Here is a 62,500-nt window from a genome sequence, read left to right as displayed (position 1 = left end):
TTCACGGTCCCCCCATTTCTCCTCCTGTTCTCGTCTCCGTCTCGTCTTTCTCCTGTCCTTCTCTTCATCTTCTCTCCCAATCTCTCCTCTCCTCTGTCTTTGCTTCTCCCTCCTCTCCTCCTGTTATGACTCTCTCTGATTGGTTTTCCTCCATGCATAAACAAATGCAGCAGTAGATTTATGAGGCCGAGGGGACGGGGGGATGGGGGGACCGGGGGGGACGGGGACATTAATGAAATGCAGAATTGCTTTCCAGCGTCGCCATCGAGCAAAAACGTGATTTCTTTTCCTCCTCCTTTTCTTCTTTCTTCTCTTTGTCCTTCCTCCCCTCCCCTCCTCACCCTAACCCCCCCACCCCCCACCACCCCCTGAAAACCCGACACACTCACTCACCCTCTCTCTCTCTGTCTCTCTCTCTCTCTCCCCTCCCTGTTTTTCTCATCTGTACGAGGCCGCAGTAGGTTGGCACATGACATCGATTTCCATCAGGGTTTGAAAATAACCTCCCCGTTGCCGGGGCAACCCGCGCACACCTCACACACCTCACGCCTCTTTTTGCATATTGGTGCAAGTTTTCGCATGAGCAAGTGCACGGGAGAACGAGCGTGGAACGGCAGATGACAAATGCGCTCAGGTGTACGTTAGTGTGTGTGTGTGTGTGTGTGTGTGTGTGTGTGTGTGTGTGTGTGTGTGTGTGTATGATGGATGGCATACTGAAGCAATCTGAGTGAAGCTCTGAGCTCAAATCTCTCTCAGAAAGCTGCACCTGCTGCCCGTCCACCAATTAACTCCTGCAGGAGGTTCTCACTTCATCTCTGTAATAAAACGCCCAATTTGGCCACTTGAACAACTCTCAGCCATGATCTTCAGTATCTGCAGCCGTACAGCTTCAACTCGAACCCCAAACCATCAGAAACTAATCTGTAGTGTATTACAGTCTGTCAGAATGAGCGTGTGGATCATATGATCATTATAGAGCATTATAGAGCGCCCCCTACGCTTCCTGTAGTGTATTACAGTCTGTCAGAATGAGCGTGTGGATCATATGATCATTATAGAGCATTATAGAGCGCCCCCTACGCTTCCTGTAGTGTATTACAGTCTGTCAGAATGAGCGTGTGGATCATATGATCATTATAGAGCATTATAGAGCGCCCCCTACGCTTCCTGTAGTGTATTACAGTCTGTCAGAATGAGCGTGTGGATCATATGATCATTATAGAGCATTATAGAGCGCCCCCTACGCTTCCTGTAGTGTATTACAGTCTGTCAGAATGAGCGTGTGGATCATATGATCATTATAGAGCATTATAGAGCGCCCCCTACGCTTCCTGTAGTGTATTACAGTCTGTCAGAATGAGCGTGTGGATCATATGATCATTATAGAGCACTTTTTAGTAAATAAATAACAAGAAAAAAAATCAATGTCAATCTTTTTCTAACCAGAATACTTGGGCTATTAATCATTACACATTCACACTGTTTGTGTGTGTGTGTGTGTGTGTGTGTGTGTCTAAGTGTAAATGTGTGTGTGCTAATTTAAGCAGTTTATTATGTATGTATAGCTGTTAGCATAAACTAACAGCTAACGGTTTCCCCTGCAGCTCTGATCCCACTGGCCTTCTAATCAGCCTTTAATAGCACCAATTCGGCTCCAATATGGAGTGAATTACACAGAGGAGGAGAGGAGGCTAAGTGCTGAGGTGAGAGGGTCAATGAGTGTGTGTGTGTGTGTGTGTGTGTGTGGTGTGTGTGTGTGTGTGTGTGTGTGTGTACCACTGAGGTGAATGTGCTGGTGTGTATGCATGTAAGCCTATTAGTGAACATATCTGTTTGGGCATTCCTATTTGTTAATGGCAGCTCCAGTCCATGTGGGGTGTGTGTATATATATATATATATGTGTGTGTGTGTGTGGGGGTGTGTGTGTGTGTGGGGGGGGTGTTTGTAAAGGTATAAACTCCATCTCCTCTCCTTCATTTCAACACCCAGTCAGGGAGAAAATGAATTTCATATTATCTGATTATATTATTAGGTTTTGCAGGAGTGCCTGTAAAATACACCACATCAGCATTTCAGCCAGCCAGGTACACACACACACACACACACACACACACACACACACACACACACACAATGAACAGTAAGTGTTGGAGACAGGTCTCCTCTGCCTCTAAAGTGAAAACTGGCATTACACTGCTGTAGCCATATATATATTCGACCTCCTCAAACCTCCTTAAAAAGCATCCTCCATCCTCACACTACCGTCTTCAATCCTCCCAAACAGCTGCCGCCCTCCATCCACTGTCCTCGACCAGTTCAAGACATGTCGGTTCTCCCAAAATCTCGCCCTCAATCCTCCCAAACTACAGTCCTCCATTCTATCAAACCCCCATCTTCAATTCCCCCAATCTGTCATCCAGTTTAATGATTCATTACTGAATCTTTCACAGTGATTACAGAATAATAACTCAGTAACACGAAACATCTGGAGGTTTAAAGGTTTGTCTGTGAAGCTGAACAGTGAGAGATTAATTACTGTCAGAGAAACGTTCTGACTGAAGCCATGAAGAAGCAAAAGCAGAATTGAGGACGATACGTGTTTATCATTTGAACAGTGAAGCAGTAGATCTATCAGTGAGCTCCTGTCTCCTCTGTAACACACCAGTCCTTCATTTATATGGAGATGAAGAGACATACACACACACACACACACACACACACACACACTCCTGCAATGTGTACCTTGCTAACAGAAGGATAAGGCTATGATGAGGAGTATATGAGTCTAGCAGCTGCTTGAACACCAGAATAAAGACCACTGTGCTCAATCCCCCCACACTCGGTCAGCAGGGTGACCTCTGGCTGAATTCATGGTGCTCAGGAACTGCGAGGTTAGAGGAATTTCGGAACACATTTGGAGTAAATCTGGAGCGCGAGTCACGTGACGAGCCACAGGCATTCTTACACGTCCCATACAGACCTTCAGCGCACAGCTTTATATTTTAGATGAGGTTACATGCCTCAAAATATACCCTGATAAGGCCTCGGCACGGTCCACGTAAACAAAATCTGTCATTATCAAATTCATGAGGTTTGCGAAAAGCAGTCAACTTGAACCCAGATTCTTCCTGGAGGGCAGTGCTGTTATTTTCTATCACGCTGACCAGGTTCTGGGGAAAGGGCAAATTTGCATAGTAACCATAAGGTGGTAAATCTGATCATATAAATGTAAATAAGGGGGAATTTAAGTGTGTTTTCCTAAACAGAGAGTCGATAAGACCGGAGAGTGACAGAGACAGAGAGGCAGGGAGCGAGAGAGAAAGAGATACAGTGAGGGAGAGAAAGAGGGACAGAGATACAGTGTGAGAGAGAGAGAGAGAGAGAGAGAGAGAGAGAGACAGACTATACCCACTATAATCAATCTTACACACTGATGTGCAGTAATACAGACGGACACTAGGAGGCAACAGTTGCAATGCTTATTCTGTTTGAATCTAAAATCCTTAGAAATGCTGATCCACTTTATTAGAAACACCTACCTTGTGCTTCCACTCACTGGCCACTTTATTAGAAACACCTACCTTGTGCTTCCACTTACTGGCCACTTTATTAGAAACACCTACCTTGTGCTTCCACTCACTGGCCACTTTATTAGAAACACCTACCTTGTGCTTCCACTCACTGGCCACTTTATTAGAAACACCTACCTTGTGCTTCCACTCACTGGCCACTTTATTAGAAACACCTACCTTGTGCTTCCACTCACTGGCCACTTTATTAGAAACACCTACCTTGCGCTTCCACTCACTGGCCACTTTATTAGAAACCCCTACCTTGTGCTTCCACTCCCTGGCCACTTTATCAGAAACATCTACCCTGTGTACTGTCTCCTATAACAGCAGGCGGATCACTAAAGCTGCACCTGGTCACTGTTTATGTTCCACACTGTGTGAAATTCCCGACAGTTCAGTTTCAGTGTTCCTGATTTGCTGATGTTCCTCAGAGACGTAAGTCAGCAAAGTTCTCTGACGGAACAGAACCTAGGGGACAGCAGGGCTGGCCGCACTGTTCGAAATGGGGAGTGCTAGATACTGAGGGGAGCGACTAAACTAGTCAAAGTTCCGGTTCTGTTTGTCAAGCTTGCTCTCCAAACAAGCGAATAAACTGGGCCGAGCCAACCTTGATCCAGCGCGCCTCCCAGTACAACCAGCAGCGCAGGGACGGACCGGCTGTGTGTTTACATCCAACACAACACCCACAAACATCAATCTGAGCAAACCGCTCGCCCCCAGAGAGCGCCGCTACTCTTCCCTCACCGTTACTGAATCTAATTACATTTGCAGCTGTCTTTTAATCAAAAGAAGGCTAATTTGCATATGGGCAGGGCTAAAACCCCGCCCACTGAAGACTGAGAGCCTGGCACTGAGCCAGGAGACACAATGAGTGGCAAGGGTGTAAGTGCAGAAATAGATTGGTGTCTGTCTCTGTGTGTGTGTGTGTGTGTGTGTGTGTGTGTGTGTGTGTATATGCATATATATATATATATATATATATATATATATATATATATATATATATATATATATATATATATATGTGTATGTGTATATGTGTATGTGTGTGGGGGGGCACACCAACAAACAAGGGAAATCAAAATGAACCCAAATGAACAGATGGATGTTGGGAATTTACATAGACGTAACAACAAACAGCATGTTTGTATGTGAGTGTACGAGTGTGTGTGTGTGTGTGTGTGTGTGTGTGTGTGTGTGTGTGTGTGTGTGTGTGGGCTCAAGGGTATTGCGGACACACAAAACAAGCGAACAAAGTGAGGGAGGGGCGCCGTCCCCATAAAACACCACAATTACAGATTTTGGGCTAATTACCGAAACGAATGCAGGCGATTCAGACTCCAGCGTGTTTAACGAGAGCGGATCAATTAGCGCTAAATTACCTTGCCGTTGTGGGTGTACGACACAGACGCAGTCGCCGTGGCGATCTGAAGCTTTCTCTTCGGAGCCGGACGATCCTCGCGGACGAAAAATCGGCCGAAACCTTTCTTTCTCTTCCTCTGGGGGCGAGCGAGGATTTGAGGAAGACGTGTGTGTTGAAGATCTGTCTGACACCAGCGCTCACTGTCACATTCTCTAACACACACACACACACACACACACACACAGGTGATCATCATAATCAATGTAATGTATATATAATTATGTAAAGGGCCTAAAAGAATTCCCAGCTTATGGAAGCGAGTACCTGAGAGCGACACAGGGGTTCTACAGTAACTGTGATCAAGTCCGTCATGCTACTCGTCTCTGTGGGAGTAACGTCTACAGCACCTGCACATTTAGAGGAGTTCCACAGAGCCTGTAAATAACAACAATAATCAGTGTACAGCAACTGCACAAACTGCCTAGTAACAGCAGCTGATTGGACGGCAGCCCATTATGACATCATCTAATTTTATTCCGTTGTTTCATTTGATCACAATTTTTCCTTTAAGGAGCCAAAGCTGTATATATATAAGCAGCTTAGCCCCACCCATTCAGCCTACAGCAGCTTAGCCCCACCCATTCAGCCTACAGCAGCTTAGCCCCACCCATTCAGCCTACAGCAGTTTAGCCCCACCCATTACTGTTTACTTCCTGCATTTAAAACACTGCAAAAAAGCATGTTTTTTTTTTTCATTCTGTTAAATATAATTATAATTAAATAAGTATAAAATATAAATTCAATAAATATAAATTGTGTCAATTATGCAGAAAAATACTGAATTTATTAGGGTCATATTTCAGTATTTTCTTAAAACATTAATGAGCTTCTGAGCTTCATCAGGAGTGCAGAGCTGTTAAACACCGCTCTGCTCTGACGCTCAGAGATACTCTATTAGAGACAGAGATACTGTATCTAGTACTGGATGGAGCTCCTCCACCATCATTCTAGAGAACACAGCTCCTCCACTGCTCCACAGCTCCTCAATGCTGGGGGGCTTTATACCCCTCTAGTCCACGCCTGGCATTAGGCAGCATGGAGCCAATAGGGTCATGATGTTGATCTGCTCCAGAGAGTCCTATTCTATTGGCAGTACTTCTTCTCTACAGGGACTAGACAAGCTGTGTGTGTGCATTTGCACATCTGTGTCAGCAATGGGTGCAACTTAAAGTAGCTGAACGTGTCCACAAATATGTGGACGGTTAGTGAATCTCACCCTCAGTGCTAAGACGTTAGCCTGCAGCTCGTCTGCTGCCCGAGCTGTTTAGAGTCAGACCCAGAAGCAGCTGAATTTCTCCCGTGATCAAACTCCAGGCTGAACGAACTGCTGAAGGCTGTGATGCAGCAGTGCTGTTAGTCGGGTGTTAGTCGGGTGTTAGAAGGTGCTGATTTAAGGTGGACTGTCTCTCTGGGTTGAGTTAGAGCGTCTTAAGAATTAAAGAACTGGATGAGAAACAGTCTTCCTCCCTGCTGCTCCTTAAAACACCATTCAATTCCCTCGGTCTCCTAAACAGCCCACATTACCTCAGCTTCTGTAGCCCAGCTCGCACGAGACATCCCAGATCACATGACCATCAATCAGCACCTGTCACTAACCCCGCCCACAATTAAAGAAGAAAGACAATGAAAAGTACAGTTTCAGAGTTTAGTGTCACTTTAATTTCAGTAAGGATTAAGTTCAGTGATCTAATCTGAATAAGTCTTTAGAGCCCAGGTAGAACCCAAATCCAACTTTATTAGCAAATTAAATAGAGTTTCACCATAAAACCCTTCATTTGCTAGTTTTGCTGCGGAGGAACTTTTCTAGAACTTTCTCCCTGTTCATACTGAACAATTCCCTTTCACTGGGAAGCGAACTTTCTGAATAGTGGACTGAACTGATGATTCAGAGAAGAACCATCCTTTCAAGATTAAACTCAATATCATGGTTCATTTCAGAGGTACAGTCACTCTGATTGTCTGGATTAAGGACCCCCTGAAACTGCTCTCCAGAAATCAGCCCCCCTCACTGATTAGATTCGCCTGAGCTAAGCTTGAGCCACATCACTGCCCTCGGTTGTGGTCTGGAATGGAGATAAACTGGAGTCAGTCCTCACTGCGGTTATCTTCTCAAAGATCATTGAATGTAGTTTTCATCGTTTGGATCAGCGTCTGTGTTCGGTCTTCACGCTCTGTAGTGGATCTGAAATCAGAACTGCTGGTGCTGTTAATACAGTTTAGCTCATGGTGTTTATTATTGTGCAGGGAACAGGATCAGTCTCAGTGGAAAACTGGGCGGAGCAGTTAGCATGCTCTCGCGTGCACAGTGTTAGCTGGTTCCCGCTGTGGCCGGATTGCGATCGTGTCAAAGCTGTGAAGTCTGATTTGTGTGGAAAGTTTCCCTCACACAGAAAAGAATACATCAGACAGTGTGATTCACTGGGTTTCCTGCATTCGGACGGTTGACGTGAGCATTAGCTGTGTGCAGGTGTTCCTAACAGAAGATCAAGTAAATCTATGAACACAGTGCTCTCAGTTGTATTTCTATAAAAGCAAGTTTTCTAGGTGTAAGACTGTCCAATAGCAACGTTCCTCCTCTTGTACTGACTGAACTTAGTAGCCCTGCTTTGTGCCCCCCCCAAAAAAAAACCTAACCAGTGAATATTAATGGACATTTCTTCACAAATCACTGTACAGTTTTGTTTACAGCACAAAAAAGAACATTTTATTTGGTTTACATTAACACAGAGGCGGCGCAGACCTCCAACATACACTAAAACTACCCACAACAACAACAACAACAACGGAAATCTGTAGGATGAGTTTAAAACAGGAGGCGAATGCAAACAACTAAACACTGAAATGACGGCAGCAGAAACATGAACAACAGAAAATATACACTCCCAATTTAAAAACGCTCACACACACACACACACACACTCTCTCTCTCTCTCTTTCTCTCTCTCACACACACACACACACACACACACGTGTGATAAGATTCTACATTTCCTTTAGATTCTACTGTAATTCTTCAGTAACTGTTAGCAGCCCCTCCCTCAGAGCAAGCCAGTGCGGGTCATCACGCTGAACAAAGGGAAAACAACAGGACGGTCTCGTGTGCAATGCTAGCTGGTACTTCCTAACAATGTTAGCATTTTTTTTGGGCCAGCAATATTAGCATTCCGTGAAAGCATACAGTCTTATTTACATAATGCTAGCTAGTTCTTGCTAGCTAGGTTATAACTTTTGGTAGCATGTCTCATTTGAATAATGCTAACTGGTTCCTGCTAACAATAATAGCACTTTTGGTACTTTTAGCACAAAACAGGATGGTCTCATTTAAATAGTGCCACCTGGTTCCTACTGTCCATGTTAGCAAGTATGGGGCATTCTTAAAAGGCTATTAGTAGGGTCACATTTGCATAATACTAACTAGCTCCTGCTAGCTTTGGGCATTTCTTTAAGTATTCCTTTAATCAGATGGCTGCGTATCATGGCCTTAAGGTTTGGGGCGCGGGAAGCAGCTCTAATACGCATGGTGCTGTAACGGGCAGTGCAGGTGGGTCTGGGCTGTGTCCCAAATCAGCCTTAAATCACCTAATACCCTTCACAGCATAACTGTTAAAAGAACAATGATAAAATCGTTAAAGTGTATTACGCATATATATCACAGCGCACTGCTAATCCCTTCTGACTGATCTGTATGAAGGGTGTGAGAAAAGGGTTTAGCAAGGAGCGAAAACACAACAACTAATACTATGGATTAGGTTGAGCCGTCTTCAGCTTTGCCATATTCACTTCTCGTTTCAGTTCCCAAAGCAAAACACATAACATTAAGGCAACGTAAAAGTTCAAACACATTAAACCACAAGTAAAATGATAGCAATTCACAAATGAACTATGAAAAAAAATGAGGATTTTGGCAGCAAGTAAAAAAAACAAAAACAAAACTCATTACAGAATAACAGAAAACTGCACACTGTTCCAAGCATAAAACACCTGTACAGAACTGATTCACCCTCACACTGCCAGCAGGTGTGATCAGTCTGTGTCTGTGCAGAGTATTCGGGCTGTTGACTGACGCTTTGGGAGCAGGCAGACCCTAATGTATTCCTCCACAGCCACTGCTGTAAGCTTTACAGACATTTCCATTCAACCCTGAAGAGAAAGACTGCAGCTCCACCTCATCAGGGTTGAATGGAATGTTTTTTAGCTGCCCTCACAACAGCAGCTATGAAAGAACACATTGGTGGGCGGAGCCTGAAGAGATCAATAAAGTGACTCCCTTAAAGAAAAGAGTGATAGAGCGGAGAAGTGCAGTTCAGATTTAATGAGTAAACAGATAAAAATGAAATCTATTGAAGACTCAGGTAAAGACGACTTTTACAACGTAAAACTAAAGAAGACTTTCACTGTGATAAAAACAGAGTTATGGATGGATGGCAGGAGGCAGTGAGGGCAGATGGGCGTCTACATCTCGTGGGAGAGGACTTCGTGGGCGGGGACTCCGTTGCTGTGGCCGTTGGGCTGACCATTGGACTGCGTGTTGTTTTCGTTGAGTCTGCGCACGCGGTACACTTCATAATGAATACTGCTGGTGATGTCCTTCAGGTTCTGCATGTGGGTCCTGGCAGTAGGTAGGTACAGAGATAGATAAGTAGATAAGTAGACAGACAGACAGACAGACAGACAGACAAATAGATAGACAGACAAATAAATGCTGAACTGACCTGATGAGCAGATCCCTCAGGTAGGCAAACTCACAGTGTGCAGTGTTCTCAACTGTAAGATAAAGAGGTCGGGTAAGAATTGCTTTTACAGTGTACCCCAAAACTAGAGGTGGCAAATCCACCAGTTTTACTTTCTGGACGTGGATTTGCCATCTTTGCTCAAAACACACCTTCCCTGTGTTCACACTGCCGGGTAGGGCTTTGTATTAGCATCAGTTACGATTCAATATATTGTGATATATTATGATCCTATAAGCAAAACGATATATTGCTTTTTTTATTAGACTAAAAAAAAAAAATCAGCTGAATAAAAAACAAACCATTCTAAATCTAAACCCAGACCGGTCATATATAAAAAGAATATATATGAGAGAGAGAGAGAGAGAGAGATACACACACACATACATACATGCAGGTAAACCAGGTGACCTGAAGAAGAATCTTATCTTGTGATAAAACTGTTATGTACTGTTAAACGCTGTGTACTACTGCTTAATTGTCCTGCTAATTTATCTATTTTTTAACTAAATGTCTTGCTATCCCTTTGCTGCTGTGACATTTCCCCTCTGTGGAACTAAAAAAGGATCATCTTATCAACTGAGCAGAGATTTTGATAGCTGCAATTCCTTTAATACTCCTCTAGATGGCAATGTGGTCCCACAGACCACATCACTAACAGAGCTAAAGCAGATTAAAGATCTGCTAAAACACCCCAGCAGCCACTTCACACCATACATCATATTAAACAGGAGGGATGTCTAATCTGTGATAAGGAGAGTGAGCGAGTGTGTATCTGTTTGAATTACTGGCCCTGCGACAAGATTTTTTACAAATTTCTTTTTTCTCCCTGTATGAACAGAACACCTGAAATGAGTTGAAATGAGTTAAAATAAGAGGGATTACAAGGGCAGAGAAAATGTAATGACGATAGGGTTACAAATCTCTGTTTGTCCTTTCATTCTGAATCACTGTGTGAGTGAGTGAGTGGGTGAGTGAGGGAGGGAGAGAGAGAGACTCAGTCATACAGACTGATGGACTCTGTTGATCAGTCAGAAATGTATGTGTGTATAAGAGTGTGTATTACCTTCTACTGTGCCCCATCGTGTTTTCCTCCCCAGCAGCCTCTTCCCGTTCACCTGGTACTCCTGATCACTGCCCACCACAGCAAACGGATTCATCTCCTACCAGAACAGTGAACACTTTTACACGCTCACGTATTCATGACCTCTGCTTGTTTGTTGAATATTTACATACATTAAATAATTTATGTTTTTAAGAAGAGCAGAACTGTGGTTACTGATCTCCAGGCCAGTGATGCTACACTGACACTGCTGCAGTAGACTGTTGTACTTTTTCTTTTTCATTGCTATAATTTTGCATTAGTATTAGTTTTCATTAACAGCAATAACTGGGATATACCCCAATCAGCCATAACATTAACACCACCTCCCTAATACTGGGTAGGTCCCCTTGTGCCACTACAAAAGCTCTGACCCAACGTGGTATGGACTCTCTCTGAAGATTAGGGTTAGGTTTAGGGTTAGGGCTAACCCTAACCCTAACCGCTATCAGGGGTGTTATTGTTATGGCTGATCGGTGAATATAGTATGAATATAGTTTGTGTGTGTGTGTGTGTGTGTGTGTGTGTGTGTGTGTTTAAACTCACCCTGATTTTGTCGTTGATCACCCGGTCCTCCGCATCCTCATCAAACTCCTTCTGAGGGTAGACCTCAATCTCATTGGCTCGCAAGTCCTCCCTTATCTGTACAAAAAACACACACACACCCACACACACACACAGATCAGGATTTCTGTTAGTTCTATAGGTCCTTGTATAGAATAATGGCTTAAACAGAGCTGTAAGGACATGATTTCACAGCTGAATTAAAGCATGCCATTAGACTGAAGCTGTGGTCAAACAAAAAAAGCCCTCCAAAGTAGACTAACCGGCCGGTTTCACGTCCCCACTAATGGCCCAATGAGAAGATAATGAAAGGAATGTGGTAGATCAAAAATAAAAAAATAAAATAAATAAAAAAATGACGGAGCATGTTAAGAGCCGGGATACATCATCACAGAGTCACTCCAGCGAGAGGGAGCGGCATGAAGGTTCCAGAAACTGTCTGAGACGTCACTGTAACCCACATAACTGTAAAACAGCCACCGCTTACACTCCTGTACGATGAAAACATGAACAGAGAGAGAGGGTGCTGCCCGCGGCCAGCTCAAATTAATGACCAGGCTTCAGAACTGCAGGCTGATCTGGAGTCGACCCTGCAGAGTTTATTTAACCACTCTGCTTACGTGCCTTTGATGTCTTAAGTTGAACATTCGGGCAAATAAACCAGCTTCGTTCACCACAAACATTTCAAAAGGCTCAGGAAGTCATGCTTACACTCAAATCATAGGGTTTACACCCCTGTTTCTGGTGAAGTACCCTTAACACACACACACACACACACACACACTTCCGCTTTGCAAAGAACATCTGTTATTACTGTAAAATGTGACATTGAACATATGGGTGTGCTGATTTGGGAATTGTGGGCTGATAAAGATATCAGACATTGCGGATATGCATAACTTGCGGATTGAGATATGGAAATGAAATTTCCAAAACGAAAGCTACAAAAAACATTTTTGTATTTAATTTTCACTTGTTATTTACTTATTATATTCTGTTGTTTACTTATTATTCAGTTTAATTATAAAAACCTCAGATGCACATAATCACTTTTTGGTGAAAGAGGAAAGAAAAAATAAAATAGTCCATAAAGAAGTTATAAAGATTTACAATGTCTACTCAGATCAGCACTGATCCAATACTGTGTGTGTGTGTGTGTTTATGCAATGTCTGAGAAATTCACCTTCTGTTTGAAGAAGTCTCTTTCCTCCAGCGTCAGTGTGTCTGCCTTTGCAATGACCGGAACGATGTTCACCACTTTACTCAGATGCCTCATGAATTCAACATCAATCGGTCGCAGACTGAAAAACACACAGACTCACTCAACTCCATAATAATCTTTCATTAAAATAGCACCTATTTATTTTAGCTACAAATGGATTCCCTTGCTTTACTCTGTATGTATAGTAATGTCCACCAGGGGGCAGTGAAGGTCCAACACTAAAGTCTGTTCCTCTCCACACACCTCCCAAAACCTTATACCCATCACAAACTCTTCTAGTTCTAGTTGAGGACTAGTTTCATAAGTCATAAATGTGCAAAAAAAAAAAACAAAAAAAAACTCTGCTGGCTGGTCTGCTGATACAGTCTAGTGATGTAATGAAACTGTTGCAGTTCTCTGTGTGCAGTACGGGTGCAGGTTAAAGATAGGAGCCGAACCCTGGAAAAGGGCAATTCAGAAAGCCTGTCTAACCCACAGTGCTGTACTGCGGTCTATCAAAAGCTCCAGAGAAAAGGAAGGAGACACCAGGTCCCTCCTCACTTCCTCTGGCACAGCAGCCCTCAGTGTTATAAACACCACATAACCCAACCTTTACAGCACTAAGCTGTGGAGCAGTGGAAGACCTGTGTTCTCTCGAATGATGGTAGAGCGCCATCCAGTTTTTGGGATAAATGCAATTAAATCCTCACAGCAATGCTCCTTCAACATGTAGTAGAAAGTCTTTCATGGACAGTAGAGACAGTTACTCCAACAAAAGCAGGAGAAACTCTTTTTAATACCCTTATGTTATGTTAAAAGTTCTTGTGAACTGTGTTCTTGCTTTTCATATAAACTTACCATTTTGTTTTCTGACCTCTGCAATTACATTATCAATTGTAACGAACTGCAAAAATATGTAATAAAAATATAATGTTGACTAAATGTAGCTTAAAATTATAGCTCCAGACTTCTAATGGTTAAAGGCAGCGAGAGGTGAGCCAACTGCTGACGTTGGTAGAGAGCAGTTTCCCAGCAATAAATCTAAAAACCCAGAAACTCAAACCGGCCCCTGAAGCCACTGACGGCTTAAATACATATCTGTACAATTACACGCCACTGCTGGTACTTAATATTCACAACACTTATAATCATTTTTTACATAAAACATCCATGCCGTGGCTTAAGGCAAGGCAACTGGCAGAACAAATATATGGCTCTGGCCTCGGGAACGAGAAGCTGGTCAGAAGCCCCCAGTTTAAAAAGCCGGAGCGATCAGACTGTAAGATCATTTGCACTGCTGATGCAGAAAGGAAACGGGGTGATCCTTCATTTTAGTAGGAACTATTCCAGAACCCTCTTAGCCTCAGGAAACCACAGTCAAAGCAAGGAAAGGACATGAGCCTGAAGCAAAGAAACCCAGTGAAGGACCGGCTCAGCCCAGGCCAAACTTCAGAATCATGCAGGTATTGGAAAGTTCCCTCTTGACATAAAGACTCTGGCCGATGAGCCACCAAGCTGCTCTGGACTGCTCCCAAAACTCTAACCAAGCACACACTTATAAAGGACACTCTTCTCACTGCCTCAGCTGTTACTGTTACTTTACAACAAACGCAGCTCTTCCTGCTGTACAATCGCATGTTCTCTGCTAACATCTCAGGGTGACATCACAAATTTCCTGCCTGCTGCATCTCATATGGCAAAAACACTGAACACTAATGTACGCTTACACTAGGTGGGCACTAGGAGGTGATAAGTCATGTGGTATCTTTATCACAATTTTATTTACGAACTGCAGTTACATGATTATAGAAGACAAAGGCTACAACAATCAGCAGATGGAATTTGACTTCCGCCTTTGACCCATCCATAAAGCAAACACCCACTTACACTCTAGTGAGCAAAGGCACCCATTGGACATTGAGCACATATGACCGAAGCAGTACATTTTTAAGTTTATTAGAAATAGATATTATTAGGTTCCTCTTCTTCTTATTCCCCACCACTGCTAATAGTACTGAATGTTAATGTGAGGTCACAGTATAAAAATAAATACATCGTTTAAATTAAATACATAATTAAATACATAGCTTTGCAGTTTTAACCCATCATTTATCCCGTAATCATTTCCTTGAGACACTTTTTTAGTTTTTTAAATAAGATGCAGATATGTAAATAAATAAATAATGCAGCTGGCGAAAACTGACAAATTCTAATTGATTTCACTGGTGCATTTTAGTGCAGTTTAGTAAACAACAGTTCACCCTAAATAACAGTCCTTATGGGGGAGTAAGAATGAGCCCTATTCACATCCTTCAATTCCTAAAACTGTAATATTAATTCTAATAATCCTTCGAATATTGGAAGTACTATCAGAATGTGTGCTCTATTCTCTGCATTATAGAACTGATTCCCTGAACAGTACGTTTGAACTGGTTGTTAACAGCTTTGGGGATGTGGTATAAGAGTGTTCCAGCTGGCTACAGGGAAACGATATTTCCTGTTTTTACTCCTGTCGGGATAAATATACCAGAGCCAGGAACCGAAATCCAAGTTGGGTTGGCAGCCCTCGGGGTCGAAAGCACTGTGGAGGTGAAGGAGGCCTGAAGGGGCTAAACAGGGTTACACATGAAGAAACTCGTGCCTGAGAATGTCTGAGATACAGTTATGTGGCATAAGGCGAAACCAGCAACTGTTACAGTACAGGCATAGACACCCAGAGCAACAGCTGGGATGACTGTCATGCAAGCGTGTGTGTTTGTGTGTCAGTAATATCCTGAAAATAAAAAAAGTAAATGCAAAGGTGCACTTTATTTATATAATAACACACACACACACACACAGTATATTGTACTATACTGACAGGACAAAATAAATGTATGTTTGTGTGTGGGCGTCTCACCAGTGTCCAGTTGGTGGTATGAAGTAAATGCAGCAGTGGACGCGAGTGTCTGGGATTCTTTTCTTCCTGCTGATGTGGATCTCCTCCTGCAGGTACTGTTCATACTGCTCATTAATGAACTTCATTATGGGCTGCCAACTAAAGAACACACACACACACACACACACACACACACACACACACACACACACACCAAGGTGTATGTCTGGAACAATGAAAAACCAAAAGCCTGTATTATAAGAGAGGAGTAATAAACAGGAGTATACGCTGTTACCAGTTCTCATTGTTGATCTGATCTCCAAATCCTGGCGTGTCAATCACGGTTAACTTCATCCTCACTCCTTTCTCTTCAATATCTGCAGCACCCCAACACACACACACACATACACACACACAAAATTCAGTGGTGCTGAAGGGGAGTCATCAGTCAGAGGCAGGTGTGGAGAGTGTGTATGTGAGAGTGGTCAATGACGTGGGTGTTGTGTTTTACTCACCATGGCTGATTGATTTAATCTCAATGGTTTTGGGGATCCTCTCCTCGTCACAAGGAGTCACTGACCGGCGGCTCACTTTAGACTTGAACAGAGTGTTGATCAGAGTGGATTTTCCCAGGCCGCTCTGACCTACACACACACACACACACACACACAGACACACACACACACACACACACACACACACACACACACACACACACACAGACAGAGACAGTTAGTGCTGTCTGAATTTGCTTTTAAAGCAGAAATATGAAAATACTCCTCATAAAAAGACAAAATGCACTCATCAGAACAGTCTGGATATGGTCTTAATATTCTAATGAATGCGTGTGACAGGAGTGAGATTAACTTCATTAGACAGAAATCTCAGATTTATGTTCCCAGTGGCTTTAAGTAGACAAGCAATTTAAACATAAACCAGATTGTTTCTAAGCAACAGATGGACAAGCCTTGTTTAATCAATTTAATGTTTTTTTTAAGCAACATCGACAAACAGGTGACCACAAACTTCTGGCCATATAGGTGTGTGTGTGTGTGTCAAACAGCTAGTTTGTTTGTTTGAAATAACCACTACTGTACAGCAGCAACTCAGATTAAAGAGCTCCACACTTCTTCTGGGAAAAAAAGAGAACAAATTTTACAGAAACAGTAAAGGACCCCTTATAATCCTTTTTTTTAAATGAGCAAACATTTCTTTCTTGACCCCGAACAGTCGACCCCTTCATGCACTATATAAAACTAAAATATATGGAAAAAGTATTGGAAAGTATTTAATTGAGCGCCATCATGTCAGAGAAAACTGTTCCACAGGCTCCCATTTTATTGCCAATGTCTCTACAGGGACTAGACAAGCTGTGTGTGTGCACATCTGTGTCAGTAATGGGTGCAACTTAAAATCTTAAAAAGTAGCTGAATGCATTTATTAGAAGGGTTGTCCACAAACATTTGGACATGTAGTGTATACAGATCCATCTACAAGACATTGTATAAGATCAAAACAAAGAACTATGTGAGCATCCTTATGGACAGACAACGACCTCTGCCTTCATACACTATAGAGCTGGAGCGGATCACTCGAAGCACCATCAGAGAGACATTTTTCTTAGCGTGCAGAGAGGACGGAACTTACTCACGTTGTTTGTGACGAGACAGAGTCGCACAGTCAATTACTAGATTTTGAGAGTTTATTGAAAAGGTGCCGATCCAAAAATCAAACCAGTAAACAGACGAGGGTCAAAAACGGAGCTGTGGTAACCATAATAGAAGGTAACAAAATTAGAAATCGACAAACAGGCAGAGGTCAGGTATAAAAGGCAGACAAAACGGGGCCAAAGAGTCTAAACATAAAAAGGTCGACACTCAAAGCAAAACTGAGCAAACATACACACAGGGGAGATAAACAGGGGAAGATTGTAGTGGCGGAGCTGATGAGCTTCAGGGGTGTGTTCTAAAACTGGCAATCAGGCTTTGTCGCGATTGGCCGAAGTGGTCACGTGAGCAAGCAGAGGAGTCTGGGAAATCGAGTACATATACAACAAATGATGGTAAAACCGCATATCACGATGTTAAACCACCCTAAATCATCGTAGGGTTAATTCTTTCACCGCAACAGCCCACACACACACACACACACACACACACACACACACACACACACACACACACACACACACACACACACAGCTGCCTAGCTTAGAAAGCAAACTAATAAATCCACAAGAATTTTATAGAAAGCCTCATGGTCGAAAGGTGTAGAACTTACTAATTAGCAGAAGAGTGAAATGCTCACACAAGCAAAAAACTACAGAGACGATGCCAGCACACACACAAACAATCTAGCCCAGTGGCTGTACAGTGGACAGTAAAGAGTGATAACGGGTGAAGGCTGAAGTGCTGAGAGCTGAACAGTTCTCATGGTTTGAGGCGGATTTTACTGAACATCAACAAGCGGCCACAAGTTCACACTGCTGAAGCTCGGCTGCTGCCAAAAAAAACAAACACAAAAATGAAAATGCATCTCTGGCACCTAAAGCGCAGAACACACCTCCTCCCTGCACCATATAGAAGGGGAGTGATCATTTTGTAATCCGATCACAATGCATTCTGGGGGATGTTTACACCTGGCCTTTTATGTGGTCAAAGGAGATCAAGGTGTAAATAAGCTCATTGCGTATTTTATGGCAACTCTGAATGTAGCTCAGCCATTGATGGAACTACTGGCATCATACAGGGTTGTATATCAGTGCATACTGTGTGTGTGTCTGTTTAGTTGCGGTGGCACACAGACTTACCCACTACCATGATGTTGAGCTCGAAACCCTGCTTCATGGCCTTCCTTCTCATCTGCTCCAGGATGGCATCAATTCCCACATAGCCAAACTCTGCCCCCTTTTCTGGCCGCCCGGCTGGCTGGGGCTGCGCCGCCTTCACTGTGTCCGCCATGTTACCGTAGAAACTGTTGTTGACCTCTGACCCTGGTGATGTGATTAGACAGACAAAGAACAATCAGTACTGAGGATTCCCAGATAACAACAGTTACTGCTGAGAACAGCTACATAGCTTTGTGATGTAAACCCTGCAGGATGGGCAGGTAACACCACCTTTCCCGTACAGACCAAAGACTGTTTGTAAACATCCAGGTTAGCGGTGCTTCAGGGTGGATAACTCACATTGGGTCAGAACTGAGCAGCAGTTAATGAAAACTTAACAAAAACAGTAATAGGGTGGCAGGCCTGGTCAGAGCCAGTAGGAGACGGTAGCAATGTCTAGAATGCAAAACAAGCAATAAAAGCATATGGTGTTCATGCTGTCCTGATACCATGGAAACAATGAATATCTCTGAATACCACCGAAACACAGATACACCATTTGGACAAAAGTACTCGGACACATCTTTTAATCATTGAATTAAGGGTTTCATCCAGTCCCATTGCCACGTGTATAAAATCAAGCCCCTAGCCATGCAGTCTGCCTTTCCATACATCAGTGAAAGAATGGAAGGGTTCTAAAGAGCTCACTGAACTCCAGCGTGGTTCTGTATGGAATAGGAGCCACTGCTGCATCAACAACAAGTCAGCTGGTGAAATTTCCTCCCTCCTAGATCTTCCTCCATCAGCAGCATTTAGGAACCACAGAGAGCAGCTCAGCCACAGAGTGTCTGTCAGACCACGTAAAGGTTTTATGGTCAGTAGTTGCTTTTCTGTGCGTTTAACAGCTGCTCTGTTTGACTGTCTGGGGTGAACCCTAAAGGCGACTGCAGGGGGGACCTTTAAGCATCTGAACTTATCAGTCAGTTAACCAAATCTAAATGGAATATTTAAAACAGTGAAGGGGGAGAGGACACTCTGTGAAGGATGCTTTGTGGACATGAGAGGGAGAGAAACTGCGGTCAGCTGTGAGTGAGACAGCTGGAGAGACAGAGATAGAGGAAGTGGTAGAGAAAATTAAAGAAAGACAGAGAGGTTTGCTAAAGATATAAAGATGAGCTTTTAGACAGAGGGAGAGAGCGGGTAATGCCTTTTTTTTCTACGACAGCTTGTGGCTTCCTGTCCAACGGCTGTCTAGACACCAACCAGAAAGAAAATACCCCCCCCCCAACAACACACACACACACACACACACACACACACACACACACACACACACACACACACACACACACACACACACACACACACAGTTTGGCCCTACTTAACCCAGCAATATGCAGAACATCACCAGCAACACAAACATGTACAAACTCAGCTCATTAATTACGACCCGACGTCGCTCAGCGTTCCGCTCAGATGTTCCGCACAAACCATAACGACTCAAATAAATGATATCAGCTATGCCGGGGGGGTGGGGGGGGGGGTAGAGTCACAGACCGGTGGGGAATTTGGCTCCTGATGTTCACTCTTGCTAAACATGGACGACCTGTTCTTACCTGCAAACACATTTAAATGGACTTGTCTCTGAGTCGGAGTGCGTTGAGCAATTCTTTGCATATAATAAACTGCCAAAACAGGAATTTCTATGACTTTATCAAAAACATCCTGAAGAGTTCTAAAAGTCCAGCTGTATTTAATGTAATTTCTATCTGACCCGTAGTTCTAACAGGTCCATAAACTGTGGAAAATGCAGACTTTTAGTCCATCCTACATCAGAGTCTGTACAGAAGAGGACAAAAATAGTGGGACATCTGTTCGCTCATTGTTTCTTTCACAATTAGAATATTAAAAAGAGTTTATCTTTTTGTTCTAGTAACTGTTTATCCTGTCCAGGGAAGATTTTTTTTTGTAAATTTTGGAGTATTGCTGTGAGGATTTGATAGCATTTAGCAACAAGAGCATTAGTGAGGTCACAATGTTGGATGACCACTAACCCACCTTTTAGCTAAAGCCTTTTCTAGAGCTTCTCGACTCTGGAACGCTCTCCTTTTGCCATGGAGAGAATTCCAGTGAAGCACAAATTTTCAGAAAGGCCTGATTGTTATAGATGTGGGGCATCTCAAAAGGAGGTTTATGGGCAGTTTCAGAGTACACCAGAGTGCGCTGTGACAGGGATCATGTTTCTAAACTTCTAAACCTCAGCTTTTATTTTGTGTCAGACAGACCACCATAAAAACATTAAATTGGACGATTCACAATCACATTCAGAACAAAACACTGAAAATGCAATTATGCTGCTGAAAAAATGAAAAAAGCTGAATTAAAGTTTAATGTGAAGATCAATTATTCAGCTGTCTGTCAGTTGAGGGAACACTTAAACACACTATTAACAATGTGTGGAAACAAGAGGGAAGCTCAGGATTTTGTGTGTGTGTGTGTGTGTGTGTGTGTGTGTGTGTGTGTATTGTGAAAAAGCTCTGCAGGCTGTCTTCAGTATCACAGCATTCAGGAAATGGTGTTTACTCCCTTTACTCAGCAAACCACTTCCTGTCAGTGAGTGACTGAAACACACACACACACACACACACACACACACACACACACACACACACACACACACACACACACACACACACACACACAACCCCATATCCACCAGCTTCATTTATTCCTAAAAAAGGTCCTGCTGCTTGGGCTGCATCGTATAGCGATTGTTAATCGCCATGGTGATGCCAACCGCCACAATACTGCAAGACCGTAATATGCAAATGAGCCCTTTAAACCATTACAGCTTTATTTGTTACATGCGTGATATGAGCAGGCAGAACAATCACAGCTGTTTTGGGAGTTTAAATGATTTAAGGTGTTTATTTTATTCAGCAAAAGCAAAAAATTAATTAGTCTCCAGGCTCCGCCTACAAATGTTACACAGGCCCACAAGCTTTACAGAACACAGGGGTTTTTATTTAAAGCTGCTACATAATGTTGAGGTTCCAGTGTTCAATGCTGCGCTACTGTTGTAGACCATGTTGTTGTAGATAACTGAAATTAGCCAGGTTGGAAAAGACAGTCTCTCATTAGTGGTGAATACCCCTCAGCCTCAGCCTGCAGAGGTTCTCGTGGTTTGTCCTTCAGCTGAGCGCCTTTAACACAATACAGCTAGTCTGGATGAACTTAATCAATCAAAGACGCTGTGTGGAATTTTCCACCCCAGTCAGGCTGATTCATCGCATGCTTCTCCGGTTCCCTACATTCCTCTGACATTTTAAACTAAAGCACACAATCAAACGTGAAATCAACACGACAGCCCGGGGTGAACCGCACCGCTCCTAATGCCAGCACTGAACTGAGCCGCTCCAACAACTGCTGCTCATACAGAAGCTCCGACACCATTTCACACTTCCATCAGCCCATTACATGTCTGTGTGTGGCTCAGTGAGTGTGTGTGTGTGTGTGTGTGTGTGTGTGTGTGTGTGTGTGAGAGACACTAAAAGAGAGAGTGTTTTCTAACAGGAGCTTTAAAGAAGATTTAAAGGAATTAAATGAAGATGATTTCTGAGGTCTTGAGCTAATATGGATCCAAAACTTCTTTTAAATCTGATGAATGAAGGCAAACATGGAGAACAAAGAGTTAAAGCTACAGGAGACCCTGCTCTGATTACCATAATGCTCCAACAGGCCTGTTTAATTTTTTTCAGAATAAGGACTATTTGACCAGTACAGATGCTCATCTCCAGTGAAGAGCTTCCATTAAAGCCAGCTCATTTTAAAGCTTGGTAGAAGTATCAGATCCAGCTCATGTTATCTTTAGATACACCCCCATGACATGAGCAGTATTGATGTCCTGAAGTCCAGCAGGATCTGGAGTGCGAGTCCACTGTAATTAGGAGTAAGACACTGAGAGCAGTTGGCCATACACTGCATGCCCACTCTGATGCCCCTCTGGGCATGTGGCACCAACACCTGCTGTGGCCATCTGCTGAAGTACACACACACACACACACACACACACACACACACACACACACACACACACACAGAGAGAAAAGATAAAGTGACAAGAGTAAGTCTATAAAGCAAGAGAAAGAGCAAGAAGAGCGAGCACGAAAGCAAGAGTGTGTGCGAGAAAGAGCAAAGGTAATAGAGAGCAAATGAAAGAGTGTGAAGGTGAGAAAGAGAGAGAGCAGATGGTGATGAAGATGAAGCTGCTAGAGTGTCGGTATTCAAAAGGAAGCGTCTTTCTTGCTGTTTGTGACCAAAATCAAAACTAAAGCCCACACTGTTCATGCAGAGGTAGAGACACGTTGAACAGCTCTGCTGACAGTAAACCGCCCTGCTGGTTCAACAAACTCACCCTGTCTTAAAGTCATGTGAGTTTACAGAGCTTGATCGATTAAACCGAATCTAAGAAGAGAGAACACCCCCCCCCCCACCACCACCAACAGTGTGTAAGACCCCTACAGACCATTGTGAGAGAGGTGCACAGAGAGAATATATACACAACAAACTATTATATAACATAGTTTATAACAAAACATGATTAAAAATAATTATGATTTTTCAGCTGATCAGATAAGACATGTTTGGTATCTGACGTGTGCTTTTTTTTAGTTTACGGGAGATACCAAGCTGGACTTTAACACTTTATAGGCAAGTCTGCATGTTCACTCTAAGGCCCTCTTTGCAACATCGCCGAGACGCTATTTCCAGACCAGGCTCATATGACTAATTTTAATCTCGATTAAAATTAGTCAGAAAAATGTAAATGCAAAATCTGCACTTCTGTATACAATGATTTACAGTTTCATTAAATATGTATGTACATATGTATGATAAACTGAAAATAATAGTAATAGTAATGTTAGCATCATCTATTGTAAACTAAAGAGGCATAATTCAGACACCAAACAGTTTTCATTGGACTGTTTCTTGTAGAACCAGACAGAAGGACAGGAAGTGCTCAGCTTACCGCACTCAAACTAACAGCAGCAAACTGCAGAAAATTCAGACCGGAAGGAGTACAGTCAACCTGAACACTGTAGAAACAGCTACAGAACACAGGAATCAGAGTGTGCACAGAGTGTCTGGCACGCGCCTCATCTAACCACCCACACACACACACACACACATAGACACAAGTGTATATTTTATAAATGTCATGGGACAACTCAATAACTCACTCCTTTATTACCTTCAATTAATGGGCTTAGTTAATGAAGAACACGTCCTTCAAGGTAATGACAGGAGGCTGGAAAATCATCGTGATGTCAATTGTAAACACTGTTAACATTTAAAACATACAGACAACAAAAATGTATAATGAGGTTCTGAGAAACTGACACTGGATCAGCATTTGTGCGGTTGATGCAAGCCTGGGTTCACTTTCCTGTTTCTTACAACAGCACATTCTGAGCTCAAACAAAGGCACCACAAACCCATTTCCGGAAAGTAAACAGGCCAATTCAACCCACTACAGGTGCAATAATATACATTTTTACCATTTAATGGGGTTACCAGCAGAGACTCCGATAGTCTACAAGCATTTGCAGGAACATCCCTACCCCACTGGGCTCTTGTCATGCCCTATCCTTTAGCTCTGGGTTCAGAGAAAAAAATAATCATCATTTGAATGCAATCTCAAGCACTTTGGGGGGATTCCTACAAGAACGTAAGAATGTCTCTTATGTAACCCAGGACTATGCTTATAGGACTTGTGTCTTCTTTTTTGTCTTTGTGCGAGTTTGTCATTTTCACACAACCATGACATCTCAAACCCCTAGAATTAGTGAATCAGTGAATTTAAAGCAGGCAGCTCAGTTTCCAAACTGACCGTATGAACATTCTAAAAACATTAAAAACTATGATTTATTTAAAATTTAAAAAAATTTAAAATTTAAAATTATGTAAATATGTCAAGGTCATGTGTATGTATGTTTGGGACTTTTAAAGTTCATTAAGGGCACTGATCTATTGTGCTTCAATACATTTTCAGGGCAAAACTAACTACTATATAATAACAATAATAATAATAATAATAATAATAATACTCCGTAAAGACTATATAATCAGGGAACACCATCATAAATCATAAGTGCAAGTGTAGCCCTGCCAAGCTCACAGTAAAATCTGAAATATTCTCAGTCATGGGAGCTCCAACCCAAACGCAGTATTCCACAGTTCTCGTTTTTCACAGCAGTGGAAGGGAACCCTTTCCACTCCACCAAAAACCCCAACAATTCAAGAGGGGCAAAACAGGCCTTGTCTCTGAAGCGGGTCCAGCCTCTTTCAGAACCCATACTGCTACATCTGGGCCAGGAAAACGCCTGAACATGATTTATTCCCCACACGCAACATGCAATTTCTGTCCCGTCTTCACGGTGGACCACAGGGCTGTCAGACTGAACCACGGTCAGAGAACATGGTTGGTTTGCTCCACAGGGTGACCTTGGAGCTAAAGACATTCACTGTATGTCCAAGAGTATCAAGACAGCCCTTCAAATAAATTAATTCACTACACTATTACACTATTTCTATTACACCATCCCTACTGTCAACTAACTGCACATTTACTGAACTTAATACACTCTAAAACAGACTCTACAATCCTAAGGTTTAATTTGCAGTGATCAGGCTGTCTGACGGCAGAAGGTTCTCCCCCACTTCCCAAGCACACTAGAGAAGGAAACGGTCATAAAATGTTTTACAGCGTGCACCATCTCGAGCAGATATATGCAGGCTTGAGTTACACAGAGCATTTCAGGACCTGACAGAGGATGTCCAGTAGGCTAGTCCAGGTCTCGGAGGTTCATAACAGGCTTGTCTGGATCGTATGAGTTCCAGATGCAGAAGAGCGGGTGTTGTGCACGACTTTGCACATAATGTGTTAACGCTATAGGCATTTATACACTACAATTCTGCTGTTGCAGTATTCTTAGAAACGACAGGTGACAGTGCAGAGAAATACCCCTGGAAAAGTATGTGTTCTACAAGAGCTCCTTTAAAATCATCCATTTTGACTGAAGTGCGATGTGCGCCAATGCTTCAGTTGCAATGTTTAGTTAGAATAAACGTAGCTTGAGTGAATTTCTGCTCTGTTACCATGTCCTCTACACCACTACTGATTCATGCTGAAATAAGACCAGAGCTTGTGATGGATAGATCACTGAGGGAGAAAAGAGGAGAAGAGGAGGAATGCTACCAGTCAACTTCGTCTGTCACCCCCTTCCACTCAAACCCCCCACAGTATGTGACCTTTGCCACTGCATGCTACTAAAGCAGATGGTGAGGGAGGGCTTCTCCTGTACAAAAACGTCTGGATGGGAGACACAAAGGCAGAGTGCTGGGCTACAGGACTTAACCCTATCTTACCTGAGGTCTCATCGGCTTCACCTTATTAAACCCTGTGGCCCTGAATCCCAAGCCCAAGTCTGTGGAACAGGAGCTTTCTGAGCTGCCGTTTTTCTATCACTGCATAAAAGAAGCGCTGTGCTGCCTTTAGTGTTGTATTTGCTGCGGCAGGTCCCATGCAAGCGTGCACACACACTCAATATTATTGATCTGAGGGCTACAGTATGCAAATGAGCCCACCAACCTATCACAGAGTTGTAATCCAAATCGCTTCAGCTGCATTGAGTGTGTAACACAGAGCAAAGCGGTCAGTTTACACTAAGAACCAAATCTGACACTACTACTCCAGTCTAACAAATGCAGAACAGCAGAACACTACTGCTGAACTCTAATCTCTTAAACTGCAGAGTTCTTCACTAAAGAACGGGAAAGATTCCATTCATTGTCCTGGACTGGTATTTGGTCCAATTAACCATTTGTTAACACCAGCATTCTAGTCTGTTGCTCTTTCCAGCAGCCGCAGATATGCCTAGATGTGTGTCAGAGATCTTTAAGGAGTCTGGACAAAACAGAACACAAAGAGTTTACAGATGTCTGGAAATAAATCAAACTCTGTATTGCATTTCATTGGTATCTCATTAAGCAGTCTTGTCAGGGCCAGGAACAGCAGTGATTAACTTGGTTCCCTCTTAATATCCACACTTGGCGCCAAGTGATAAACGAAAGCACACACACAAAATGCAATGTTTGAGTATAAACGTTAAAGAAACATTTAAACTAAAATGGGAACAATCTCACATACCTGTGATGAAAAATGACCAAACAAGCCATGAACGCAATCCACTATAAGTATTCGCCGCTTGTCTGGATTATTTATGTTCGGTAACAGTTCAGTTCTGTTGGACGATGCAGGGTTTTAACAGATTTGTTTATCTTTAACATTTTTCTTAAGAGAAACCTGTTCACCAACACACAAATGTGCAGAATGATGGTAAACCAGGCTCATGAGAAATCTGTTCAAATGTCAACCATTAAAAATCAATATTATAAAATTATTGTACAAATTCCAGTCAGCAGTTGTTGTGGCTAGTGGGTGATCGATTTGTTTATTTATCTGACAGAACATGAACGCGTACCGGCACTTTATGAATCCATGCTTCTGAACATAGAGTAGAAGAAAATCTTACTGTACGTTCACACTGGCACACTTTCGCCTCTCGTCACCCAGACCACTATCCGCTCATCGCCTGTGGGGGTTTCTAAACTCGAGCTTACGATTTATCTCAATGGTTATAATAACAGCAAAAGAACAGTAAGATGCATGCTACTGGCAATTGTTGCTATAGAACTGTAAACAAAATCAAATCAACCGTGTGATTTTTTTAGCACAAATCAGACAAGAATACTGGAGGGAAAGGGTTTATCTACAAACTCTATCCGTGCTTAGGGAATTACTTTCTGCACAGTCAGTCCAAGAACACAACTGCGTTTGTAACTGGCGATTGCTGCTGCCTATTTGCAGCAAAAGCACAGCCGCCATTTCTAGCATGAACAAATATCTAGGAATTCAATAAAGGGCATCATTACATAGTTGCAGAGATGCAGCTTTAAAATCAGTTATCACTGATTATTGCCACAACGTCTTTCATCTAATTGGCATCAAGTTAAACTCCTATCCAACTTTGTCACATCGCTAACTCTGTCCACTTTGCATCGCCAATGTTCACGCTGACTTTTGCCGGAAATCACCAGCTCTCATATAAAATGAAGAAGAACTGACCAGTTTGTCTCAGTCTCGTCACTGTTGATATGAACTAAGCTTCCTGGTCACTCCTCTATGCAGTCAATAGTTAACAGGCTAACAAGTGAACCAATCTGAATGCAGGTAAGAGCTCTCTATTGTATTCTAGAATTACACTTAGATCTTTAGCCTCATTGTTCTCAAAGTCGGGCCCATGCATTTAGCCAGCACAATGATGACATTAAGTCTGGTTGTAGTGGAAACAGTGACAGTAGACCAAACTAGAATCTGTCTCAAGGTTCCAGCAACAAGATTGTGAAGTTCACAGAGCTACACCTGCTTACAGAGCACCATTACTATAGCAGCAACATGAAATATGTTTTTCTAAACAACAGTGTGAACTGAACCATCTCTAAAAAAAAGTGCACAGGAAGTCTGGATACTGTTATCTACTCAGCAAAGATATACTAGCTAAAAGCCACACAGGTGAAGTGCTTGAGCTGTCATATATTAAACATGATGTTAGATATTTGTCTAATGTGTCTTTCTTACATTTTACAGTACAGACAAATCTGTGGAGGTCTGTGGAATGGTTTCAGAGGAAAGGGGACCCTGGCTGCAAAAGCTTTGAGAACCCCTGTAGACCAACACAATTCAATCCAAAAGTTCACTCCTGACCCAGTGTCAGTATATCTTACCAGCTCTGAAGCTCTCAGGTCAAAATAACAAAGCGATTCCGATCAGCACCAGGAAACAGAGCTGAAAAGGCTGCTGTGCTGTTCGTATTTAGAAGAATGCATGATGGTGGTGTTTACGTTAAAACACACCTGACTGCACCGCTAATGTAAGGCACAACAGCTGGAAGGCAGTCACCTGGACTGGTCTGTCCTACGGCAACTTAAATCTAACTAATACCCAGCATTCCTCACTGCACTGACAAAAACATCCCCAAACAACTCACGGATAACAGATTGTCAAATCCTGTAAGCAATATTTAGGGTATCACAGGGTTTAACACCCCCGTCCCAGTCTCACCGAAAATCACATCGAATGTCTGAGGTAATTTCTTCCCCCTTTAGTCCTGCACGATAAAACCAACAGCAAACCACCTGAGCAGCTCAGAGTCCGTGCAAGCATTTTTAAAACCTGTGTTCTGCTCTGTAATGCTTTATGTAATGCAGATAAGAACAGGTAACGTTTAGCCTGGATGAAATCAACTGACACTTTCAAGTCAAGTCACTATTTTCCGTTGCAACTTCTGAGAAGAGAAATGCGCTGACATGTAGTGTAGGTGTTCAAACTCGGCACTGAAGACCTAACTTCCTGCAGATCTAAACACCACCACAATCTGTCCTGATCTTACTCTCACACAGACCGACAGTTTTACTTTGATAAGAAGGAACCATTGAACTGACATCCATCCACAGCGACAGGCCGGCGTTTCCTGTGCGTTTTGAAGGGGTTGCTGGCAAATTGGGGCAACAAAAAAACAAACATCAAACTAGGGACAATACAGTGACTTATCAGTCAATGAGAAATGAGTTTTGAGTATGGATGGGTAGGGCTGGGGGGTGGCTGTGTAGGGATTGGTAGGGATGGGTATGGACAGATTTTGATGGGGGCCAGAAAGGGTTCTACACAGTATAGAAAAGGGTTCTGTGACTTTCTATGTGGAATCATCCAAAAGGTTTTCCACCAATGTGAAGTGAATGAGACACTTAACCAGGTAAAGAATCTTTCAAGCATCTCAATAGTTAAATTTTTCATTGCATGGTTCTATAAGAGCAGAAGTGATCCACCCAGGACAGAGTGAAAAGGTGGTAACTGTAGAGGAGGTGAGAGTGATTCTGCTTTTATATGCAAATGTTGCAGGTAAGTGAGACATTAATGACTTACTAGAGTGTTCAAACCACAGCAGAAAAGGAAAGAGTAAATGAATCAAGCTCAGGGGAAAATGCCTAAACTGCAAACAGTTGTTTATTTTTCAGCATCACTGCAAAATTTGTTCAGTCGTTTATGAAGGCAAATATAAGAAATGCAAGCATGCAAAACGGTCATACTCCTAAAAGCTTCTCTCTCTCTCTCTCTCTCTCTCTCTCTCTCACACACAAAAAGGTTGCTCTATAAGGCCTATACCTAAAGTTGCCAAACAGAAACTGAGTTACAGAGAAATTCAGGCCAGAGGGTGACTCACACTGAGCAACATCAACTGAAACATCTCTAAACTAAACTAAACTGGAAGAACTTTTCCTACATAAACAGCTACACAAACCACAGTAATGAGAAAAAAAACTGTCCTGCAGTGCTGGGGTGAGCGCTGACAGGGAGAAAGTCCAGACAAAAGAAAGAAAGGGGACGAGGGGGAGGTCACAAACTCACAACCCTCCAGTGGAGCTCATCATCTGTTTCAGTGCACACACAAACAGGAGTATGTGTTGGGGGGGAGTGTGTGTGAGAGCATGTGCAGGCGTGAGACAGAATGACCGTGTGTATACGAGAGAAAGAGGAGAGGAAGGAAGAGAGAACGAGAGATAAAGAGCAAGAGACAGAGAAAAGGAGCATGCATGTGCAAGAGAGAGTGAGAGAGAGAGAGAGAGAGAGAGAGAGATAACGAGAGACAGGGGGAGGAAGGGTAAGACATAGAGAGGGGGTGAGGGAGAGAGAGATGAAGAGCAAGAAAGAGAGAGAGAGAAATGACAGAGGAAAAAAGAAACAGAAAGAGTGTGCATATAAGAGTGAGCAGGGGAGAGAGAGTAGGGGGTTGGCTCAACAAACTCCTGCCAAAGCCCCCCTCCTCCCCATCTCTCCTCCTCTCCACACACTGACCAAAACCCAGCTAGGATACCTAAAACACCACACACACACACACACACACACACACACACAAACACACACACACGAGTGCCTGCCTGCATGCATACACACACACTGCAGGAGGTTTTAGTGAGCAGAGACACTAAAACACTCAGTTTAGAAGAGAAAAACCCTGAGAACAGATAAATGACTCACCCTTCCTCAGCAGCCTCTGTCTGTGTGTACCTCTCTCTCTCACTCTCTCTCTCTTTTCTGTAGTCAGTTTGCAACACCAGCTGGGCTCGGCTACTCGCCCAAAACCACGCCCACCTCCTGGTCACATGACACCAGGAAGCCAATCGGAGCCCATCCCCCATTCAAGGAGGCACTCAATGGAGTCCTGCAGGAGTATGTCTATTGTGGAGCTGTGTGTGTGTGTTTTAGCTTGTTCATACTCTCCTGAACTAGAGACACTGTTTATGTTACGTGCTTTATACAAGTGTAATATTAATCATTAGGGTTGTTTTTAACCCAGTAAATAATCAAATCACTGGTTGTACTGGTTGTCTGTGGTCATGTTAACCCCTGTGGTCCTGTATATTTGTCCAGCCCAAGAATCAAACCCCAGGCTATGACTGAAACGCTAAGAGCACAGCCAATTGTGCTCTCTTGGAGACCGCTGAGCCACTCAGGAGTCCTTTACATAAGCCTCACATTAATGAACTACATGAGAAAATGTCTAAAATTCAAGGCCTTCAGTGGCTCAATCTCTGGCATATATAAGCACACAACAGGTTTTGCTTAGTACTGAGACTCAAAATGCATTCTGGTTCACATTCAGCTGATGATGTGAGCTACGCAGCTCATTAGTAATGACCAGTGCCTTGTGGGAGATTGTAGTGCCCTCAAAATCAAGTTTCAAAGTTTGAATTCCACTTTAGTTCATTAGTGCTGTACAATATCAACAGGGATCCATTTTTGGTCATGCTCTGTGCTTTTCACACCAACTGTACAGTATTTTAATATTCAAAACACTGTACATTACTGCCAGCTGATTAACAAGTTAGAGAGAAAAGCATAGACTTTATATGAGAGATGGACCAATCAGTGTTTTTGGGATCAGTACCGATCGGGATCATCTTTCAGCCAATCGAGGGTGGGGCTGGATGCCACATTTACCTTTCAGGCAGACGTGGTAACACATCATCGTGCACGGCTGTAATGTTCTGTATCGTCTCTCCAGTCTGAAACTTCCTCAAATCAACTACATTTAAACACTGTGGAGTTCCAGAGCCGTGAATTCCAGTACAGAACTGCACTGTGGAACTCACTGTACTGGGCGGAGTGATGGACTCTGGAGAAGCATCTGGTTAGTGGTGTTAAAAGCCACTACTCTGCTTCCCCCACAAGACACATGAATTCCTCACCGAGCACATATTTAGGCTGAAAATCGTCCATTCTTCTATCTCTACTTTATGTAAAGTAAAATAAAGAGGCATTAGCTCACAGCAGCAGAGGGCAGATAGTTACAGCAGTGAAGATGTGCCATGGTGTTGTATATGTGTGTGTGTGTAAAGGTTAGAGGAAGCTACAGCAGGAAGAGAGTGAAACAGTTCTGCTCAACAAACCACAAATGAGCCACCTGCACACTCACACACACACACACACACACACACACACACACACACACACACAGACACTGTAGGAAGATTCAGACACACAGGTGAACAGAAGATAGATCAGAGCAGCTCACTGAATTTTACTTTCATAGAGCTTCAGTCATATAGTCATTAAATAGTCTGTTTCATCAGACTAATTAACTGCTATAATCAGACATTCATTTAATTAATTAATATTGATTAAGATAAAGAATAAGCTATAAATAAATACAAATGTACACTACAGTAATATCTAATCACTGTTCAATCCGAAATAAAGAGAAATAAAAACAATAAATGCTTGGAAAAAGGTCCAATAAAACTATAATATTTGCATAATATAATAACCTTAACTATAAAATAGATATTTACATATTTCACTACAGTAAGTAATCATACACATGACAAGAGGTCTTGTAAATGAATGACATACTGTAGTTTCTGTGTGGTGCAACTGTCTAAGTGTTGCCTCTGATACCAGGAGGTTTGATCCCCTGTATTTCCACAGCCATCCATGTCCAGGGGTCCCAGAGCGTGTAACTGTTCTCTCTCTCTCTCTGGATGGGTAAGATGCACCTCACTCTCCCCCCATTACTCAGAGTGGGTAATGCTAGCCAGCGCAGGCGTCTGTTAGCTGACATAACAGAATTAGCAGCTAGCCGTTAGTTAGAGGTGTTCTGGGGGTGGAGCCTTTTTCACGTGTCTCAGAGAAGGACTGTGCTAACCTTACTACAGAACTAGTCAGAGTGATCCTAGTCAGTGACGCTGCGCTGTCGGCTCATTATTGGGTCGTTATCATTAAAGTGTGAAAGTGTCTGACAGGCTCAACTGACAGACAGCCATCCTGCCTCTGAGAGAAAACACACACACCCCTCATCACCTTTATTTGCTGTATATTTTGAGAAACAGAGAAAGATATGTTAAGTAAGATAGAGAGGGGGGGGGGTGGAAAGTGAGAGAGGGAAAGAGGGGGAGAGAGAGGAAAGGGAGATTATTTGCATTTAACTGTCCTTCTATCTCGATTGCACACACTGATAAGTGAACAGGCCCTCCGAGGTTTAGCACACTCTTCCCCTTTCTCTCAGAAACCACAAACAAACAGCCTGAACTACAGAACCACGCTCTCTAAACTCAATCAGCCTTTTCTCGCACGCCCCATACTGCAGAAAGGAAGAGAGTCCTGCTGGAGTGGAAGTGTTTACACACGTTTATTTGGGTAAAATTCCCAAAGCATGAAGAGAGAGAGAGAGAGAGAGAGAGAGAGAGAGAGCGAGAGGTACAATTTTAATGCACAGTCATACTTAACATTATCAGCCTTTTTATATTTGTATTTATTTTTTTTATTAATTAATTAATTTATTTATTTATTATTATTATTTTAACATTTTATGACAGTTATTACTTAAATATTTAAGTGTTGTTTTTATCATACTTTATTTTTGTATCTGTAAAAAGCTTCAGTAATTATGAGGCAGCAAATATTCCCTTTAGTTTTAAATACTAAATAATCTAAAGCAGGTAGTGTACAATTCATAGTGAATACTCAATAATTCATAGTAGACTTTGAATGATTCATGACAGATACTGATTGATTCATAATAGATATAAAACATCTCCAACAGTCTCCACACACAGTATGCGAGCGAGAGACATAGACACAGAGAAAGAGAAATATTGAGAAAAAGAAGGGTGTAAAGAATACAGCGTCAGTCTCACTCTCTCTGGCTCCCTGTTTCTCTCTCCCTCTTTCTCTCTCTCTCTCCCCACTCTCTCTCTCTCACTCTCTCTCTCTCCGTCTGTCTCTACCTCTCTCTGTGTGTCTCTCTCTGTGTCTCTCTCTCACTCTGAGGAGTTGTAACAGATTGTGCTCCTAATTGAATCCAGTCCTGTTCTTTTTTAGCTTTGTTGTCTTTTATAAACGAACAGAGTTACTCACGCCAGAGTTCCGGATCCGAACCCTCCTGGACCTCCACGTAAGCTGCTCTGTGATCCATTGCCTGCTTCAGGAACTGTTTGAGAACTTTCTAGAACTATGCTTTCAAACACACACACACACACACACACACATACACACTTCAGAACTCCAAGCAGGACTGAGTTCCTTCCGCTGCTCTGTATACTATAAACAGCTTTCTCTCTCTCTCAGTCTCTCTCTCTCTCTCTCTCTTTTTCTCTCTCTCTCTCTCTCTTTCTCACACGCACACGCTGGCCTTCCGGGGGGGTCCTGGTCTGTAATGCAACACATGTGGTCCTGAATGAGTCAGTTTTCTGGGTGGGGCGGATATGAAGGATATGAAGGATGTGAAGAAGGAGGGCCGTCCTGCCAGTGACAATTCAACACCACCAACATAATTACTGAAAACATTACATTAGAGTCCACCAGTGTTCAACACAGTCTAACGGAGTCCAACACGGTCCAAAACAGCCCAACAAAGTCTAACACTAACACAGTCCAACAACTTTTGCAATCAGGTGCAGCATTGGACAATTTATAACAACCCTCTATCCAGCAGTTTCATAGTAGTTAGTGGACAATAAAACTTTAGACTATGAAACAAATCCTGGAGTTTAAAGAGTTAATGTTTTATGTTTTACAGCACTGTGGTCTTTAACACAGTCTGATCTAACAGAGAGAATGTGTCTGATAATCTAAGAGTGTATGAGGAGCAGAGGAGAGTGGAGGAGAAAGGAGGAGAGAAGAAAACTGAGGGGTGGAGAGGAAGAGAGAGGAGCGATGAGAGGCCTTCCATGGTGGTGGGAAACTTGTGTGACCTTCGACCTTTTCCCTGCTGCACTGAGTAAACGCACGTTTCCGGAAATCTGATCTGGAGAGACTCTGAACTGAGACTCCAACACTCTAAAGACACCTCGCACCAAGGCTGCACGATATTGGAAAAGACTGACACTGCAAGATTTTTTTGTTCTGTAACATATATTGCGATATTATACAATACAGCTGATTTCTCCAGAAGTTAATGATCCAACATGTCATCATGCAGTTTAATAATGCAGTACTATAAATGATACACTGGGCAGATATAATGTGCTGATATTGATGACATTTTAACTGTGTGAATTTTCCTTCTGTATAAAACAAGTTGTAGCATGATGTGTTTGGTTTAATTTGCCATACATGACATTGCACACCCTGTGATGGGACTACTGCACATGCACGTTGCGATGGTGATATGTAATTGCACTTTTTTTAAACAAAACAACCAATGTTCAATTTGAAATCTAAATTTTGATTACACTTAATATTGATTAATATAATATCAACTGAGCTAAAAACAAGGTTTATGGAGAATAATATTCTAGTTTTGGATGGTTAAAGCGAGTCAATCTGACCCAGGAGCTTTACTGCTGATCCTTCTAGCTGAACACGAGGGTTAAATTTGCCATTTTTCTGCACATTTTAGACACAATTTCTATTTACTTACTGAATTTCACAGACTGAAAAATATACAATTACATGTATTTCTGCACAATTACTACAGAAACAATTATTTCATTCATTGTTATACAACATCACTAGAACACACTCTGTAGAGATTTAAAATTGCTTCTGAGAGCAGATAAGAGTGTGTGCAGGTAAAGGAACAGTGTGACACACAGACATTCCTCCATCAATACTGCTTCACCTGTGGGATAGCGCCACTCACTGTTAGCACAGAGTCTGTGCAGCTTATACACTCAAATCAGTAACAATGCTGCTCCACTAGCATTTCTACATGCTGATTACGTCTGTGTGATGGATATTTTACACAATATACTTTGAATGTTTCAAGAGCACTAACACACTGGCATCCTGTCCCCAAAGGTGTCATACTGAGACATGTTTGTTATCTGGTTATTCTTTAGTCTACACCAGGAGATGATAAGCTAACGTTGCTAATAAACACTAAACTGTTCAATATCTAATCATGTCTTGGATAATTGACAGTGTCTGGGCTCTGTGATCAATCACTCTCAATTGATTTTAGACTAAACTATTCCATTAAATAAACCACCTGTGTTGTCTGTTCTCATGAGTCTCCGATTTATGTGAAAGAGACCAGAATTAATCAAAGTGAATTTCAATGAACTGTATTTAAGTTGTTTTGAAGACCCGACAGGACACAACCAGGAAGATGTATCAGGAAAGAGGATGTTTAGAGAACCAAAGCGCTTTAATTCTCCTTTAATTGTTTAAGAATCCACTGATAAGAAAGAATAATGCAATGTGTAATGTGTAAAAAGAGACAAACTATCAGTCCTCAGGGAGCTGATGTAGCTCTGTGTTGTGGGTGAACAGGAAAGGAGGTGCAGGAGCAACAGATACACATAAAAACAAACAAACCTTCGCCTAAATCTTCCTCTGCACTGGAAACCAGAGCACTCAGCTGGGATCAGAAATTCCATTTTGAGTTTGTTTATAAATACATTATTTGGTCTGAGTTTATTTTAGGTGTATGTAATAACTGTTGTTACACATTAACAATCCATACAACAATAATGCTGTTGCTGTTAATGGATTCACTGTTGCAGACAGTTTACAGCAGTAACACATTTTGTGACTCTTATTAAGACTTACGTTTTGCTTATGTTACATTTACTCTCTAAAACTCTCGTCTTTTGTGTGGCGTGAAACTAGCATTACAGTCTAAGACAAGTATGAGAATAAAACAATAATAATGATCAGAAAATAAAACACTTTTAGTTAACTAGTTGTAAATAATGCCTTGGATTCACTGAATGACTTTTACACAAACTGGACGTCTCACACTGTCTGTTCTGCTGTTTATTTGGTGACTGAATTATTGAAGGGTCACACACTACACAGCTGAGGTTGCTGCTTAACCAAACTGAACCAAACTCACCCATGTGCTTTTTTGATACTCTGAGACTTAGACAGACAATCTGGGGGCAATTGTTTTGGTTCTACTCTTGGCAATGCAAAGGATTCTTACTGGATGGAGGTCCTTCATCATTATTCATAAGTGTGTGTGTGTATTAATGTCTTTGCTTTTAGCCAAAACGTCAGAAAGACAGGAAGCCATTACTCGGACAGCTGACAGGAAGGAAACGCTGCTGCTGGTGTGTGTCCCCGTGAGGTCATTTCCTATCTAAAAAAAATAAACTGGACAGGAAGTGGACTACTCTGACTCTAAGCCTCACTGTGGAGGGAACATCCTTGGCATGACTTCTCACATAAACACTTCAGTACTTTTGTACAACCTTAAAAAGGGGGGGGGGTTCTTTAGTAAAGATGGTGGTTCTATAAAGTACAACTTAAAGTACCATTTGGATGCTTAATCTTTATATATTTTTTGCCTTGTTTAATTGAAAAATGCCTTGTATCTAATTTGTTATATTAGGCTGCTAAAATTACTGCAGGCTGAAAACGCAGATCTGTGCACACTGTATGTAAACAGGCTGTTTTTTTTGTCATGAAGACTTCCTATGATATGGGCCCTTTAAACATATTAAAATACAATAAAATGCAACAATAAACTATTGCATTTTAGTACTTTTACACATGTCAAATGTTTCAGTTTATAAACTAGCTGATAATAAACAATCCATGTTGCCTTAGTAGGAATACATACATTTGTAATGAGGGAACATAATCTGTGTTTCCGCTCAACGGTAACTGTGTGCTGTTTTTACTCCAGTGTTGCTATTCCCAACACCTCCTCCATCTCCACACACTGACACACACACTCCTCAGTCTTGGTGGGTCAGAGTGTTGCCCCTAGGGCAGGTCAGGCCTAATTTCAGTAGAGTGGTCTTAATAAGAAACAGCCCTGCAGGCACTTCATCAGCCAGACACGATGGATGCTCAAGGACCCAGAGACAGCGGTACAGCAACACCCACACGTTTAGAAGCCTACAGAGATTCTACTGCCATTGTTCTGCAATGTTTGACTCATTATTATGATGATATGGTTAATTACTTAGTTTACATTACATTACATTTACATTCAATTTACTCTCTGTATTAACAGGTTAGATTCTTTACATTTTTTATGTTTACCTCTTTTTTGACAGCAAGGCAGTACCTTGCTATGTCTGTGGTAGTGAGGCAGCTGCAGTTACAATCTACTGTCTAGACATTTGTGCAGTATTTTTAAGGCTTTAAAACTAAACTAAAACTACGAGCTTGTGCTAGCCAACCAGCGCAATGGGGATGGGGAGCTGGGGAAATGGAAATGACTAAACTTTAGAAAAAAAATCCCAGCAAAAAGCATTCACGCCTGATAATATAAACACATCAGTGCTGAAGAAAGCCTTTTAATAACATGTGAGGTAGAACAGGACTGTGTTAGGGTGGCTCTGAAGGCCTGTCAGTCAACGAGAGGGACTGAACTGACCTCGCTCAGGTCATGGTTCAAGTGATAACACACAGTTAACCTCATTCCTCTAGTGATCAGTGAAGGTCCTCCACAGGCCATGTGTGCACACACACATATACACACACACACACAGGCATTACATCATTCTTGGTCGCTCTCTATTTTCCCTCCATTATTCATTCTTCTTGGCATCTGCAGGAATGACACAGACGAGTGTGCGACTGTGTGTGTGTGTGTGTGTGTGTGTGTGTGTGTGTGTGTGTCAGTGTGTATTTACAGGAATTCCATTGGCGTGTGCCCATAACACCTCAAGAGCCTCCATCTGCTCACACTGATGTGCTGGTGCTGCCTTTGTGTATATGTGCATGTTCTACATGTAGTGTAAACAACAGTTTACAATTCATTACATGTTTTTTCTTCTTCTTTGAGTGTGTGTGTGTGTGTGTGTGTGTGTGAGAGAGAGAGAGAGAGAGATGTTCAGGGAGATTTTTAATAGATTCCGACTGTGAGAGATACTGCTAGAACACACATATATTCACACACACAAACCTCTCATCTCACAGTGGCTCCCCAGTGAGAAATGACTGAGGAGTCGGTCTGGCTGACTCAAGGCACACACTGCCTCACTCTGCCTATATATATATATATATATATATATATATATATATATATATATATATATATATATATATATATATACACACTATTTTTTACATTGTAGGGTTTTTTATTACTGTATAAGTTACTCCGAGAACCAGCCTAACGAAGGAAACCAGGACTGGTGAAGGTTAAATGTGTGAATATAATTATTGATTTAATTTGACTCAAAATTAAATTCCATGAGTAATGCATATGAGTAAACATAAATACCCAAACATCATTATTAGTTAGGATAGCACTATGCTTTAACTACAGGTTAGAATAATTAGCAACGCAACAAGTAGGCTAAGCTTCATGTTGGTTTAATGTGACAAAGATTATTGTATTAATGGTATACAATAACCTGAATTACAAGGTTCAGTTCAACAATGATGTTGCATTCCCCCAACTAAGAATATCCCCCTTTAGGTCATGCTGTAAACCCTTTTGAGGTGGATATTAGACAGAGCAGGATGGCAGGATGCAAAGTATAATATAAGTTTCTTCTACACCATTATCAATGTTATAAATAAATCTAAGAAGACACATGCAGGTTCACTGGTGGGTTCAATGACATTCGGGCTTAAAATGATGTCTTGCCATGTGTTACTAACATCCATATACTGTGATGCTGAGAAGTAGAAACTAACCTTAAATCAAAACAGCCAAATGTTCCACATCAGAGATTTGTGTGTTTAAGCCAGACTATGCTGCATAAGTATTATAAGCAGCACTGCTCTGAGATATAAAACAAAAAAAGACATAAACAGCAATAAGAAAGAACCTCCTGTTTTTTAATGACTGAATCAAACAGGCAGAAAAACATGGAAAATTCCTCCCCTCCCCTAAAACTGCTGCTGGGGGGACGCAAGCGTTTCTCAACACTAATAAACTCTTTCATGATGTCATTTAGACCAAAATAACACCCTCCCAGAGGGAGCTCTCTCCTCCTCTCCATGCAGCTCTTCCTCATGACTCACACATGGCCTTCATCTCAGCCAGAACTACATCACACACCAAATCATCTCGAAGCCCCAACTTTACAGAATGATTGCAGGTTCCACACCTGTCGCTGTGACCTCCTTTGAACAAACACTTTTCACACACAATCCAAAAAAATTATGCTCCTCCCAGTAAACCATAAAGTATTAAGTATAAATATCCAACATTTTGGTCTCTTCAAATAAACAGTGCCAGAAATGTTCTGGTTAAATATAGGCGTAAGTCCAGACATGGGCCGCTTGAGCCAGTGTATACATGTCTATTAATATGATGAGGTCAGGCAGCTACATGTCTTGGTAATTACTTCACTGATTATGGTCACCGCCTTCTTTCTTAGAACGACAGTGAGACATAAAATAAGACTTACTGTGCCCGTCGGTGCTGGGCGACTTCCTCCCGGCTTGATTTGGCGATGCACACCTTGTTGTGACCGGTGGATGATGATGATTATCCTGACCAGTTGCCCTGGTGACACTGATCTCGGGTCGGCGCGACCCGTCTCCCGGGCTGGGCGGCTCGTTCCTCCTGAACGTAGTCTCTGGGAGTTTGGCACTGGCGTGCGGGACCACAGCAGAGGGTGTTCTGGCGATCGGGGCGATGGTCTCAAGGGTCTTGCTGAATGTGACAGAGTGCTTCTGTGTCTCTGGCGTCTTGCTGTGGCCCAGAGCATCGGGCCTCTTCAGGCCAAAACGGGCTATCCCAGCACTGAGGGACACAGGTTAGATTACATTTAAGATTTACATTTAAATAAAAAAGGTATCAAAAATACATTATATGTCCAAATGTTTGAGGACACCCACTATTCTTAGTGAAAGAAAACTGCATTAATGAACCCTCACTGTTTATCATAGAAAAGAAACTGTTGATAGAACAGGACACTCTGGAGCAGCTGTGAGCACATGAGCTCAATGTCACCAAGCCCAACCAAGCCCAAAAAACAGGGCTGGATGGGGTTTTAAAAATACTAAATGTAATTTACTAAAAATGGTAATGTTAAAAATAAAAAATGTAACTGCAGAAATAACTTACACAATACTAAAATACAGACAATAAAACACTATGATATAAGACTGATTCAGTTTCACAAGTGTATCGATATAATAGTATACCAGCAGTATAACAGATCAGAGCTTTGTACCTGGGTGACCCATCAATGGCTTTGCCGTTGTTGTTGGAAGAGATGTCTATGGAGAGTTCAGAGCGGCGGGACACAGGCTCAGGGGTCCGTGCTTTGGGTTTGGAGGTATCAGGGAGCTTGGTGCCGTTGGAGCCGAGCTCGTAGTGCCGGCTGCTGGATGGAGATATGGCGCTGCGCTGCTGAGCGTTGGAGGGTGTACGACGAATGTGGGGAGAGGAAGAGTGTGAGGAGGAGTCCACGTCCTCAACCTCAAATGACCTCTTCAGGGCTGGGGGTGGAGGAGACAGATTTTTAGACACTCTAATGACAGAAAACTAAAGAAAAGCTGGTATTTCCAGTATCCACTCATTACAACAGCTGTTCTTTAATGACAATGAGGACTGCTGATACTAGGGATGTCCCTATCCAATCCGGGCATGTTTTAAAGGGCCCATGCCCTAAAATGTTCCGGTAAACAGCAAAAAAACCCACATATTGCTGACCCCTGGTGTAGGCTTATGTTTGGAAGACAGGGTCCAAAACGTCCTCTACTTCTGAAAACCCCTCTCTCTCTCCACACAGAAACACAAGAGACCAACACTCAGCTACTCAACATCACTTCCTGTAGATGACCTCTCTGTTTACCTCCTCTGAGCGGTTTGTGGATGTTTGTGTGAAAAGTGTCCCCAGTGGAATGCTTAGTGGTTGTGTCACAACTGTCCCTGGTGGGCTATACAGAGACAATCTCACAAAAGGAATGGATGTGTGTATGTGTGTGTGTGTGTGTGTGTGTGTGTGTGTGTGTGTGTGACTGTGCCTTTAGGAACCGACCCAGATTCACTGATGAGTTCAGACGTGTGTTTGTGGATTTGTGGTATTTGTGGTATTTTCTACAACCTAGGCTGTGCTTAGCTCCACCCACATAATCTGACTGGTTAAAAATTGTTCTAGTCATATTAGCAATGGAGTAATTTCTGGGAATGGGAAGGTGGGCATTACATCCACTCATACACTACTGGGGGGGGCAGTCTGCATGTGTGCATACGTGTGTTTATGCGTCTACACTTGACTGTAACAATAGCTCTTTCTCTGCATGAACTCCCCAGTGTGAAATCACTCCAGCAGCTGTTTATGGGGACATCAGAAAGCCCATCAGTCCTCAACAGTCATGGACCATAACACAGATATCTGTGGTGAGAGATTTTATTTTGGGCAGCTGCTCTGCACACGGCTTACTCCTGACCCCTCGCTCTGGACACACGCCCAGAGTTATGTCTCGCCTTCTTGAGGCAGAACTGGCCTGGGTCAATGAATCTATCCACCATTAACTGACTAATATATCTGTTTCTACATTCTTCATTTCCTATTTGGCATCACCATATCGCCCCTACACAATCTCTAGCGCATTACAGGATGACCATGTGGGGTAATAAGAACATCATAGAGTGTTGTCGGATGCTTGAAATACTTTAAAATCCAATTACAAACAATGACTATTAGAACTAGGTCAGGCCTAAAATTACTGCACACTGACAATCAATGTCAAAAAACCTACCTGTCCAATAAGGCTAATTGATGCTAACCCTATAAAGGAATTCTAATATTGTATATAGTAATTGTATATTGTATTCTAATATTGTAACCTTAAACCTAAAACTACTTCAATTTTAGTAGTTGACCCAAGCCTGGGAAGAACAACGTTACAGTTTTTTCCTACTCTTTTCCCACACTACTAGCTGTTGGAAATGACAATAAAGCCTGTTTCACTTCATTACAAACATTTTACAATGCAATAAAATGTGAAATAAACATCTGAGCCCTATATTGTACCACCAAGTTCCTGTGTGATCTGGATTCAGGATTAAAGTCAGCGTGTGAAAAGAGTGAGAAAAGACTGTAAATGAAACATTGCCATTTGAACTTTTACAACACACACATTTCCATCACCCAGCCTCTCTATCACTGGAGCTGACAGTAACAGCCTCCAAGCTGACCCCACGCCAAGCAGCAGCGGCCAGCATTGTTTAGAGAGTGCAGAACACCCCATAATAAGTTCAAACGCTGATGAATAAGTTAGTAACTTCCTGCTCAGTGGTCAGAGACATTGGCCAATACTCCTTTTCAGTAAGAAATAGTACAGTCAGAAATAGTACACAAAAAAGTACTGCACGCTTACTCTACTGTCAGCTATAACAGTAACTTCTAAGGGTTAAAGAGGTAGTTGAGAGGTCAAAGCTGTAAAATGTCAAAGAGGGATTTTCTCATAACCCTGTGGTGAAACATATAACATGTCATTGTTTATAGCCCCGAACAGTGAAGGAATAATAACTTCTACATCAGGAGAGAGAGATCTGAAGCGCCCTAAAGCTGTAAAGCGTTGATTACCTGGCTCGGGTCTGACAGGAGCTGGAACAGAACAGTCTGTCTGGGTGTCGCTCAGATCTGGAGAGCAATCAGCAGACCTCAGGCCATTAAAACTGACCAAAAGCCTGTCTGTCTATCAGCTTCTGCACTAACAGCAAGGCTGGATGTCTGCTGTCAGAAGTCGCCACAATGGCTAGACCCTCAGACAGTGGAAATGAGGAGATCCCTAGTGGGCGGTTGGATAACTACAAGCTAGACAACCACCCACACATTAAGGGTGGACGATAGGGAAAAATAAACTGGCCGTGGGCTGGAGGGATGTAAAAACCCTTAGTATTGAGCTTTAGAGCAGTGAAACTGTGATGATGGAATGATGGTGCACCATCCAATACTTTTGGGGTGTGTTGAGGGGTTGGAATGAGGTGGGATAGTGATCATCCAACACTTACTAATACTCTCGTTGCTAAATTCAATCAAATCCTCTCAGCAATGAATCAAGATCTAGTACAAATCTAGTAGCCTTCCATGAACAGTAGAGACAGTTACTCTAACAAAAGCAGGATAAATCTTTTTTAAAACCTCCAAAGAAACAATGAATGAGCAGGTGTCCCAACATCTTTCCATTTAGGGTATGTCTGCATAGAGACACAGTGAATCTGGCCATATGTACATGAGTGGCTTTCTCAGAAATGATAACTTTCGAGATGTAAAAACTTTTTGTAGCTCACATTTCATACACATACTCTCAAACACACATACATACATGCACACAAGCTTCCTAGCCATAATTGGTATCACAAAACACATTTCTGTGGAATTTTCTTTCCCATCAGAGAGAAACGAGCAGACCATCAGTCAGCCTGATGAATGTAACAGGAGCTCAACAAACCGAAGCGCACCGCTGTAAAACAAAAATCCACAGAAAGCCCTACAGCAAATCCTCTACATGTATATCACTCTAAAGCTTTATACACACAACTAGAGCTGCAAAACTAGTATCACAATACTGATATTATATACGGTATATATTTCTACCCAACAGCAGACATTCAACAGCAATGATAAATACATACACAGTGGTATGCAAACGTTTGGGCACCCCTGGTCAAAACTGATCTCCAAAAGGCATAAAGTTAAAGATAAAAAAATTCTTGTCAACATTGGAAGCATATAACAAGATTATTTTCGCAGGGTTTATGGAGTTTTTCATGTGATCACCAGCAGCATCCTCTCAGCCCAAAAACACATAGCACTTGTCAGCACGGTTTACAGGCTCAGTACAAAAGAAAAAAGTCTCCTGTTTCCATATTTACTGGAGATACAGAGGTAGATCAGAGTTGGTGACCATCCTTTTCTACTCAAAGAAGGAGCACAGCACCGTAACCAGCATCAAACGAACAGAGTGAGCGAGCGAGCAAGCGGGAGAGAGAGACAAGCGGAGGAGGACAAGAGCTGAAGCAGATGAGAAAGAAGGGAACTCCTGCCAGTTCCACACAGGGACAAGAGGAAGCTGAGGAACGAGGTGAAAATGAGTGAAGGTTAGGAGACGAGGAGTGTGTGAGATCCAGATGTGCGGTTTTACCCCTTTTAGAGCCTCTGTGTGTGTCTGAATGAGAGATTTCCTATAGATACAGTCCACTGAGCACATCTGCCCTCTTAAACACACACACACACACACACACACACACACCAAATTAGTACCAGACTAGATTGACTTAGATACAGTAATACCGTTGATGCTTCAATACACCCCAGTACTACCACAAACACACACACACACACACAAAGTCTCAGCACAGACTTATAAAGTTAAACAGACAAGAATGAATAAACTCTAGACATTGAAATATACACATATTTGTAAACACCAAAAATCATAATAAAAAAAAACATAATTCAGCAAACCAGAAAGGATTGAGTATAATTACAGTTTTGATCTAAAACTGGAGATATATTATCATCTTCATAACATCCTACTCTGTACTGCTGTACCACAGTGTTCCTTCTGCGTTCAGCTCTGTGGAGAAGGTTCGGTTTATGATAAAGTCCCCTTCTAAATCACATCCATTTACCAAACTAATGAAGATCAGGAGAAGCTCTGAGAGACCGACGGAGAGACAAGCGCTTTTGGGGGCGTGTTTACAGAGGTGACATTGGTGACAGTCCAGTGTTAAATTAGCAGCACTAGCTTAGCATCTTAAGTTGTAAAAAGAAATAGACATATTTATTTTTACAAAATGATTCCTCTTTATTTTTTTAAAAAAAAAAAGGTTGAGTTGTCTCTATAAAGAGCCACAGCCTTTACTGCAGAATCCTTAAAGTAAACATTTTCTTCAAATGTAATACAAAAAGAGATCTACATAGTACTGAAAATGATTCTTTGACTCATAGCATTAATGGAACCCTTTTTAGAACCCTTTATAAAGAACCACCATGAAAGGGGTTTCCATCAGTTTAAAAAAGCCTTTAACTAGGCAAAGAACTACTAGTCCTTTGTATTGTCTTGATTCTACAAAGAATCACAGCCTTTCATAAACTCATAAAAAAAGAGGACTCTTCAAGGGCTCTTCAGTGAAGAGAATGGTTCCATTTAGAACCATAATAGCTCAAAGAATGAATGGTTCTTTGCCAGGTAAAAGGGTTCTTCAAAGGGTTTAAAGGCTTCTTCCAAAACATCTCTGATTTTTTTGTAGATAGTTCCTTAAAAAGCAACAAAAAGAACCCTACATAGAACCCTTTTTGCTTAGACTGCAGAGAACCCTTGAAAAAGTGAACAATTCAATTTAAGAAATGAATAAAAGACCAACCTTGGAAACTGATCCTCTCTGAGAGTGTGTTCTCAGTAAAGTCTGACATGCTGCTGCTACGTGCCCGAAGCAGACTTACTTTCACTCGCTCTTCTAAGAACAAAACTAGTCCCAAATTTGGAGCCTCTGTTAGCAGAAGGAAAACGGCTGCAGATTCAATCACACACTCACACACAGTCTGACTCTTCTTAAAGGAGTAGCTCTTTCTCTCCTCCCTCTAACCCCCACTCTCACGCTCCCTCTCACTTTTCCACACTGTGCCAAAGAAGTCTCACACCATTCTCTCTCTCTGTCTCTCTTTCTCTGTCTGAGACTGTACGTCAGTGCTGGCCGTCGTCTAAAAGTATTCAGACATGTATTTGGACGTTTCGGATGAGTAAACAGAGCTGCTTTAAAAAGCACTCATTACTAACACACTAATAGGAACTAATAGGAAATCTGCTACGTTCAACAATGGCTGAATCATTTTTGCTGCTTAGCTTTATTGAAGGTGCTATGATGAACCATTTTTCACATTTATCTGAAGAGTTTTTCAACCAGGCAAAGAACCCCTTAAGTATTTAAATGGTTCTTTGAGTTATCATGGTCCTGTACAGAACCACTGCCTCTACTGAAGAACCCTTGAAGAACTGTGTTTGTAAGAGTGCAGGTGCTCCAACACATTGTTTGTGTAATCTCCATAGAAAAGCACTGACCAATAGAATGGGATGCTCTGGGCTGGGCTGTGGGGTTCTCTGAAATCCAACATTTTTGGAATAAGTTGGAGTGGCAAAACAAATTATCCAACATTAGTAACTGATCTCACTGATGCTTCCATGTGGGTGAATGCAATCAATAATAAAAAATCAAAAAATCAAATGCAAAAATTGCATAGAAATATCATATTTAGGTATATTTCCTGTGGAGGGTTTGTTCACTTATTTATGCTGCGAAATTGGATTTTATTAATATCGCTCAGCTGTGTGTGAATAAATTTTGCGCGGTTCTCTAAACAGCTGTGGTCACTATAAACATTCTCAGACAAAGCAATAAATGCTACACAATCAATAACATTTGAAAGTGAGATTTGCACAAACACCCATGGCATAAATAGGCACTAAACCGCTTCCTCTAACACAAACAGGCCTAACAAACACACACACTCACAGTAGAAGTGCCCTACATTCAAAGCTGATCCTCAGTTCAACTCTTGGAGCTCTCTGTGTAAGTGTCCCTCTGCAGCAGAGGGGCTGTTACACTCTCAGTCCGCTGACGCTGTAGAAGCTAACGGAGCTAAGGCTGCCCTCTCGGCTTTGTTTGGTTTGGCCCTGGTACAGCTGAGCTCCCCCTCACTGAATCTGAACGGGCTTATGGAGCAGCACTTACTTCCAAGACCACTTCAAACACACAGCTCTGCTAACTGAAACACAGGCCACGGCTCTCCAACACGTCTCTCTGAAGATAACAATTAGGTCGAAGAACAGTAGATGCTCCAAGAAGACCACACACACAGACACACACTGAATACACAGTTATATCACATGTGAAAGTGCAAAGAGGTATAAAAAAATCCCAAAAATGTTTAAGAAACTGAATAAACTTCAAAAGTTCCACTGCAGTTTCTCAGTGTGGTGCACTTTGTTTAATGCTGCATAAATGTCTTTTATAAGCATGTCCCCAGGAATATCCAACCAAAATTGACAAGTAAATGAGCTAATGAGCTCTCTTTTGAGTGTCAAAGCAGGCCAAAGGCCGAAATGATAACTTTAATCATTTAAATCCTGACAGAGCAGCAGAACAACCTCTACTTAATCTATATCTGTGTTTGATCTGATGGTCTGAAATCTGAAATCTATTCAAATCTATACATTTTCTCTTAACATCACAGTAAACGTGCCAGGGCCCTTTATAAATCTGGGCCCAAATACTGAAAATAAATCACATCAAACATTAAAAAACTATGTACATCATCACACATCCACCAGACTGCCTCTGACATAATAGCCCGGGTATGGTCTCGTACTTGAACCTGGATTTTTCCCAAATGCTTTCCGACCTCGCCAAGCTACACCACTCTCATCCACACAGGAACCTTCATCAAAGAGCCAGGGTGACTGAGTAAGACACCAGAGACGAGTGCACCCACGCCAATACGACAGTGTTGAAACAGAGCTGGAGACATGCTGCCATTCGAGTTGAGCGGTACGCCAAGGCCTTTAGCCTTACTGCTAATTAGCAGCATTTCACGACCAAGGGTTGAATGACTGTTAACAAAAACAACCGGTGGAAAAAAAGCAAGTCCTTTTCCATTTCCTTCAGCTATTACTTCGCCATTTTTCCCCTGGGAGTTCACCCAGCTTCAAGCTAGCGATCACAGTAAGCTCACATAGCTCCTAACAGAGGAGCAGTTAAAAGAGTTCTGTGAAGTTAAATAGCAGCGAGTGATGGGATCTGCAAGTGACGCACACTGCTACACTGGAACTGGATGGAGTTGAATAACCCCAGTGAACCCCCTGATTTAGTCTAGATCTGAGTGATAAAACTCAGTCTTTGCTCAGTCTCACTCACTAAGCAAAGAGTTCAGAGCCCAGTGAGCTGTTTAGGAAAGCAAGACAAGAGAGAGTGATGCTGTAGTGTCTTCTCTCCTGGGTTAAAAGTCTGAAGCTCAGGCTCATATCAGGAGGACATTAGTGGGTCAGAACTTGGGGGAAATTCACACTAGGGGTTCATGTAATGCTATATGTCCCTGTAGGTTGGAGTGGCTGCATATGACAGGTGTTTAAATTTGACCAATATTGAATTTCTACAGTTTATACATGTTTATGTATTGGATTTGGCAGATGGCAAATGTGTATAGCTGATGATGTGTTACATATGTTTGTAATAATGCAGTGATAAATGAACAGCCTGACGTCAGTAATCTACATCAGTGCTGATAAGATCTGTGTTTGATCATTGTGTGACGGGATGGTTTTCAGTGTAAAGCAGCTTCTCTGCAAAAAAAGACTGCTCAGCAAGAATACTCCTCTATATGGGTGCAAAATGATGTCCCACATTAAATGGGGTGTACTATATTTTCATGGGTATTTTATGCCTAATTTGTCTTAGGTTCAATATAACCATTCACACACATTGTCATTCACACATTTTAGAACCACAGTTTATAAATACACAACACAGCAACTGTACCATGGAAGTCACCCATCTCTCACCCATTTCTGTTTTTGGCAGAAGTACCGCTATCTACAAGTCTTACTTACAACTTTAGAGGTTATAAGCACAGCGTCATTTGTGTCCGACGTCTTTTTTAATTTCTGTTGTTTTTCTGTCATCAATTAAAACAAGTGTATTTGCCATTTCTGATGCAAATAATGAGCATTAGGTGAGAAATGTTCAATCTGTGTGTTTATTTATTAATATTATTGTTTATTAATATTATTGTTTTCATTGACATCCCCAACTTGGACAGTTAGAACAGATAAAAAAATGTATTTAACACCAGTACTGACGACACTGTGGTGGTGTTCCTGTGTGCTCAACTTATAAATGCAGCATAAGCCTTTGAGATGTTCTCCACTTCCTGTCTTCACTTATTTGACTGTCCATGTCAGAATAACGACGCAGCTCAAATCAAATTGAACTACGACTTTCTTAATTTTTTTAATGGCTCAAATACAACATCTGTGTCAAATTGATTCTTCACAAGTTTGACAGTTTGGGATTTTGACTAGGCGACATTTATTCTGATATGCTATATATATATATATATATATATATATATATATATATATATATATATATATATATATATGAACATGAGACCTTTTCTACGGAGCTGAATTAGTGTGATGAATATGTAAATGGAAAATTACTTAGAATATAATTTAATGTGATTGCAAATGTCAGTATTACACACACACACACACACACACACACACACACGCACACACTGTTCGGCTCATGTATCTAGAATATTGAGTAGAGGGTCAGTTTGACATTATTGCTGTTCCTTACAGTTAAACTTCAGAACAGAGTTTATCATTATTTGAGGCAGTGGTGGCTCAGCGGTTAGAGCGCCGGGATATCGATAACAGGGTTGTGGGTTCGATTCCCGGGCTTGGCAAGCTGCCACTGTTGGGCCCTTGAGCAAGGCCCTTTACCCTCTCTGCTCCCCGGGCGCTGGAGTTGGCTGCCCACCGCTCTGGGTGTGTGTGTGTACTCACTGCCCCTAACACATGTGTGTGTGTGAGTGTGTGTTCACTACCAGATGGGTTAAATGCGGAGGACACATTTCACTGTACAGTCCACACTGTACAGTGACGAATACGTGCACCTTTATCCTTTACCTTTATTATTTCGAGATACTCGCTGAAATATTATTATTTTGGCACAACAACACAAACACTACCACAAGGATCAAGTAGGGTATGTGTCCTCTAACTTAGCTGACAGAAAAGGCTTCCATAGTTCCAGTGGTTTTCAAAAGTGGTTTTCTTGGTTTGCCAAGGAAGCTGATAAATCCTTGACTCAGCGTTTGTTCCTCTGCTCCAAAAACCATTAGCACTAACTCTGCTAATGTTAGCTAACTGCTAGCTACATGAGCTCAGTGCTGTCTGGAAGCACTGCGGTGCAAACTAGCTAGCTATGTGCCCCCAGGAGAAGATTAAGATGAACGGTCTACTCACCCCTCATAGTGTAATCACCACCACACCGCTCTGCAAACACCAAAAGACAAGCAGCAGCTAGCTGGCTACTAACCACTATACCACTGCCGAGCTTTAGCGACGCGGCTAACGCTAGCTAGCCTAACGGGCTTCTCTGAGGCGATTCGTTAACGCTAGCAGCTAACGTCACTACTCCAGGATAAATAACCATGGGAGGTTAGAAGCTCTTTAGCAAAATGACTTAATAAGGTCTGTCAGTGAGGACGAGTATCAGTGTAACAGTACACTAGCTAATTATATAGTACTGGCTAGCTAGTGGTAGGTGGTGCTAGCGGGTTGCTCACCGTTGCTGTTTTGTCCTCCTGAGGTAAACGACCGTTTTTTCCGTTGGTTTTCTGTTTATTTTTGAAATAAGTGACTGAGCGCGCGGGACACTGTGCATTCAATCACAACGGCTCAGCCTCATTAACCAGCATTACTAACACCCCATAAACAACCCCATAAACACCCAAATACCCCCACAAACAACCCCATAAACACCCAAATACCCCCACAAACAACCCCATAAACACCCAAATACCCTCCCAAATACCCCACAAACACCCCATAAACACCCAAACACCCTCCCAAACACCCAAATACCCTCCCAAACTCCCAAATACCCCACAAACACCCCATAAACACCCAAATACCCTCCCAAACTCCCAAATCCCCCCATAAACAACCAAATACCCTCCCAAATACCCCCATAAACACCCAAATACCCCCACAAACACCCCATAAACACCCAAATACTCTCCCAAACTCCCAAATACCCCAACAAACACCCCATAAATACCCAAATACCCTCCCAAACACCCAATTACCCCCACAAACACCCCATAAATACCCAAAAACCCTCCTAAACTCCCAAATACCCCCATAAACACCAAAATGCCCTCCCAAACTCCCAATTCCCCCAACAAACATCCCCATAAACACCCAAATACCCTCCCAAATCCCCCCGCAAACACCCAATTACCCCCACAAACACCCCATAAATACCCAAAAACCCTCCTAAACTCCCAAATACCCCCATAAACACCAAAATGCCCTCCCAAACTCCCAATTCCCCCGACAAACACCCCCATAAACACCCAAATACCCTCCCAAATCCCCCCGCAAACACCCAAATACCCCAACAAACAACCCCATAAACACCCAAATACTCTCCCAAACTCCCAAACACCCCATAAATACCCAAACACCCAAATACCCCCACAAACACCCCATAAATACCCAAAAACCCTCCTAAACTCCCAAATACCCCCATAAACACTAAAATGCCCTCCCAAATTCCCAATTCCCCCGACAAACACCCCCATAAACACCCAAATACCCTCCTAAACTCCCAAATACCCCCGCAAACACCCCCATAAACACCCAAATACCCTCCCAAATCCCCCGCAAACACCCAAATACCCCAACAAACAACCCCATAAACACCCAAATACCCTCCCAAATCACCTGCAAACACCCAAATACCCCACAAACCCCCCATAAACACCTAAATGCCCCAACGAAGTCTCAAACACCCAAATACCACATAAACACCCATACAAACATCAAACACCCACATAAACACTTAGATACACCCACACCCAACAAACACCCAAATACCACACTGTCACCCCTGAATTATATATTTTATAAGTATAATGCTGTAGTATCAGAGTAATTTAAAAAGTCCAGAACACCACATTCCTTTGATTCGTGTGTGTGTGTGTGTGTGTGTGTGTGTGTGTGTGTGTGTGTGTGTGTGTCTGAATGTTCTTGGCCAATAAATCTGATTTTGATTGTGTGTGTGTGTGTGTGTGTGTGTGTGTGTATGTGTATGTGTGTGTGTGTGTGTGTGTGTGTATGTGTATGTGTGTGTGTGTGTGTGTGTGTGTGTGTGTGGTGTGTGTCTGAATGTTCTTGGCCAATAAATCTGATTTTGATTGTGTGTGTGTGTGTGTGTGTGTGTGTGTGTGTGTGTGTGTGTGTGTGTGTGGTGTGTCAGGAATATGACTCATAGAGGATATCCCTTACACTACTTCATTGGATGTTGTACTAAACTGATCCTGCCTGTGAGAACATTCAGCTCAAATATACACAGAAATAAACACACACACACACGACACCCAGACAAACTCACAACAAAGGTAAACAACAAAGGAACTCCTGCTGAAATAAAATTAGACTAATACTGGAATATACACTACATGTCCAAATGTTTGTGGACACACCTTTTAACAAATGCATTCAGCTACTTTACGTTGCACCATTTGCTGACACAGATGTGCAAATGCACACACAGCTTGTCTAGTCCCTGTAGAGAAGAAGTACTGCCAATAGAATAGGACTCTCTGGAGCAGATCAACATCATGACCCTATTGGCTCCATGCTGTCTAATGCCAGGTGTGGGCTAGAGGGGTATAAAGACCCCCAGCATTGAGGAGCTGTGGAGCAGTGGAGGAACTGTGTTCTCTGGAATGATGATGGAGGAGCTCCATCCATGACTTTTGGGATGAGTGGTCTTCCTCTGAGACAGGTGAATACGTTCCACCACATCTTCTCAAACTGCCGCTAACATAACACCAAGGGAGTTCAACACGCATAGAGGAGAATGCTAACTGCTAATTCTGCTGAGTCAGCTAACAGACACCCACACTGGCTAGCATCATGAAGCATCAGAACAGGATGAGAACAGTTGTACTATCTGGGACTGTTGGTCACTGACGGATGGCTGTGGCATCACAGGGGATCAAACCTGCGACCTCCTCATGAACGAGCCAACATTAATATTATTATTAATATTATTATTATTAGATATTCAGGTAGTTGGCTGATATGCTATGCAAGAGGCAAGAGGGTGGGGCAAGAGAAAGAGAGCAAGATCTAGGAATCAGGGCCATGTCTGTTATACACCTGGCTGTGTTCTGAAGTGCACGGTTTACTAACAGTGAAACGGGTCAGCACCGTGAGCAGGGGTCAGTTCTGGTGCGGGTCGGTGTGTGAAGGCCACATGCAGGAGTAAATCAGTGTGTGTCACCATTAGTGAAATACTGCTGAGTGCTGACAGCACAGGACATTAGCGCTGCAGATAAAGAGCCAGGAAAACAACAGGGGCGAGCTAAAGGCCCGAATCACTCCGGAGCCGCTCCACCATCATATCACCTTCAGAACAAATGCAGTGTGAATCACCATGGCAACCTGATACACACCAACAGCAGGAAGCAGCTCGGCCCACAGCTTCCTCCGCTAAAGAGCTCGAAACTAATCAAACCTCTCCTTATTCTGACTAACACACACACACACACACACACACACACACACACACACACACACACACTGTGTATTGTGTAATGTTTCTATGTTCTTCTCTAAAAGTGTGTTTAAATGCTGTTCTGCTTGTGTGTGTGTGTGTGTGTGTGTGTGTGAGAGAGAGAGAGAGAGAGAGAGAGAGAGTTATACACTAGGTGTGTTAAGAGATTATAACGGCTACTATACCCCCTTGTGGTCATTGCTCGAACTACAGGACTTAAAGCTCTGGCTGGCTGGCTGTCAGTCAGTGTATCCGTCTGTCTGACTGTATGTCTGATTGTCTGTCTGATTGTCAGTCAGTCAGTCTGTCTGTCTGAGCTCATAAAGAGTCTTTACATTAAATGAAATGTCACATTCAGTTCAGTCTGGATCTGATGGTTCTTGGTTACTCCAGGAATCCCAGAAAAGAAAAGTTTGAGGTTCTTTTTTTGAGCTCTTCCAGGAACCGCCCCTTCCAGGACTCACTGTTATTAAAAATGGGTTCTCCAGAACCCAACAGCTGGCACTCGATGGAACCCAGTGGAGTAACTTGTAAACTGTTAAGAGAACCCAGGAACATGAGAAGGTTTCTGAGACACCTGAAACAGGCGTTCTCTGAGTGCCCTCAGTTTTACAGTGGACTCTGGATGGTGCGGGCTGGTGTGAGTGTTCACTGTGGAATATGTGGCCTGCAGTTCCAGACAGGGTGTGTGTGTGTGTGTGTGTGTGTGTGTGTGTGTGTGTGTTTCACATTGCCTGAGTGCCGTGAAACAGCTGTTGGCTGTAGGGAGCCGACGGACCCCCAAAGATTTGAACCCCGCCCACCGCAGCTGCTTATACCGGCCGCACTGACACACTTTCTACAGACAGCTGAGCAACACACACACACACACACACACACACACACACACACACACTAGTGTGTATTTCTGTCTTTGTCGGAAGTTTCCATGTCCATCTATGTGAGCGCATCTAAATGCAGTGCGCCACACACACACACACACACACACACACTTCACAATAAAGAGGAGCAGGTAAAGTAGAGAGTCAGCCTAAAGGCAGGACAGGAGTGACAGACTGTACTGTATATGTGCTCTAATGAGCCGTGTAGTGAGTCACACACTGCTGCTGATAAACAGCCCGGAGGAAGTGCGGTAAAAATGCCAAACCGGCCAAAACACAGAAATACAGTTCCTTTAAAATCTGATCTTTAATCTGGTTTCCGTTCCTCACAGCCCAGCTCTCAGCCGCCCAGACCACCCTCTTCCTGCTCTTCTCCATAAACCTTCAAAAGAGCAGAACTGACCACAGACCAGCCGCCCTCATCTTCAGCTGCTCACTCTGCCGGTCCCCCACAGCAGGACCCCCAGCAGCCCTAGACAGCAAGCACCCCAGAAGCCATTCAGCCCACTGAGGTCCTCTGCGATGTGTGTGTAAGAGCTGAGCGAGAGCTGGAGAAGCGCAAGAGAGGAAGGAGAGAAGGTGGAGGAGAGGAGACGCGAGTTCAGAGAGAGAGAGAGAGAGTTTACACTCACCGCTGATTCTGTCCCGCTCCATTACTGCATTACTGACCCTCACACACACTCACACACACTCACACTGCTGCTCTCCGCCCCAACACACACTCACACTTCCCCTTTCTGACCACTCACTCCTCCTTCTCTCTCTCGCCCTTTTCTTCTCTCTCTCTCTCTCTCTCTCCTTCAGTTAATATCAGACTGTAAGTTTTCTCCTCACAGAGAAACTTCATCTCTCTCGCCCTTTCCTTCTCTCTTGTCTCTCTGCTCTTTTTCTTCTTCCTCTCTCTCTCTCTCTCTCTCTCTCTCTCTCTCTCTCTCTCTCTCTCTCTTCTTTTTTAATTCTCTTTCTCTTTTTTACACTTTTTTCTTTTACCTTTAGCGAATCTCAACTAATTATCCTGGCAGTGCATTTCTCTCTCTCTCTCTCTCTCTGTCTCTCTCTCTCTCTCTCTGTCTCTCTCTCTGTCTCTCTCTCTCTCTCTCTCTCTCTCTCTCTCTGTCTCTCTCTCTCTCACTCTGTCTCTCTCTCTCTCTCTGTCTCTCTCTCTCTCTCTCTCTCTCTCTCTTTCTCTCTCTCTCTCTCTCTCTCTCTCTCTCTCTCTCTCTCGGATCATACGGACATCCTGTCGTTTTTTCCTCCTCTGCTGTTCCCCCTCTTCCTCTGCCACTGTGGCTGTATTGTGAGACTGGTCATGTGACCCCCGGCTGGAAATAACCCTGTTAGCCAAGTGATAGCTTAGCGTTAGCTCAGGGTTAGTGCAGGGCAGGAAAGGCCTGGAGGGGTGTGAACTGGCTGGGAAGAGTTTGTGCTGCTCACACACACACACACACACACACACACACACACACACACACTACAAAACATTAAAAATACCTGTAGCACAGTGATGTCATCATAGCATCATTTCGTAAGACAGCAGCTACATTACACTGTTATAAACATGTTATTATAGATGCCATATGCAGTGTGCTGTAACTGTAAAGATGGAGACTGTAATGTCCGTGGTTATGACAGTTTACGTCGTATGTATTATCTGTCGTGACAGTTACAGTAAGCTGACACTGTTACAGTACTGCAGTTACATTCTGGAGAAAAGAGAAAAATAACAAAAGTGGAGATAGAAGGTTTTAATAGGACAGCGACTGTATACTGGGATAGAAGTGGCGAGTCTAGGGCGATATGGTAAAAGTACTACAATATACTTAGTACATTTTCACGTATCGCAATACTTTCACACACACACACACACACACACACACACACACACACACACAGAACACACAAGCATGGCCAGATTAAAAAAAACATGCTCTCATAAACTCTCATTTTTGTCCACTGATTTTTAAACCAACAAAATGTACCACAATCCTAATAAAATATCATAGTTTACATAGTTTATGTTCTTTTCCACTTCTATTATATTCCACTTATATTATATTAATAATAGATATTTATTATTAATTATTTATTACATCCATTCAGGGCCTAAACACCTCCTCACCGGCTCAAAGACATTAATAATTTAATTGCACTGATCCTAAATTCCACTGCTTTTTAAATATCCCAATATAATCTACTGACCCAGAGTGACCTCCTGACCCAGACGGCCCTGTAGACCCCAGGCTGTGGTTGGGGGGGCTTTGGGACAGGAAAAGCAGGAGAACACGGATACAGGAACACTTATAGCACAGGACTGGGTCTGCAGAGACTTCAGATAAAACACATGTGGCTCCACAGCACAGATAACCAACACCATCCGGCTCTACAGCACATCCAAGTGGAGTCTGTTTCAGGATAAATGTGAATCATTGAAGCCGTGGTGTAGTCTGTGCCACATACAGGTAGGACTTTTACCATAAAAGGCGCAGGCAGTGTATTTACCCAGCTTTCTCTTCTCTCCTCTGTTAATAACAGGGGCCCCACTGATGACCTCTGATCTGTAATGAAGGTGATCTATCAAAGCCCTGCTCCAAACTGTGCTCTGACCCTCACACTCGCGCTCACACTCGAGCTCACCCTCACGTTCACACTCGCGCTCACTTAGGAAAAAAACACAACGCACCAACAACCACCAAATCATCCTCCATCTTTTACACAGCAGCTAGACAACTAGTACAGTTACACTACGCAGCCACTAGGGGAGCTATGGTCATCAGCTCAGATTTAACATGTACTTTATAGATGCGTTCCAACACCTAGGCTGCATTTATCACCACCTTTCGTGCCCAGAACATACAGCTCAGAAAGACAGAGTCATCCTAATACACACACACACACACACACACACACACACACACACACACACAGTCTGAAACAAAAAAAACACAGCGCATTCACTACACACACACAAAACAGCCCTTGGGTCCCTCCAGCTTGCAAAGGCACACACACACACACACACACACACACTTACACACTCACGCACACACACACACACACACACACTCACATATATATATATAAATTATTTTTATATTTTTTAAGTCAAGGCAGATGGGTCAGACTCAGACACGTGAGCGAGTGCACCCATGTGCACACAACACACACACAACACACACACACGCACACTAATATAAACACACACAGTAAAAGTGCCTTAGAGCCATTGGCCTCCACACATTATTAGACATGGTCACTCAGGAAACTGACCTATGAGCTTCAGTCTGACTCAGGCATGATGCTGAGGGCTGTGTGTGTTGTGTAAGAATTAGAGGATAAGCTGGGGGGGGGTGGACAATGTGTGTGAAAGAAACAAGGATAAAAATAGAATTAGTGATGGCCATCCTTAATGCACAAATGAGCATGCTACACACAAACACGCACACACACACACACAAACACACACACACACATGCATCACAAATCCATTACAGGCATTTGATGGTACAAGCAGGAGGAGAGAAGGTCCTGAGGCGACCAAGACCATGACATCATCTCTGAGTCGCTGTTAGTGCTACACACACACACACACACACACACACACACACACACACACACACACATATTCTCTCCCTCTTAAAGTATGGTGGTGTATCTGGGAGTGAAGCTGAGTATCTCTTCTATCCATCATTAAAAAGGCTCTTTAATGGTTCCTTAGTAAAAACATTGGTTCTATTTAGAACCAGAACCACTCATCGAACCAGCAAGATGCTGAAGGTTTGTTTGTCTGGGTGAAGAGGTTCTTCAGTGGTTCTTTAGTGAAGGCAAAGGTTCCATATACAACCATGGCCTCTCAAAGAACCCTTCAGATGCTTAAATGTTTTTTTGCCTGATTAAAGGGGTTTTCATATTGGAAGGATATTTTTGTAAATGGTTGTTTATATAATCAAAAATAAAGTTTTTAATGACATCAAAGGGTTTTCACCACTTTTCACTCTCATCTAGAACCCTAGAGTGTAGGTGGGGGAGGGTAAATGTGCTATTTCATAGGTTTATATGTTGCTCTGCCCACTGGATCACTGATGTCATCGACTACATTTCAGGAGACAGAAATCTTCGAGGCCACAAATGAAGAGAAATGGTGTAAGAGCTGAAACAGGGGCGAGAGAGAGAGAGAGAGAGAGAGAGAGAGAGCTCTTTAACCCTCCCACGCTCGCCCCTTCCTGTAGACATGGTGTTACTGCTCTACAAAACCGCACGGCCAAATTTAACCACTTTAACAACACCCCTAACCTGAGATCGTGTGTGTGTGTGTGTGTGTGTGTGTGTGTGTATGTGAAACTGACTACTGACTCATCTGCCATCTGGGTCTGACTGGACCTCAGAACACAGGGAGCTCTTAAAGCCACAGTTCAGCCAAACACAGTTCAGCCCTCTTTACCACCAGTGTAGTCGGCCATAACATTAAAACCAGGTGATGATCTGGTTCCAGCGGCTCCTGACAAGGGAGAATCTGAGACACTGTGATGTTCTAGACAACTGGGTCAAAACATCTCCAGAACATCAGGCAGGTCTTGTGGGGTATTCCTCCCAGTATGCAGTGGTCAGCACCTACCAAAAGTGCTCCAAGGAAGGATGACCAGTGAAGCGGCGACAGGGTCACTGGTGCTCATGGAGGCCCACTTCACAACTTAAAGGACACCTTCAGAGTTTTTGTGGAGTCCATTTCTTGATGGGTCAGAGCTGCTGTGGTGGCAGAAGGGGGGACTACACAATGTTAGGCCTTTCTGTTGAAGTTAATCTTTATTTGACTGAATTACTGGCAGTAATAAGGGCATTCACGTATGTCCTGCAGCTCTACTGCTCTGCTTTAGATAGACATTCTCTTTCTTTATGGTGACACAGGTGCAAACGAGACAAATACGATCAATCAGTTCTTCCAATCGTTTGACAGTTCTAGTAAATGCAAATAAAAGCCCAGTAGCTTGCAGGAACTGCTTGACAACTGGCATGCTGCGTACTATGTCGTAGTCTGTCCAGACCGCTCTTCATCAGCAGAGCAGTTTGTTTCTCAGAGTTGAACTCTCTGGCATGAGGCGGAGTTTACAGCCCACAGGCGGCCGGCAGCCCAGTCGGTCAGCAGAAGGGGGGGATTCCCTCCAGTCAGATATGCCCCCCTACTGCAGCTCACACTGGGCTGATTCTAATAGCTGGCTCATGACTCATGCTGGCAGGACGCAGTTAATTAAGTCAGTAACATTTACACAGCACTAACTCCTCAAACTGCAGCCTTACTCAGTATCCAGTATGAATTATTCAGTATCTACAACAAAATGATTCAGTAACTACGATCAACAGCTGTTTTTATGTATTATAGCTGCTCACACTCACAGCCAGTGACATATCTAGAACCTCCTGAGTGATTTAGAGTGATGTCTTTTTATATTGGTGCTTAATCTGACCAATGGGAGAGCTTGCTTGGCTGTATCTGCATCAAAACCCACAAATCCTGATCCTGACAATTACGATAATCACAGAGTTTACACACTACAACTACTGTCACCTAGAAGGTGCTGAGAGTGCCTCTCTGGGGTTCCAATCCCTAATACTGTAACTCTACAGGGTTCTGGATACAGGGCCTGTTCCCCCACTGTACACCAAACAGCAGACACCACAGCCTCTTTCCACCCCACAGAAATGCAACAGTGTGTGTGTGTGTGTGTTTCCTCTCTTTAATCATCATGCCAAAGTCCTGATGTCTGAATCTGTGGTCTGTGCAGTCCTGTAAAACCAGCAGACACACACACACACACACACACACACACACACACACACACACACACACACACACACTCCAGCCCCAGATGTAGCAGTAGTGTGGTAATATCCGCTCATGTGGAGCTTGGCGCTGCTCTCGCGCTCTGGCCTCGTCTGCAGCTCTGAATATGAGCTCAGTGAGAGTAACTGAGTAAAAATGCTATACGTGGCCTGACCTGCACTTACGCAACTATTAATTGGGCGGGCGGTCCGCAGCCTCTGGGCTTTTTTTACATCCTTCTTTTCCAGTCACTCTGTAAAGGATTAGGTTTAGGTTTAGAGGAACGCTGACTCTCAGGACCTGATCTGATTTGGATATTTAAAAGCTACTGTAAGAGATTACGCTCTCACTGCAGCAGGGCGAAGTCAACCCCCATTCTACCGTCACGACCCCAGCGAACAGACATGAAGCACAGGACAGGACAGGCCAAATAAATCAATAAATAAATACATAATTAAATACATAAAACAGATCATACAAATAACACCTAGACGAGACTGAGACAAGTATTCAGGAGTAGTTCTGAGATTTCTGAGAGTGTGTGATTAAACCGTTTAAAGAGAACTAAAGACTAAAATCTCATGACTTTGGGGTTGCTGTTGCTGGACTGGGTCCTCTGGTCCAAGCAGTGGATTAAGGGATCAACATGTGGCTCTGAGTTTGTCATTTAAAAAAAAGGCCTTTTTTTATCAGGAAACTCACAGCAAGTCCTGGGACTCATGATTACTGTGTTTTTGGATGCATAACAGTAACATTAGGGTGGATGGAGGGCCCTGAAATGTTGCTCAGTGTCCTCAAATGTTCACAATGCTGCACCATCATTTGAAAGAAGTCAGTAAACTCAGAGGGGTTGCAGCGATCGCACCCGCGTACTGCTGTAGAGCTGGAACTGCCAGAGGAGATTAAACAGAAGGGGCTGAGAGAGTGATTAAGACTCTGACGGCTCTAATTTCAGATGAACACATGAACTCTTGCAGCTGGTGTAAGCGCTGCTGGATGAACTTGGTTTGAAGACTTTTTCAGAAGTGTGTGTTGCCGATGTTCTGACTGTACAGAAGGGAACACCTTAAATATGACCATTTCTGGAAACTTCACACTCAATTCTATTTGTTTACTGAATTGTACAGTGCATTTTATGTTTTATTTTTATATGCAACACACTCCACAAGGGGGCGCTATCAGTACTTGAGTAGCTTCTGGTGTTTTGCATCATTAGTCGAGTAGATGGCACTTTCTCCCCATGTCACTCCAGTGCACTGCTGGCTGGCGTCTGCTGGCTGATGGACACACACCGCCTTCCTTTGTTGGTGCGTTAGTGGCCGGTGACATTGTATCGGCAGCAGTTCACAAAAAAGAGGTGCTGGTCAGCTGCGCACATGTAGGAGGTGGCGTGACCGACGGTGTGTTGGGGGCATTGCATGTGATGGGGAGATACAGGGTTTTTCCATGACCGAGAAAATCATTTAGTCACTGCAGCTCTGATCACCTGGACTGAGTGAGCAAGTGAGAGGACGTGAGGGAAAACGGCAAAAACAAAGTGGCAGGACGGCCATGTTGGAATTAGCGCTCACGCCCCGGGACCCTTCCCTTAACAAGCATCTGGCATCATCAGCAGTGTTTAAATGAAGCCTGGCAAAGCGTTCATGCCTAATAA

General features: G+C 42.8%; 2 protein-coding genes across 6 annotated transcripts in view; both read right to left on the bottom strand.

Annotated features, from left to right (window-relative positions):
• The window catches only part of tnrc6c2 (trinucleotide repeat containing adaptor 6C2), a 56,858-nt gene extending 51,864 nt beyond the window's left edge, over window positions 1-4,994 (bottom strand). For 2 of the 3 annotated variants that reach the window (XM_072683299.1, XM_072683301.1), the window contains exon 1: window positions 4,956-4,993. The gene's annotated coding sequence lies outside the window, so the exon portion shown is untranslated. Of the gene's footprint in view, window positions 1-4,955 lie in introns of all 3 variants that reach the window. The other variant, XM_072683297.1, reaches the window with a different exon arrangement.
• Window positions 4,995-7,672: 2,678 nt separating this feature from the next.
• septin9b (septin 9b) lies at window positions 7,673-55,733 on the bottom strand. 3 transcript variants are annotated; one of them, XM_072683293.1, is made up of 12 exons: window positions 55,664-55,733; window positions 41,012-41,279; window positions 40,241-40,578; window positions 18,281-18,463; window positions 15,987-16,115; window positions 15,767-15,848; window positions 15,493-15,630; window positions 12,576-12,693; window positions 11,375-11,470; window positions 10,793-10,889; window positions 9,709-9,760; window positions 7,673-9,605 (listed from the first exon to the last, which is right to left on the bottom strand). In XM_072683293.1, the coding sequence occupies exons 1-12, from the start codon at window positions 55,683-55,685 to the stop codon at window positions 9,449-9,451; spliced, it is 1,680 nt and encodes a 559-aa protein (XP_072539394.1). In that variant the 5' UTR covers window positions 55,686-55,733; the 3' UTR covers window positions 7,673-9,448. The 3 variants fall into 3 exon arrangements, with proteins under 3 accessions (XP_072539394.1, XP_072539395.1, XP_072539397.1); XM_072683294.1 differs by lacking the exons at window positions 40,241-40,578; window positions 41,012-41,279; window positions 55,664-55,733 and adding an exon at window positions 33,834-33,910; XM_072683296.1 differs by lacking the exons at window positions 40,241-40,578; window positions 41,012-41,279; window positions 55,664-55,733 and adding an exon at window positions 30,456-30,532.
• Between the last annotated feature and the right edge of the window lie 6,767 nt (window positions 55,734-62,500).

This window comes from Salminus brasiliensis, chromosome 7, assembly GCF_030463535.1.
Source record: "Salminus brasiliensis chromosome 7, fSalBra1.hap2, whole genome shotgun sequence".
Lineage (NCBI taxonomy): Eukaryota > Metazoa > Chordata > Actinopteri > Characiformes > Bryconidae > Salminus > Salminus brasiliensis.
This window is presented reverse-complemented; position numbering and strand designations above follow the sequence as displayed.

What these genes read in the sequence shown, in the direction of transcription:
- septin9b (XM_072683293.1), bottom strand. Translation starts at nt 55,685, where the DNA reads ATGGAGCGGGACAGAATCAGCG. An exon ending in CAGATCAACAATGAGAACTG is followed by an intron (nt 15,631 to 15,766) that starts GTAACAGCGTAT and finishes TGTGTTCTTTAG; the next exon opens with TTGGCAGCCCATAATGAAGT. An exon ending in TGATCAACGACAAAATCAGG is followed by an intron (nt 10,890 to 11,374) that starts GTGAGTTTAAAC and finishes CTGTTCTGGTAG; the next exon opens with GAGATGAATCCGTTTGCTGT.